At 39.8% G+C, this 72,089-nt stretch overlaps 5 protein-coding genes across 5 annotated transcripts; 2 read left to right on the forward strand and 3 right to left on the reverse strand.

Annotated features, from left to right (window-relative positions):
* The first annotated feature begins 2,404 nt into the window (after positions 1-2,404).
* Positions 2,405-3,601, forward strand: LOC120287305 (probable aquaporin NIP7-1). Its single transcript, XM_039300064.1, is given in 6 exon segments — positions 2,405-2,521; positions 2,613-2,752; positions 2,754-2,835; positions 2,915-3,109; positions 3,217-3,278; positions 3,382-3,601. Coding segments are annotated over 6 exon segments (816 nt in total).
* A 1,228-nt stretch (positions 3,602-4,829) lies between these two features.
* On the forward strand, positions 4,830-15,464 carry LOC104422917 (hypothetical protein). The gene is made up of 2 exons (XM_039300065.1): positions 4,830-5,029; positions 13,741-15,464. The coding sequence occupies exons 1-2, from the start codon at positions 4,830-4,832 to the stop codon at positions 15,035-15,037; spliced, it is 1,497 nt and encodes a 498-aa protein (XP_039155999.1). The 3' UTR covers positions 15,038-15,464.
* Positions 15,465-19,476: 4,012 nt separating this feature from the next.
* LOC104422918 (deSI-like protein At4g17486) lies at positions 19,477-23,094 on the reverse strand. Its single transcript, XM_039300755.1, has 3 exons — positions 22,419-23,094; positions 21,174-21,461; positions 19,477-20,041 (listed from the first exon to the last, which is right to left on the reverse strand). The coding sequence occupies exons 1-3, from the start codon at positions 22,555-22,557 to the stop codon at positions 19,767-19,769; spliced, it is 702 nt and encodes a 233-aa protein (XP_039156689.1). The 5' UTR covers positions 22,558-23,094; the 3' UTR covers positions 19,477-19,766.
* A 6,065-nt stretch (positions 23,095-29,159) lies between these two features.
* LOC104422919 (brassinosteroid-related acyltransferase 1) lies at positions 29,160-37,672 on the reverse strand. Its single transcript, XM_039300066.1, is given in 5 exon segments — positions 29,160-29,667; positions 29,670-29,859; positions 31,157-31,591; positions 31,904-32,464; positions 37,415-37,672. Coding segments are annotated over 5 exon segments (1,752 nt in total). The 3' UTR covers positions 29,160-29,359.
* A 6,823-nt stretch (positions 37,673-44,495) lies between these two features.
* LOC120287306 (TMV resistance protein N-like) lies at positions 44,496-49,924 on the reverse strand. The gene is made up of 7 exons (XM_039300067.1): positions 49,491-49,924; positions 49,081-49,259; positions 48,382-48,548; positions 48,109-48,300; positions 47,676-47,966; positions 46,380-46,953; positions 44,496-44,785 (listed from the first exon to the last, which is right to left on the reverse strand). The coding sequence occupies exons 1-7, from the start codon at positions 49,922-49,924 to the stop codon at positions 44,496-44,498; spliced, it is 2,127 nt and encodes a 708-aa protein (XP_039156001.1).
* Between the last annotated feature and the right edge of the window lie 22,165 nt (positions 49,925-72,089).

A 72,089-nucleotide genomic window follows, 5' to 3' on the forward strand; every position in this document is an offset into this window, starting at 1 on the left:
TGTATATTTTAATGATTTCCCCCACACGTGTGAGCTCACTGCTGGTTCTGCTCCCTATCATTCTACACCAAAAACTTTAATCTCCTTCATCGTCCACACACCAACATATCTCAACTTAAATTTTCATTGCTCCCACTTTCACGCCTAATCTCTTTCTACATACCAAACTATGAAATCTATCATTGGGATTGTTACACCACAACGCCCATTACTCGAAAATTGCGTTTGATCATAAGGTTGTTTCTTTCCTTAAGATATTCACCACACACCAAAATAGATTGGACATTAAACACCAATTAACTATCGGCTCTAATACACGTGAGATTTTGAGGAATCAATGCTAACTAGTCTAAGCAATGTGCAATATTGGATCGAGTGTCCCAATAGTCCCCATTGGTTTAAAATGGTCAATATGAGGAAAAAAAAACAAAGGTATGTTTAGTATAACCAAGAGAATAAATTGATTTTGTGTATAACAAAAACTTCGATTAAAGGGAAAATTACCAAAAAAATCATAAACTTATGACATTGGTACTAATTCAGTCATAAATCTTTCAATTAAACCAATTTAGTCCTAAACATTTTCATATTTGTACAAATTCAGGTACAAATTCAGTCTATCCAATCAATTTTGATATGCGGTGCTGATGTGGACGTTGGCCGTTAGGCAATGCTAACGTGGCAATTTTTAATAATTCTTATTTTATATTTTTCAAATTTTGTATCAATTTTTTTTTTTTTTTTACTTCTTTTCCCTTTTCTTTTCTTTTTCCTTTTCTTCCTCCTTGGATTCCTTACAAGCTTGCCAGCCACTAGACGAGGGCCACCAAGCCCTCGTCGACCACTAGTGAGGGCTACGAAGCCCTCACCCGACCTCGCCTAGGGCCACGGGCAAGATGGCTTTGCCCAAATCTAGGCTAGGCCATGATGGCCTTCGCCCAGGCCTTGGCAAATGTCAACATGGCCTTGCCAGCCGCAAGGCTGCCTTCACCAGCAACGAAGCCAAGGCAAGGTTGGCCTCACCTAGATCTGGGCAAAGTCGCCTCACCTATGGCCCTAGGCAAGGGCCATAAAGCCCTTGCCAACGTCGGGCAAGGCTATGACCCTCACAATAGCCGGTGAGGATTTGCAGCCCTCGCCCAATGGCTGGTCGACGTAAGAAGAAGAAAACCAAGAGGAAGAAAAGGAAAAAAAAAGAAATAAAAAGAAAAGGAAATAATTAATAAAAAAATTCAAAAAAATTATTTAAAAATTGTCATGTCGGCATTTATCGGCCGGCAGATGTCTACGTCAGTGTCGACTGGCCAAATTTGGCCAGATGAACTGAATTGGTATCAATATGAAAAGATTTAAACGTAAATTGATCAAATTAAAAGATTTAAGACTAAATTGATATCAATGTCATAGATTTAAGAATTTTTCTTTTTTTTGTACTTTTCCCTCAATTAAACATAGTATGGATCCACTTCACTGTCTATTTGGCGAACGTAATTAGACCATGTCAATCGATTAGCAAGTACTTTACTCAAAGCATATAAAGCAAGCCTATCGCACTCTTGAATTGCAGATCGGAAGAAGTCATATAATTGATTTTACCAAACACTATAACAGAATGAGCATTTAACACCAATCAACCTTCAACTTTGATACAATATTAGATTTAGTAGGACCCCTGCTGATTGTTCCATGTGCAATATTAGATCAAGTGTCCCAATGACCTCCATTGGTTTCTAAGGGTCAATCCGTAAAAGAAAAGAATTATCTTTAGTAAAAAATTGAGAATAAATTGACCCGTTTATGAAATAAATTCGATTAAACGTAGTCTGAACCCGCTTCACTGCCTATTTAGCGAATGCAATTGGACCATGTCAGTCGACTGGCAAGTACTTTAAGCATTCATAGCAAGCCTATCACACTCTTTAATCTCAGATTGGAAGAAGTCGATAATTGATTTTAGGAAACTTATTATATCCCCACTTTATAGTGTAAACGGGAAAAGGAGGTCCACAGAATCAAGATGTGTAGGAATCGAAATTGTTCAACTTCTCAAGAGAGACAGTTGAGCAGCGCAAGTTCATTCTTGTTCCTACTTCTGGGAGCAACATGCGAATCGCGCTGAAGGGTCTTCGTCTTTCTCTGCACTTGCCTCCGGGACTTGACCTTTGTGATTAGGTGTGAATATCATGTGAACGACACGGCTGTATAAGCATCGTCTCTCCGATCAACCTAATCTCTGCTGCTATATCTTCGACCGTGCTTCTGCCATATCTGTCCAAGACATCCTTAAAAGAGTCTTAGACCTGGTCTGTTAAAGTCTTGCAGTTTGGGGTGTGGATGACATGACGACAGGCTTGAATATGAACCAGTTCCCAAAGAAGCAGCATCGCCCGCAAGCAGTCCCTCGATGGAGGATCAAGAGAGCGGCCGCAACGTAAAACTGAGAACTAGAGATTGTTCAGTGCTTAAAGATTTCATCCTCGGTCACTTTCCACAAGGAGCGAAGCTTAATACTGCTCGTATGGTGAGCTAGATGCTCTGACCTAAATTTTCACTAGCTTCAAAATCTTCCATAAGAATAGCTCAGTGGATGTCTCTGTTCCATTCAACTGCAGGTATTAGCAGAGGCTATAGGAACTTTCATACTGATGTACTGCATATCGGCAATACTATCAATGACACAGCTGCTAAAAGGTGAAGTGGGCCTAATGGGGTACGCCGCCACGGCTGGGATGACCATAGTCATCATTATATTCTCTAGGGCCCATCTCTGATGCTCATGTTAATCCAGCCATCACAATCGCCTTCGCAATCTACGGTCACTTCCCGTGGTCTAGAGTGTGTGCCTCACTAATTATCCAATTTCCATGACCAGAAACGCCAGAGACATTTGTTGATGTTCTCTCTATTTTTGCAGGTTCCACTCTACATTATTGCTCAGTTGACAGGTTCAGTATTGGCGACCTATGTTGGAGCAATGGTCTACGGCGTTGAATCGAGTCTCATGATCACACGGCCTCTCGGAGGCCTGGCTTCTGCCTTCTGGGTGGAGTTCTTGGCAACATTCATCATGGTCTTCCTAATCGCGGGATTGACTTACAATCATCAATCAGTAAGACAGAAATTTTGCGCTTCAATACCCATTGTACAGATATGCTGGAGACAATAGCCCAAGTCAGAGAATGTGATAAATTTATCATTACGTTGAAAACTTTGCAGGTCGGCCCGCTATCTGGATTTGTCATCGGAATAGGCATAGGACTCGCCGTAGTGATCGCGGGGTGAGCGTGAACGCTTGTTCCCATCTGCAATTTCATCAGGATAAACTTTTTCTTTTGAAAGCTACTCAGTCAGACATCCTGAGCTCTGTTTGCTAATTCCCAGGCCAGTATCGGGAGCATCAATGAACCCAGCGAGATCGTTAGGACCTGCGATCCTCAGTTGGGATTTTGAGTCCATCTGGATATACATCATGGCGCCGGTTATAGGGGCCATCGTGGCTGCTTTCGTGTACCGCCTTCTTCGCCTACAAGGCCGGGAATCGAGCTCCACTGCATCTTCTCCTAACACCAGTTTGCTGATCTACTCTCAGGCGGCCCTTTGATGCAGCACGGGAGACAGGGAGGATATGATGGAGACTGTAATTGTAAATTAGTTAATAAACTAGCTTAAGGGTTGTCAGACTAAAGATATTCAGTTAATAGCAATATCTGCTGGAAAAATTTAGAGAATATGAAAACGAAAATAGTTGGAAATCTTTCGAAAAGATGAATAAAATAATATAAATTGTTTGAGGCGTGTATGCGCTATCTTTAAAATGATTTCGCCTTAGAGTAAAAAGCTCAATGCGATAAGTTCTATTAGTATCATCCAAAATACAACAGAGCAGAATAACAGAAGAAAGATGAATAATGTTATGTGTACAATCCAATAGATAAATGAAAGATATTTAAAGAGGAAAAACAATATATTTGTTTTGACTTACGTTTCTCTTTTCAATTATGTATGGAGTAACGATTTGTTGGTAAAAAAAGAGTCCATTGATTTTTGCATTTAGTGAAAATCGTTACAAAATGTTATAAAAGCATTATATATTGACCGTGGTCAAAACCTGTTACAAAACTCATTAAATTATACAACAAGAACAAAGAAAACTAAGCTTGAAAATGCAGCAACATCCATCCTCAACCTCAAGAATGGGAGCAACCGGTGTTGCGAAGTAGGAGCGAGTTGCTGAACCTGAACGCCATCACAGCCACGTCGAACTCCACCAGATTGTCCTCCATCTGGTGCGCCCCGATCACGAGGGCAGTGATCGGCGTCGACCCTCCATCCACGAACCCCGGGCGCATCACCTCCTCGCTCACCCTCACCATCGAATTCACCCTTCGATCCCCACTGCGCGTCACTCGGGAGCACCAGCGCCATGGCCGGCACGTCCGGCCCCGCCACTCCACTCCTTATGCTCCTTGCGTCGAAGCACGCCCCGAATGGCGTGATCAGGTCCACTCTCCTCATCTTCTTCTCCGCCGCCTGCTTCAAAAACTCCGCAACCAGAGCACTATAGATGGCCGAGTGGAGGACCGTGTACGGAGTCAGAGTACTGATTTTGGTCCCACCTCTTCCGTTCTTGTCGATAGCTAACGACGATGCCTTGAAATGGACCTGAGCCAGATTGACCTTGATGGCGGTCACGTCGACGAAGTACAGGTCGGACGGAGATGCGGAGCCATGAAAGGGCGGTCAGCTGACAGGATCGATGAGGAGCGACTCCAAGAGGTCCTGTTTGAGCAGAGGCCTGAAGTACGGCCGCCACTGACGTAGAAGTCGCCATGGCCGGGGAGAAAGAAGAAGAACGGGAGGCAGAGAGCGAGCTTGTGGGGAGATTGAGGTCGGCTGAGAGCTTCATGGTGATCGGGTGGGCGATGGAAAGTGCCACCACGCCATTGCCGGCTACGGGAGATGCCGCTCGTGAACTTCGGAGGCACGCAAGAGAAAGGAAGTTGCCGCAGAAAATGGGAGACGAGGATGAGTGCACCGTTAATATTTCCGATTTTCTTTTTTCTTTTCTACATTACACAAAATGGACAATATACAAAGAAAAATACAATTTACGACATACATCAGAAATTGAGCTTTACTCAATGTGATACCTCGAAAAAATACACTAGAAGTGTCAAAAGTTATGTCACTCACTTTGGTGTCAAGAAAGTTTTTTAATCACTTAAGTGCCAAATCGGATAAAAAACGATCATTTTAATGCCACCGCAAGATATTCTGTGCCAAATTAATTACTTGGCTTTTTATATTTAAAAAAAAAGTTTTACGTGGCTTTTAAACAACGTTGTTTTCCTTCATCTTTAAGAAAACAACGTCGTTTTGCTGTCATACATGGATGGCCTCACAAAAACGACACCGCACAGCTCATATAGGATTGAAATTGGGGGTTTTTTTGTCCGATCTTGCCTAACGCCAACTTAGCTTGCTCAATCACCATCGCTCGGCCTCCGTCAAAGTTGCTCGACTAAGTGAGCGCGAGAGGCTGAGGTTGTTGCTCGGGCAAGAAGCGACGGGAAGAATAGGAGGTGAGGGGCGGAGGAGGAGGACAAGAGCTTAGTTTGGTCAACAATGTCGGACCACCGGAGGTGGAGTTGTGCCGTGCTGGTGCCGGTGCCGTTGCTGGTGTCCTGCTAATGCTCGGTGTTGGTGTTGTTCTTCGAGGAAGAAGATGATAGTGGAAGCCCATGCCATCTCTCTCTCTCTCTCTCTCTCTCTCTTAATTTGGGGATTTCTCTCTCTTGGATTTAAGGTTCTGAAAGACGCTAAATGGCGTCGTTTTGTTTACTTCTTCGGCAAGCCACATTAGTTTCAAAAATTAATAAAAAAAGTGTCGTCGGATTTCCAATCAATCAAATCGGCGATGACACTTAAATGATCGTTTTCAAAAATTTTTAGCACTTAAGTGATCAAAATAAACTTTTGACACCAAATTAAAGTCGTACACAACTTTTGGTACTTCTAATGTATTTATCACGTGATACCTCCTATGCTCACCCTTAATCATTACTTACTTATCAAGTTTCATATAGAAATCTTTTATATCACCACCTAAATTTGATATTTCATTGCCCCTCCTAATATACTGTTGTTTAGCCGGTACTTGTCACCACCATAATGTATTATTGTTTGGGTAGAATTGCTTATTCTTAGCATAGTCCCCTTTGGCTTCTAGTATACCATGCATTATAAACATAAGATTCATTTATGAGTCGAAGATAAGCTATAGATCATAGCTACCTATCACCATATCTACCCTTTTGTTTTGTCAATGGGTATAGGTATAGGAAGAAGTCCTGTCAAATAGAAAAAATTTTACAATGTTTTGAGGCCAATAATGGACCTTGGCCGGCACAGTAGCATAGTAAATAGAACTCTTTATCATTCCATGAATAGTCAATAGTCAACGCACATGGTTACACCTATGACTCAAGAAGGCACTTGACTGAAACACACACATGTATATTGCATGTAAATCTCCTATTGTTTTTCTATGTTGTTTTTGCTATTAGTATTTGCTATATTTGTTATGAAAATCACAACATCAATTAGGGAAAGTTGGTAATCCTAAATTACTAAAGTCATTATTACAGAATACTATCTCGTGTTTCGTGCTCCTTTTTAATGCCATTGTGTCCCACTTAATGAACACTATGTATCTAATACTCCCAAAAATTCATTTTGCTGATTACAGAAAGACAAAGTAAAGATCTATGCAGTTCGGATCCCAAGAAAACTAACCAATTTGACACGGCTCTATTTAAATTTCTAATTGATATAGATCCTAGCTACCTAAGCTCCATGAAATTAGCAGCGATTTAAGCACTCGAATCTTCCTCGATTTGAATGAATGTACCAAACCCCTTCTTTTGGCTTAGCCCATGAGCGGTAAGGAGATAATTAAGATAATACAACAAAGTTCTAATTAGGTGCAGAAATATGTGGAACTACTTGGAACTTTTGCACATGGTGGGGTTCATTTACTTCGTCAATTGTTGCCTTTAATATCTAATTCGCTAACTTGATTACATGTTCAAACCAATCGCATCAAGCATTCAATTTTCAGCTATTATCAAATAAAATTCTTTCAATTTCTTATTCGACATATACGATCACCGACACTCAAATGGAGTGTTAAATTGTTAAAAACTATCCTGAGTTCATATTAGTCATGTGAATTATGATCAAGAGAGTCAAAAAATATATCCACGTTGCTGACACGTTTCCTAATCGAATGCTTCAAGTTTGCTACCATCGAAGAAAATCAACTCTGAAAGAAAATTCCAAGGAGTCCCAAAGAAATTCAATCGTGGTGTCCAAGGTGCGCTTTCGAGGGGTTTGAAAGGTCTCGAATAGGTACGATCGGGGGTACCTGGCCTGCGACTTCATAATAGAGAAAGGAATCGACTTGACCCGTTTTGGCTTTTGCTTTGTAGGAAGAGTTTACTTTGACTCAGGACTCGGACCAAGATCGAGACTTGGATAGTTTGGCTCGGTCAAGACGTGTAAAACATGCATTTCACACGAAATAGGACTTAATAATAATTTTATTACATTGGACAATAATTTCATTAGGGATTCAACAATCGCACCATTCGACAAAGCTAATACATAGAAAAGGTACATGTTCCAAAACCGTAACCGCCAACATACACGGCAGGAAATTTCAAGAGAATAGTAAGTTAGAAAGGACGGTTGGAATCGTTTTGCTCTTGAAAACGTACACGAACTTATGTTTGAATTTTTCCGTCCAAACTTTTGGGGGGTCAAATCAAGGAAAAGTAACTCCTCTCGAATTGTCTAATCCAGTGCACGCATTATACATCTTTTGTGAGAATAGATAGATCGACTTAGGCTCATTGGATATGACTCGAGCTATGTATGTCAATTTTGTTGGAGCAAGTGTGACGTCTCAATAGGATTGACGTCTCAGTATGCTAACTATCCATCCACTCACAGCGCCGAGGTCTTAGTCAATATTGTTGCTTACAGCCCAATGACACAATGGTTCAGTAGGCAATTTAATTCATTACCTCTTCTGTTATCATCCTATAAACTTGCCAAGAGTTATACCCTCTTAGAACCAGATCATTTAATAACATAAAAAGACGGGGTTGCTAGAGTACCTCCATCTTGCGACATAATTTCAAAACTATAGCATCTGGATGCTTGAGATATAGAAAAAATATTAAACGAAATTTCAGTATGTGTCTACTAGGGAGGTCTCTCTCCAAGAATTTAGTTTATATAATCCCACAAGGGACAATAGGACCGGTATGGAAAGGCTCGTATCACGGCACAAATTTAGCGGCCAGACTGGATAAAAGAAATAAATCGTCGTAGGTCTTAGGTTTTCTTTTATTTATCTTATTCCTTTTATTTTCTCATGAATTGAAAATTCAAGGGTTTAGGTGTAACCATAGCCAAAAGGTCTCGAGATTCTTCTCTCTTTCTTAAAGTTCAAATGCGCGTTTTTGAAGCTTCTAAGCTTACATCAAATCCCAACACAGTTTGACAATGGGTTAACGAGCACAACGCACACTCACACTAGAATGTCAATGATAAAATAGTATACTAATTAGCAGCTTGGTGATGACTAATTTGTTGTTATATAAATGCAAAATTGATGATTTCGTTTGGTGGTATTTGCTGTCAAGGGACGAGAGTCACAGGCCAAGCAAGTCTATTTCGTGCGTGAAGCTGAAGTTAGCAAGGGTATCAATGCACATGGTGGGCCTCTTTGGGGACTCTTCTGAGATAGCAAGCTTTCGGCTTTTTAAAAGAGGGTTTGGACAAGATAGAAGCTGGCAATTTCCCCCTTTTTTTTAAGTTCACATTGGTTCAGACACGCGAATCGAATTTTAAAATTACGTGCAAATCATTGGATGAGCTTATCTGCAATGGTACTTAGGTGCATGGAATGATTTAGTTGAGATAGATTGTCGTCCAATTAAGTGTAACCACAGTAGACTCAACTAATCATTATGTGATAAAGAAGGTGTTCTAGACCCATAAACTGAAACCCTAGAAAGAATGACCAGTGCCATGACAATGTCCACCCTTCATGGAGTCGAACATAAACTGATTTAACAACTGTAGACTTTGCATATGGTATAATGTGGTAAGCTGTCGAAATTCATGTGGGTATTATTAACGCATGCTTTCGGAACAATTCGTGAGTAGTCAAATACCGGAAACTCAGAAGGTTACAATGTTCAAAGAGCTGACTTTTCTTTTTCTGTTTTTTCCCCCTTTTCCGGTAGAAATTAGCATTTCTTTAGACAACAATGGAACGAGGTTTCGTAAACGAAACAGCGGGCGTACACCCTGGAGAATCATTGTCCAAAGTAGCGCCAACAGAATTACTAACGTCTAAAGGTTCATTGTCTTTAACCAAAAGGCCCTTAACACAAATAGGGGCAGAATTAAAAATAAAAATAAAAAATTAAGATTCTTCATACATCTCCTCCAATTCGTAGAGATGGAATTCATCTTGTCGTCCATCTATCTAGTTCCTTTTGTAATCGATGGTGATGGCGCACTGCCGTCCGCCGCGAGTGCAGCGTGGTGAATCGGAGAGGGGAATGGAAGGTTGCTGCTTCGGAGAGCAGAGGTGGGTTTGTGAGTTATTCTCAAACTAATTTTGACCCTTCTGTCGAGGTTATTTTTGCCATTACACTAAAAAAAATGCTGTGCTTAAGCCATTTTCGGTGGGGTTGAGAATGGGTCTAAGGTAGAATCAAGAATTCGGACTGAATTGGCCATAAGAATAGGTCCTGTTCCAAGTTTCCGTACTTAGTGGTACTGTCACTTGGTAGATTCCTGGGTAAAAATTGAACTTGGAATCAATGAACTGTAGTTACATGTTTTGAACTTTTTATTATTTATTTTATTTTATGTGTTCATCTTTTATGGGATTATCGTTATTGATAAATGAGGATTTTTGTTCTTGCATTTGTTTTTATCTTGCTTTACTAAAAATGAGAAATAAAAAGGAAGGGAAAAAAAAAAGAAATTGGACGGTTATGGGTAAACCTTAAAATCAGTTGATAAGATAGATTTCAAATTTTAAGGTACGCGAAATAATTTCAGATTCCAAAAATTAAAAAACCAATTGGACAAGCCTTTATTAAATATGCTCAACAAACATGCCTGTGTGCCCCCAATTAAACGATACGACAAGAGATGGGAGTTAGTCCATCAATTTCAGAACCATCACTGAAAATCACAGATTCTAAGGAGGACTCCGCTCGAAATTTGTACCAAATCTCTTCTGCAAATAAAAAAAGAAAAAGAAAATTGCTCTATAATTCTATCTAGTAACGTGCACAGGTCGTTCTCCATGTATTTATTTTTCGGCGAAGACATGTTCCAAGTTTTCTGCATGAAAGTTTCGGAAGTCCAAGCAAAGCACGTGGAACGTAGTTACTCCCATATCGACTCTTGTCTGTAGACACCCCTCGACAGCGGTTGTGTCATAAATTGGACTTTTTGTGCCGTTAGAAACCACTTATTACGTCATATCAAACATATGTTTATTTAAAAATTCTTATTTGCCTCTGATGCTAAAAACAAGCTCAAAAATTATTTCCCTTGTTGTCACGTTGTCTGCCCGTTTACAATCCCCTTGCATTCCCTTCCCAAAGCTTGCCGATAATTATAGAAACATCCCCAGTTCCCTAAAATGAATCCCAAAATCATGAAAAGGAATCCGATTTTATTTTCTCGAAACTTCCGCAATCCCATTATTTACGAACACGGATGTTCTTAGTTAGGGCCAGGCATTAATACGTTTAGTAAAAGTCTGTTTGATACTCATCTTATTTTTATTTTTCTATTTTTTATTCCCCAAAATAGAAAAATATAGAATTTTATTTAATAACGTCAGTTAATTTTTGTATTTCCCAAAAATAAGAAAGTGGCCAAAGAATAAAATTAGAATAAAAAGAAGAGAAAAAAGAATCTACTTCTTTGTTCTCAGGAACTAGAAAAAAAAAACTATTTCTAGATAAAAATTGTTCTTAAGAATAAAAATGTTAACAAACACAACGAAGAAACCTGCACTTATTCTTTCCATCCGTGATGATAAACTTAAACATGCGATACATGACATCACGAGTGCCTCCAAAGTACTGGATCGGTGCATTTTCTCTTACGTCAATACCGAACTTAGTTGGCATGCAAAGACAATAAGGGATCGATAAAGGAATGGCTAGGGTCTTTGCCTTTTGGGCTGTAAGGTTGTCTACTTAGCGTGTTGACGATTTAAGGAAATGGGACATGCTTGTCTGTCAGCGGATCCGAAGGGTACATAATTCTTCTCAGCATCCTAATCCAGAGGCTTCGCATTCTTCGGTGTCTGAAGATTGCTGGATGGAATTATGCCCGATTTGATGGATTCCAGTTGTTCGTCTTTGCTTTTTGTTCCGTTGTTCCCGCGAATGGCGGCCAGGTTGTGCGACGTTTTCAAAGGGATTCTCAGCATCAAGTTGCCGAGATTGCTTGATTAGGAGCCATTCTGCTGTCCAACTGGTATGTTTAAGTCCCACATTCACGAGACACATGCCATGTTTCAACTGAAATTGGACGACCGTGGACGATCGTGGTCTCCCAACCGGAAAGGGAGAGAGAGAGAGAGATCCTAAGAGAAGTCAGTTACCATGTTCGATGAGTATCCAGCAAGGCAAACGCATCCTTTTTTTTTGTTTTTTTTCTCTCACCTTTTGTATCGATGATTACATGATTATAAAGTTTATAGAATCGATGAGATTAGCTCGGAGACGACATAGGAGACGGTGGTGAGGCCAAATTGCAGTCCTTATCCAAAATGATTTTTTATTAATATTTTATTATAAATTTATTGTGGCTCTTTTCTTACACCAACAAACTTTAGGGTTTCACAATAACCAAATATTATTTGATCCGGACAATCCATCAACTTACATGATCTTGGTAAACATAATAAGATGTTACCTACCACATTACCTAAATATTATGAGCAATATGTATTTAATGAAGAGCAAACCAAGACGCAAATAATCTTAGAACTACTCACATACGTTCCGACCCTTTATGCTATTATGCTTATTATTTCACAAAATTGTGAGACAATTGAGGTAAGTCAATCGCATCTCGCTAATGAGCGACCGTGTGTCATGATAAGTTCTACAAGGCTAGTTTTTCCCTTTGAACGAATATGGTATATTCTACGCGTTTCCCGAACGTACATGATACGTAAACTTAATGAGAGATCTACCCTTGTGCATTCCACGCAGCAGCAATGTTTTCCGCGTGTAGGAGGTATAAAGTAAGTTCCCACTGCCTCGCCAAGGAAAAGATCTTTTTTCTCCCCGTCTCCACAGACTGAACATTCTTCCAAAAAGGTTGAAAGGAACGGCACGAGCACGTCAAAACGCGGTCAAAAAAGCGGGTTCATCCGGGGGGGCCGGTACGTAAAGGACCAAGAAAATCGTGCAGAGAGACTCCCAGACTTCACAGGCGACACGCTTCCCAGTTTTACAGATAGAAAGCACGAACGATACTTGCAATATGCAGTCCAGCCAGGAATCTCTTATGTATGCAACTCGCCTGGCCAGTTCCCACAAGTTGGCCGAACTTGGCCCTTCCTCTGGGGCCTTCAACCCTATGATTGGGGGTTTTTCATTATATTTTTTTTCATTTATCAAGTGTTTAATCAGAGGAAATTCGGTGGGTATTTAATTTGGGAACTCCGTATTTTTTGGATTAATATGACAGAAAATCCTAAATTAGACAAATTTACTTTAAATTATTATTTTTACATTAAAATAATCCAAAATTAATAAATTTATGACAAATTTACAACAAACTACTTTTAATCACTAAAAGCCATAAACAAGTATATTTATAATAAATTTACCATTCATTAGTTTTTATTAAATTGAATTAATATTACGAAAAGTCACAAATTAATACATCTGTAACAAACGAATGGTAAAACCTCAAACTGATATACTAGTCTACTATTACATGTCATCAAACTCAACTAATTTAATATAAATTAATTAAGGTTAAATTTATCATTAGTATATTAATTTAGGATTTTTTGTAGTAAAAAAATTAGAGTCCGACCATAACGACGAATTTATTATGTTCATGCATAAGGATACTGAATTCCCTAGTTAAAAATAAATTTGTTATAAATATACTGATTTGGAATTTTTTACGATATTAATCCTATTTTTTAATTATCTAAAGGTCTTAATAATGAAAAATCCAGTTATTTCTAGGTGGTATAACGATCCATCGGTAGGAGTCGCGCGTTAATCATGCTCGTGCTACCTACCGTTGGTTGCCGTGCCACTTTTAAGTTGTTACCGTGGATTTTTTTCGAATACATTTTCGTGGTAACCACAAAGAGTGTTGACTATTAGAGAAACTGAAGGAAAAAAATGTCACTTGCACCAAAAAAAAAAAAAAAATAATAATAACGTAGAAAAGCACGACAAAGTAGAATGAAACGAACCAACGAAAGAACAAACGAAGCACGCTCCCCATTCAAAAGTCTGCGCTGTCTCCCCTTTGTATGCGTGTCTTGGAAAAGTCTCTTCTAAATTTCTACAACAGTTTTTCTTTTTTTATTTTCTCGGAAACGTCCATTTTATATTTTTATTTCCATTATGTCCCTTTCATTCTGGAACAAAATAGAAAAACTTCTTTAATCTTTCCCTGTTTCTCTCTCTCTCTGTCATCCTTATATATATATAATCTCCACCAAAACCCTTGGAAAATAAGCTCCGTCTCCTCCATTTCGCAAGAAACCGAAACACCAAAACCCCACCAAAACAAATTGCACCATGTCCACCCACCCCTCACCCTTCCTTCTTGCTTCCGCCCTCCCTCCGCCGCCGACGATAACCTCCGCGCCGAGGCGGCCCCGCCGCTGCCCCCGCCGCCCCCGCCCCCGCCGGGGAGCGACCACGCGAACCTCACCACCTGCCTCTACCACACCCACCTCGGCCTCTTCTCCCTGACCTGGTCCAAGACCCTGTTCGGCCGCTCCCTCCACCTCAGCCTCCATTCCCACCACGGCTCCAGCTTCTTGGACTACAATTCGTCGCCCCTCTCTCCGTCTTCTTCCACATTCTCCTTCCAGCTCCACATCAAGTCCCTGGTGTTCTGGAAGAAGCAGGGGTCCAAGAAGCTCGATGCCGACAAGACCAGGACGGGCGCGAGCATCCGGATCTTCTGGGACCTCACGAGGGCCAAGTTCGGGTCCGGGCCCGAGCCCGAGTCCGGGTTCTACATCGCGGTGGTCGTCAACGGCGAAATGGCGCTCCTCGTGGGCGACGCGGTGAAGTCGGCTTACGGCAAGACCAAGGCCCGGAAGCCGGCGGAGAGAGGCCAGGCCTTGTTCTTGAGGAGGGAGCACCTGTTCGGCCACCGGGTGTACGCGACGAGCGCGAGGTTCGGCGGCAAGAACCGGGCGATCTCGATCGACTGCAACGTGCACGGCGAGGGGAAGCTGTGCATCAGCGTGGACAAGAGGAGGGTCCTGCAAGTGAAGCGGCTGAAGTGGAAGTTCAGAGGGAACGAGAGGGTCGAGGTCGATGGGGTCAATTTCCAAGTCTCCTGGGACGTCTACAACTGGCTGTTCGAGGACGCCAGCGATTCTCATGCGGTGTTCATGTTCAGGTTCGAGAAGCTAATTAACAACGATGAGCAGAGAAAAAAATGCGGCGGCGGCGATGACGGCGTTCAGGCGGTGAGCAACCTCCTGCTGTGGTCGCAGCCCTCGTGCAGCTTCGGGATGAACGAGATCGAGCTCCGGAAGATGAGGAAGAGCAAGTTGCGGAGCGCGAGGAGCTCCTCCTCCTCCTCGATATCGTCGTCGGCGTCCTCCGGCGGGAGCTCCTCGATCATGGAGTGGGCGAGCGCGGAGGAGAACGAGCTGAGCGGTCCGTTCGTCGGGTTCTCCTTGCTCGTTTATGCTTGGAAGAGATGATGCAGATCCGATCCCGTTCCATTCCACTCCATTAGCGACAGCAATTGAATCCCTCCGAAAACTTCGGAATTCCTCACGAGTGCAAGCTAACCTTGCTCTATTTCTTTGAGGAACACGAAGTCAAAAAATTTCATTACATACAGGAAGATAGGCGTGTAAATTCATAGGTAATTTCATTGAAGAATTGAGATTGATGTCATTTTTTTTCCCGGGTTCACACTTGAGAAATTCCTTCCTCCTTCTCACGGTAACCATACCACAAGAAAAGGCGGATTGCACTGCACATACATGGCTGTTATTGTTTTCGCAACATAAATTATGAGTTGCGCATTATAATTTAGGGTCGCATCGGATTGTATTATACAACTGTCCCTCTTCGTATGATGCTGGGCGGTCTAGTGAAAAGTGAGTTGTCTTCTTTGTTTGATACCGATGCACGATGAGGAAAGGGCAGGGATACTTTCCCTTCTCCGACCAGAATACAGGACACGATGCATGTGATCGTGGGTCATCCGTTTTCCTTTCCTTTTTCTTTTTTTGTAGCGTAGCTTTTGGTTCGGGTTGTGCTCGGCTGGCATTGATTGGGCGATAGGACAGACGACAGCGCCCCCTCTTTTTCCTTTCTCTCTCTCCTTCCTTCGTCGTCCCAACATCTGGCGAAACCGATCTCGACCGTCGAACCGGACGACTGCTGCCTCGGGATCCGTCTCGAGGAGCGGTTGGATTTTCTAGTTTGCGGTGCGTTGAAGAAGGCTGGGGACAGGGCAGGACCTGGTCGAAAACGGCATCCGAAGGGAATCGGAAATGAGCCGGCCAGAGAGAGAGAGAGAGAGGGATATGCGTTGGGGGTCGGGTAAAAGGGGAGGTTTGAAAAGTTGACCGTTTGACCGCGTGGTTCTGGCCCTGTCCTCTTTGGCTCCCGTAGGACCACTTGACCAGATTAGTCAGTCTCGTGAACCAAAAGCAAAACCACAATTATATAAATAATCCGATTTTTGGTTAGGTGAAATCACACGTTTTTTCTTTTCTGGGATGATGTTTAGGTGAATTATGAATGCTCCTAGAAATTAATGTTGCCTGAACTTGGTACTTCGAAGTTCGCTCTCTTTGCTTCTTCTATTCACAAAGAAGTCGCTTCCCTCTTTGTTACTGCTTTAGTCATGGTAAAAATGACTAAAATGCTTCAGCTTGGCGCGATTGGTTGAGGTGTTGGAGATCTCCGGGTTAAGAACCAGAGGTCGCTCTTATGAATTTATAAATTATATGCAAACTAAAAGTTAGGGTCGTCTTCGTTACTATAATTCCAGACTACCGATTCATAAAACTTGTACAGTATTTGAGGGATCTCAGAGGAACCAAGTTTTCATACTTGAGTCCTTAAATTATTAAAAGCAAAGTGACATCTTCCGTGTCACCATGATAATTTATAGAGTCTATATATTATGATCAACAAATGCATGTGAACAAACAAGAAACATCGCTCTCCTAAGTTATATTCGAACCTTTGACTCAATTGATTTTAAGTACGCACATAAATTGTTCAATCCACAAATTGTTCAATCCATTGTTCAATCCACAAATTGTTCAATCCACGTGCATGACCCGCTATCTCTCCTTGACTAAGTGCGATGATGCGCAGTATTTTCCTTCTTAGTTTATGTGGTGCGACACAAATTTGATACTTCATCCCTTACTTATCTTGCGAAAATGGGTTTTCACTCGAGTTCATCCGGTTCACGAACCACACACTAACTTCCAAGTATCCCGTGAACAAAGTTGGTGTTCCGAAACCCTGTCCAGGATAGCTAAATAAACAATGCAAGTGATCACCAATTAGTGCAAATCATGGCGTTTGCTTTGTCCTCTTTCTCAACATATGATTCCTGCCCAATGCGATGTCACGTCAACTCACTAAAGATATCGTAATGGTTGTTCGCTTTCCCTGGAAGAACACTTACGTTAGAAAAAAAAAGCCACTTTGGAAAATCGAGATGGGGACTTTTTCTTTTTCGTTTCATTGACTCCATGGGGTCTAGTGTTGGTTGGGATCCAACCTGTAATCTAAATCTTCTCCAGGGTTCTCCCTATTTTATTCCACTGAACAAGTATTTCTTTTATTGACCCAACAGACCTAATGTCATAAAATAGTTGATTTTGTGTTTCCGAAGTAAGGTTCGAGTATGCACGATGTACCAACTATGTACCGACGGTTGGGTTGAAACCAAATTTTGAGACATGAATAGAAGAATTCTTATGCCCGCATAGCCTTGTCCTTACTCAATTACCTCAACAAATCACTGTCCGGGAGGACCTGCATGTCCTTAATTTCTAGCTGAATTCTGGAACATTTTGGAGTTGTTGGAACTAATTTTATCATTAAAGATTGATACCCAACCGCAATTCATTGACAAAACAAAGTGAAGCCACCGGCAACATAAGTACCTCATTCTAGATCTATCGATGCACTTTTCATGTTCATGAGGAAATTGTTCAATTAATCTTATTATACCGATGTCAATTAAATCTTAATTTCTTTTATTTTGTTGATTTAGTATTAAAATTTTGTGCGAAATTCAAATGTAGTCATTTCGGTCAATTTTCGTCTGAAATAATTGACGTAACAATGTGCCAAATAAGATAGATGTCAATAACTAAACTGTTATGTCAGTAATTTTTTTAAAGAAAAATTGATTGGAAGGATTATATTAAAATTCCATGTAAATATTTAGAAAAAAATTGAGAAAACTGAAAAATTTAGATTGAATTGATTGAGTAATTTTCTCAAAAACTTTTGAGTTGTGGAAACTAATTCCCATCATTAAATATCAAGGTCCAGCTACAATCCATTGACAAAAATGAAGTAAAGCCTCCGGCAACATAAATAACTCCTCCTAGATCCTGCTGATGTGCTCCTCATTTTCCACGAAGATGAGCTGAACCGTTCACATGGTGGAAAAGTCGTGTGGTTGGAATGACAATGGACTACGTGTGCCCCGTGAAGTCTGTGTGTACAGATTGAACGAGTCAAAATGAGAAGACTTTGCCCGTACGTACGTTTCCAAGGAGTCAAAGTTCCACGCCCTTTGCAAAATCTTATTGTGACTGTGACTTGTAAGTTTCCTGTAATCTTCTGGGTACTGCGCTTTTCAGGCTTTAAAAGGATGCAATTTATGACCGGAATAAGGGTGGTGGGTTTGGATCTCGCGTCTTTTGCCACTGAAAAATCAAGTTTGACGGGCCATAGAGCCGCAACAGAGAATGAAAAATTCAGTAGTCAAAAGGTGATGTCGAGTTGGCTATGGTTCGGGAGGCAGCATTAAGCTAGTTAGGCATTTGTATTGGGGCCGTACTGAATTCATAATCAGCATTAACTTGTGCAAATGCAAAGTATTATATAAACCCAGAAATATTAAAATTCATTAGAGGTACTTGCTACAGTGCAACAAGATCGCACAAGATCTCAAGCCAACCGACCATCTTTGTACACATGAACATATGGTGTATAGATAACTCACTTGAATTTTCATCTCGCTTTGTAAACAAGTATCAAACCTTGCATATCTCGTGCTCTTGCATATCTTGTGCTTGTGATATATATTGTCTCAATTTTTTTTTTAATTTGTACTTTTCATATTGCTAGGCATCATGAAAAGGGGTGTAATTGCTAAATTTACGGGACAAAGTCAATGCACAGTACAAAAAGATGAGCCAACATAAACTTCTAATTTAAGTTTTGTGCCCGACATAACGAATAAAGTTCAGGAATATCATGAGCTTTCATTGCAAGCAGGTTCTCTCTGGTCGAGTACTTCCAAAACGGTGATATGAGCAAGACTCCAACCACCATTATTAGGGCCAATAAGCAACTCCACCAGCAGGATCACAACTTAAAGACAGAGACCCAACTGAACAATATATAAAAAAGAGTAAAAAATAAAGAAAGCTTCTATTGACAGCAAACATCACACATGCATAGTGAATATAGTGCTGAGGCTTGATATGGTAAAAAGGAGAAATAGGGACTCTGCAGATCTAGGATTGAGGTTAAATGAATTGAATTCTCAGAAGAGGCGTGCTGTGCAGGTTAAAACATGGCACATGCAAGCACAGGACAGTTCCATGATCTTGAAATCTGATGACAAGCATCCAATGCCTGATGTGAAAGCTTTCGCATTGTTAAACCAGACTTTAGGGGGGAGTGGATTCAACCGAAGATTGAGGCACAACAACTAGTGTGATGTAGTGGGCTCATGCTTTCATATTCAATTATCTCACAGGGCATCAACTTCAGCCTGGAAAATGGTAGTGCTTGGGAACACTTGGGCCCTCTAATCATCTTGTGAATGTCTCCAACGGCACACCTCGATCAGTCTGAAGGCCACATTCTGCGGATCCTAAAACCCATCATGCTTACGACAAAGCATCTGAGCTGAGATTCGTAGGAGCAAAGTTTTTTGCATAATGATTAATGTACAGGAAAAGGAAAAGGAAGAACATCATTCCTCACTATGAAACATTCGATCACTTGTCAATCAAATAAGCTGATAAAAGGAAAACATTTTACATGGGAAAATATGCCTTAGCTCATCCACAACCCTAAAGCACAAATCAGCAGGTTCACCAGGATAAAGGGAGACGGGGAAGAACTTCATCAGAAATTTTTTTGCAATCTTCCCTTTTCCCTTCTGCGGTGATGATTCTAAGGCCCTAGATTAAGAGTGCTTCTCTCTTATTGAAGCTTTACTGCTAGAGTTGCAGGTGAAGAAGTAGAATGGATCAAAGAAGAACTTGGAGGAAGACAGTGTCTCGGCCTACTGTTTTTGCTAGCAGAACGCAGATGGCGAGATGATGGCGTATCAGCTGAACGACTGGAAGAGGGGAACCTGCTCGATTGGCTTCTCAGTTTCTTCTTCTCTCCTTCAAGGATCACTTGGTCCTCTGATCTGATTTGCCGAACCTTTGTCTCGTTTAATCCAGCAGGAAGCACGCAATTGCAGAAGAAACCTAATCATCCAAATAAACCAAAGCACAGTCACTTTTTTTATTGTGTTATACAACAATAAAATCAAGCAAAAATTAAGACATCTCAACCCCTACTCAATAAGATCAGACAATTTCTCTGACCCTCTATCTCTCTCCGTCTAAACAAAACAAGGTCTCAGAACATACAGGTAGTCACCCGGCATTCATCAAGCCATGACAACATGGCATATAGGCCAGCCGCATTGGTTCTACACCGTGCAAATCAGATACTTAGACAATGCATCTGACATGACTAGAAAACAAGAAGCATCTTCTCTCTTGCAACTAGATTGGCTGGTATGTAAAAGGAGATTCAAGATGGGGATCCTCAACATATTCAGATCCTTTAGCTGGTAAAAGAAGGCAGGATCATTTCGATTGGTATTTCCCTGTCAAAGATGAAGCATTTACCAAGAGCACTTTAAGATAATCTGTTTCACCTGCAATTTTCTGTATTTTCTTCCCAATTAGCTATAAAAATACCCTATATAGCTTGATTGTGCATGGTAGATGTAGTAATTAAGATAATTCATGGTGCAAATACAGAATTCCATAGGCTAAGTAGCATCGGGTACTTCATAACAGTCACCATGCAATGGAAGCAGGTGACAAGGATGGCAAATTTACTATTATAAAGACTCAACTAAAAAAGGGTACCTAGCTTAGCGACGCAAGGCTGTACTTCTACTTCTTGACAAGAGGCTAGCAATACTCACCCTGATGCCTTAAGGCCAATGATTTGAAGGAAAAGTTGTGAAATCAGTGAACTAAAGCCTAGGCTGCTAATGGATCTGGAAATATAGTAACTGCTGTGGAGATCCTATTGTCAAATATATCAAGAAGTAAACTCGTGGCACTTCCAGAAATCAGTGGAATATGAAGTAAATGCGAGGGATTGGATGGTTGAAGGATGCTGGTCCCATATGGTAGTAAAAGGATTTCAGCAAACTGCATTGCAGTCTAAGATCTCAGTACCATATGTTTCCCAATGTGTAAATGAGTTATAAGAAAACACAAGCAAAATATTATCATTTTACAATGAATACGAAGGAACTAGAACTGTGGCAGGCAGGACAAATAATGAAATGACATTTATAATTGTATCATATCTTACCAAGTCGAGCCAGTCGATTGACCCAACGAGGGATCGGTTTCCCTGTCAATCTATTGCACACGTCGTTGCAGAAGTGATTGCAATTTTTTGTAATAAGATGGTATGTGTTTCCAGAGTACGCTTCAGCTAGTTTCTCCATAAACGAGCGGACTTCTTTGGGGCCTAAGTCTGTCTTTCCAATCAAAATTGATTTTCTGAAGGTGAAACCAGGACAGTGCTTTGGTTCAACTTCAAATATTCCCGTTGTTGCATGTTCATGTGCTCCAAAACCATATTCAACATTGTGTACTGCAAATGGAACATAACAAAGACAAATATCCTTAACTGGAAACAGCACAACTTCATAGACATTCAAGTACACGTAAACACAGAAAGTCAGAAGCAGTATACTATTCATATAATAGTATGCAATCCTCGTGAAGGAAAGAAAAATAAAATTAAGATAAGCTAATCAGAGTATCGATCGACTCTAGCTTCAAACAGTACGAATTAATTTCTCCCTCTCAACTAACCCAACCTAACGAAGCTTTACGTTGTACTAGTCATTAAAATCTCCAGTCGAGTCTCAGAAAGTCCAAGAAACCAAAGACCAAGTCTGCTAAATTAGGTTAGGGTCGATGGTAACAGCAGCAACAGCTTCAGCAAATTCAACCACTTCACACTGCGTTTCCTCCAGTTTCCAGGGTAACCAAATAGAGCAAGTGCAGATCCTCGTCTTCAACTCCTGTCATCGGCCCAATCATAATGCAACTCCAACCTACGATTCAACAGGGTATGCAAAGGCAAGTCCAGCCAACGATTCAACAGGGTATGCGAAATGTACTAAACAAAACATAATTATACATCACAACGCAACTCCAGCCTATGTTTCAACAGGGTATGCAAAAATGCACTAACAAAATATCATTCTAAGTATATCTGCCTTCAATTACACTAAGCTAGCTGCTCAAAAAAGAAGATGGACAATTTGGCCAATCACTAGCTACCGCGAGTTGCCTTCGTCTCCCCCAATACGCCTCAGATCACGAAGAGCGCCGACAAGAACCAGCTGCTGCTTAAGCTCAAGCATTTTCTTCCCGTTCAGCCGACACGAATCCGCCCAAACTCGAAAACCCACAAATTGGATCACCCACGAGAACCCAATTCCACCTTCCAGTTCACTTGCACCGTCGGTATCCCCAACGACCCACAAACCCAACACGGAACGAGAACCCAAATCCCACAACCAAAGCTCAAATCTTATACCTTGCACGCCGGAGTGATACACCCCGAGCCCGAGCCAATAGGCGTACCCGTTGATCGGGGTCAAATCGTACACGTTCAAGTAAACCAGGAAGGACCCGTTCCTCTTCTTCCGGGTCACCGTCACCATGTTACACAACATCTCCGGCAAAAAAAAAAAGGAAAAAAAGCGCAACCTCCACAAGACTCCCACAAGACGAGACGGGAGCAAAATTAGCGACGGAGGGAAGGCAGACAGGGCAAGGAGGGAGGGAGGGAGGGAAAAGCAGAGAGAAAGTGGGGATCCAAAAGAAGTGATTGCGCGTGCAGGGGCGTGGGGGCGTGGTGGTGGGGAGCCTTATTATATTGCAGACGGTAAAACACAACAACAACAACAGCAAAAGCAACAGCAACAGCAGCAACAGCAGCACCAGCTGCAGCAGCAGCAATGATGACCCGGGATTGGGAACGCCGCAGGAGGAGGAGAATTTCAGCAGGAGGGCGTCGAGATAAGGGAACGGGAAAATGTTTGAATTTTTTGGGGAAGAGAGAATCCTCGTAAGGAGGGAGGGAGGAAGGAATCGGGGTTGGTTCTGTAGTTTCCATCGGCGGCCGACAGCGTCTTGGACGGATCCGGATATCCTCGGGCCCCGTATTCTTCCCCCCCAGATCGATTTTCCTCGTTTCGGATTTTTTTACCCTTTTCGCCTCTTTGGGTTGGTCTTTGCTGGGGAGAATCCTCTTGCCATTTCTAGCTGAACTTGAAAAAAAAATTAGGAGAAATTTTAGAATACATAATTTTCCCTTTTTTTTTTTGGTTGTTGTGGGGGGACAATAAATAGATGTTTACCAAGAAAATAGCTCAGAGAGTTTTCCACTCGAGCTCGAGAAATTTTCGGACAAATAAATTCAAAAGGACTGTGTGTCGTGTCAATGAGGAGAAGGAGGGTATTGACTCTTCTTTTTCTTACCGATCCGCAATGGCATCTCTTCGTCCTTGTCGCGAGACAAGACAGCTTCTTTAAATTTCGTATTCAGTAGTCATGATTAGTAGGGAACTACGAAATCTATTACAAAGTGATATCTTTTGTGCATGAGAAGGATATCCGTCGGTTGCTGTTCACTTTGATAGGAGATACGAGCTTCTATATGATTTTTCTTTTTAATGGAAATTTGACCGTCTATAAATGAGACACCAACAATGGTCGGGCTGATTAGATTGGGTTACATGGGATAATTGACAACAGTATTCGCTGTCTAATTCCATATGCATGTAAGTTTCTTGTATATTTAAGCTAATCTCATGAGCTTTATTTGGCTACTGATTGAAAATTCTACTAACTTAGGTTATTGCAATTATTCACATTACCATCGAGAATCGACGATGACAGCGATAGTTGATTACAATATCTATATTGAGGGAGTAGTAACTTACCCAACTTCTCCACAATTAAAATATCAATGTCATTGCTTACATACAAATGACACGTTATAACTTGTTGCGACAATTAACCTTATTTTTTCACCAAGCAGCCAGTTGACTTGGGTGACTTTGGGAATGAGAAATGGAAAATAGTCAAACTAGACACGAGGGTTAGATAGCCAATCTTTTGGAGTTAGGTAATGAGAGGGAAGAATGGACACTACATTGGATGGACATATATTGGATTGGACTGTTCTTCTACTAATTAATGGTTATAATTCTTTAATTAAGCAAAGTCCCGTTGACTTATGTAGGACTTGGGGAGGGAGTAGGAGTGCATTTAGGTTTTGACGGGCTTTCTCCACCCAAGATTCTGCGCCAATGCAGCAATGCACTACAAGAGTGGGAGTCCTACTCCCACTCCCAATGAGAAACCACTTTTAGTCCCATTCAACTTCCATGATCTTTTTTAATGCACATATCACCCCTAAAAGAAAAAAAAAAAACTATTAAAGAGGTGATATGCACATGCGAGGAAAAAATTATTCTAAAAGTCTTAAATTTATTGTATAACGATTTCAATTTGATTAATTTAATTCTAAAATTTTAATAATTTTTTAATATAGTCTTTTTTTTCCGATCAATTCTACCTATAAATGTCTGACGTGGTGGTCTAGTCGATGTCAATCATCTTACTCGACATAACTAATGCTAATATGAATAATTTTTACAATTTTTTTTTAATTTTTTCTGAATATTTCCCTTTTAACTTTTCTTGTATTTCTTTTTTTTTTCTTATTTCTATTTGTAGGTCATCGGGTCCTCGCCTATGGCTGGTAATCTCTATCGGCCATCGTTGAGGGCTTGACAACTAGTGAAAATAGGAAATAAAAAGAAAAAGGAAAAAAAAAAGGAAAGGAAAGGAAACAAAAATGAAATGAAGAACTTATTTAGAAAATCTTTAAAAAAATGTTGCAAAAATCTTTCACGCTTAATACTGGTTGTGTTATGTAAGACGGTTAATGTTCATGTAAGTGATTATGGCCAAAATTGACTAGAAATGACTATATTGAAAATTTATCAAAAAATTTAGAATTAAATTAATCAATTTTGCAAAAAAAAAAAAAAGTTAGATTAGATAATTTATCACTAAATCAGCCGCTGTAGAACAAGTTCAGGACTCTTGGACAATAATCCCATGCGTTAGAAGTTATCAAATAAGTTACATTATCCGATTGTCCATCCTATACGCCATGCATGTATAGTAGCCACTACTCAATTAGTTTTTCCAAACCATCAAATAAAATGGGTTTAGAGAAAGGTCCAATATAATATATTTCAAATTGGAAGACTTGGCGTAGAAACCGGTCAAAATCTAAGAGCACCACATGCGTTCGAAGAAGAGATTGTAATAATACAACCCCCTAGACGGGGTCACGAATCCAAAAGGACAATAGTTTTTATATGTCTGATGCAGACTGGTAAGTAACGAATGTGGCTGGGGGGGAGCGACCGTGCCCATGCGCATAAAATTTCATGTTCCAATTAATATTTTAAAGCTAGCGTTCTTCTGGTCCATTCAGTGGGGGAGAGATGGGCAAAGCCCAAGAAAATTAAATAGTGAATAAATCAATAAAATTAAATTAAATAGTAGATAAATTAAATTAAAGTATAAAAAAAAATGGATGAAATTGAGCATGTGGGGAGCAGCATGATGTGGACGTGTATCGAAAGGCGACAAGGGAGGAATAAATAAAAGGTGCCGTGCGTGTCGGAGGATGGCGGGGTGGGAGGGACCGCGGTGGAGCTAACATCATTTATTCCCATGCCGGGCGGCCTGGTCCTTGGGCTGCATGGTCTGCTGAAATTCACCTACTAAAGAAAAGTGGCATTGCAAGTTGGCAAGTCCCATGGAATGTTGACCCGCTCTAGGTGTGGTTTTTGGGATCGCCAATGTGATCTAATCTTGAGATTTTTCGTGGGCTCTATAGATTTGGCTTGTCCAAGGGCATCATATAACTCCAATTAGATTGAGAGATATTTGATTAAAATTGTCTTCCTATTTAAGCATTGAAAAATGGTAACAGTCTGATTAATTTATGCTTCGATCTCGTATCTAATGTATCATTTTGTGGAAATATTTCAAATATAACTCTAAAGTTGGATTGTTTTCTTAGAAATTTTTTAGAGTGAATCTTATCTCAAATAAGATTCTAAAATAGGTGGTTTAATTTCCAAAATACACTAATGTGCATCTCATGTGTTTCTTTTCAAGTTATGGTTGGTGCCAATGTTTATCCAAAGCATTTTTTTCCCTTTTTGCCCTTCCTTATGTGCATCTACTCCTTTGTTATGTCTATGAAAGTCGTGGCCGCGGTCAAAGATCACAAGCCTTGCACGGGCATAAATTTGTGATTACGTGAGGTCGGCCACCTCCATGGCCCCGAGATTGGGGCTTAGCTTAGTCAATTCGCTCAATATTTGGCTGTGAGATGTCGAAGCTCTCGAGTGGCCATGGCCATGACCGAGGGCTTGGAGATTGAGTGACCATGGACACGAGTGAAAAGAGCTGGAGAGGGCAGTGCGTGAGGAGAGAGGGAGCAACCATAGCTGTGAGCTCGAAGTTTGAGCTGCCATAATTTGAAGATCAAAGATCTGGTAGCCATGATTGCAAGCTAAAAAGAGAAAATGGCAATGGCTGCGAGTTTGAAGCTAGAGCGACCATGGTTGAAAGCTCAGAGATATGGCGGCCACGACCGCGAGTGAGAAGAGAGAGAACAGCCATTAGCATCGTCGAGCTAGCGTAGGATAGGGAGTAGTTGTAGGTGATGCTGGTACATAAGATTTATTGCGCGACTTCCTCACGTCGAGCGAAATCAAGTACTGGAAATGGGCTGGCAAAGTGCGGAATGAGGAAGAAAATGAGAGAAAATAAGAAAGAAAAAGAAAAGAAAGAAAACAGATAAATGCTCCTAGACGAAAATGCCCCTACCATGGCTTAGAAAGTGGCATGTGAGATGCCTATTGGTGAAGATTGGCAGGGTTGATGGGTCGGGGGGGGGTGTGTTTTGAGACAAAATTGCCAGCTTCAGTGCTTAATTTGAGACACAATCCACTTTGAAGACATTTCTAAGGTCCCATTTGAGGGCCCTATTTGAAATTTCCCTTCTTCTGTTTTGAGTGATAACATTAATTTTGCTCAATTATGTGGATTTTCAGCAAAAATGCATAGATGAGCCACCGCATGCTAACTTGTGAAGAAACATGAAAGGATTGTTTTCGGATAGAGTGTTGATTGAATTGAAGCCCTTCATATAGTGATTGATTAAATATATATATAATTCAATGTTATAGGATATTATATACATTTGATACAAATTACATGCACATAATATCGAGTGGCCAAGGAGGGCGATTGCATTGCCAGTTGCTAGGCCCTTCCTTTGATCTGTCACCACTGTCAGATGAACTTTTTCCACTACTTAAGTAAATCCATTTCATGTCTCCATGGTGCATATCAGGCTTATCAGCTACCTTTTTTCAGCAAGATCTCTATCATGTACAATTAGTGTAGTAAAATTTGCTTGAAGAAAAAATAATGTACATCATATGAGATAAAATAGATAAAAAGAGAAATTCCACTTTCAACGACAAAAGGCAGATTCTATTTCTGTCTATGGTAAAGCCTTTTATAAATTAGTAACCTTATTCCAAAGTGAACAGCAAAGCCACTTGCTTCTGATTTCTTCTTGACGAAGTTAAATGTATTTGCATATGCTTTTCTTAGCTTGGTTAGTGATGAATTGGAAGCAAAAGCAAAAGTAGATGGCAGCCTCTGATGGGAGCAATTTGGCTTTAAAGATTTCCTTAAATCAGAGAGCACATTGTAAATGCTAATAAAGTTGAGACATCTACTGCTTCGAATTTCCAATTATTACTTTTTCTCTTATCATTGATAAAGCTTGCTCACGGATGGTAAATGAGGACTATTGATTTTAACCATAATTGATTATCGTGCCACAAGTAAAACAAGTTTTCTTGTGATTTATAGACAAAGCGAAAATTTGAAAATGTGTCTATTGGTTGTTGTGAAATATTTTGAGAACCACCTTTTCTATGATTAATGAAGATTGTTTAAGGTATACAAGCATTGTTTTAAATGATAATTTTCTCTCTTCAAAGAGTTCAAAGGGTAGGTGCGTGGTTATCCTATAAGACTCAATAGACCTTTCAATTAGTGTATATTTCAATATTTAGTCAAAACAAGAACATCGAGAATTGTAGTATCAATAGAAAATGTAAAAGAAGAGCATGTTTCATTTGTTAAATTGAACAATGAAGAACAGGTTGATATTTATAAGGAGAAATAGGTTGACGAGAAGCTGGAAAGCAATGACTATTGATGTGAAAATGACTCCAATGATGAAAAATTAAAGGTTCAGATGTAAGGATATTTCGTTTGCTCATACATCTTTTCGGATAAGGCCTCTAGACAACAACATAAGTCTAGTAAAAATGAACTGTGGATTGGGTCACGTGTATACTTTGTGCACGGGATAAGCGACATCCAGCTTAGCACATGATTCGATCTAAGTTTATATACGTAAGTTCAATGCATTTTTCTTGTTGTTACCAAGCTGGTAAAGTGAACTCAATGATAAAGTGAATAAAAGAGAGCTTTCTAAGCAAGGTGAGACAAGGAAAAGAAATAGAAGCAAGCTTTTTGAAGGACTTTTTCCAACATTATTTGCAGGATTTGGACAGTGACCGGGATTTTGGATATTTTTCGTAGTTTTGGGAATGCTTTGATCAGTTTTGTTTTCTTAAAACTTGCAATGCAAAATGATAATATGGCCTGTGTTTTTACCCAAAAAAAAAAAAAAATTGATAATATGGCCTGTGCGAGGTCCGTCCATGTCAGAGAATGGCCCATGACACGATGTTAACCCTGTTTCATTTTGGGCCTTCAGCCTCGTATGTTCACTTTAGGCAAAGTGGTATTCATTTTGCTGGGAAATTATATATTTTTTTAACTCCTGAACTTCAGACCAATAAAAAGAAAAAAAAAAAAAAAACTGTTTTTATTTTTATTTTTATAATAGGTATATAGTCACCAAAGCCAAGCATTTCTTTTGAACTAATCGATCATCTTTTTGCTGATCTGATCGCATCTCTATTTTAGGTGTATAATCATTATAATTGCTAGATTTCTAGGGATGACGTTTGATAATAAGGGTGATTTAAATTGAATCACATGCTAGGTTTATTTCTTAGGGATCTAATTACAGAGTGGGAAGTTCGAACTCACAATCCAATAGTACGATTAAAACATTGAGCCCTCCTTTCTTGTCACATTGAATCAAGTACTTGATAGGATCTCAATGTTTTGTAGATCCATTTCATTAGATATAAGAAACATAATTAACTTTTAAGAGTACTCAATCTATTGAGAATCCAACTCCTCTTCCACTTGACTACATGATGCATGACAACTTAATCACGAAACTCAATTGATTCCTTGATTTGCCGGTGCCAACCTGTTTTATAGGTTTACCGAGAGGAAGTATCCGGGGAAAGCACTTAAGATTCCCGGGGGCAAACCTAGCCTCACATGAATCCCTAGGTGATCATCACTAGGGTTTTGCATCAAGTAAGCAACTTGTGGGATTGGAGGGACCAAAGGGGAAACATAGGCTGCTTCTTCACTGAGGAAACCAACCTTGTGGAATGGCATTCTGGTCCAGTCAGACACAAGGGTCAGCTCCTTCAATGGAGGCAAGGAAGCTGGTGGCCCTTCGAGTGCTTTCATGTACGCCGTCACGTATTCATCATTCACAGATCTTTTGGCCTCTTTATCTTCTTGATTATGTCTGCATGGCTCGATTCCATCAGTTCTCCGGCCGTTAACGCCACCGAGGCGAGCACGTATGCATTGCCGCTGAAACCCTTCGGGAGCGGAGGCGACAGCCTATTCCTTGTGTCCACTGCAAATTGGAGGCACACCAGTGTTCCTTTGTGTAGTCCAAAAGCCTTGGTCCTTGCCTGAAGTGCGACAATCCATATAAACTTAGAGATGGATGTTGGAACACGAAAATAGGACAATTCTACTTTTTTATTTTTTTTTTTATATAAAGAAACAATGGATTCTTTTTTCGTATCAGTACTTTTAAGAAAGAATTGATAAATGTCAAAAAACTGTTGTTAAAAAAAGTTACCAGTTACTTAATTTCTGGTAATTTCTTCGTTACTTATTGGGACTTTTATTAAATTACTTACCCTTTATGACAGATTACAAATTGTTAACTTTTCTTATATTTTACTAGTTTTTTTATCTGTCTTTCCTATTAACGCCTTAATTTACCAACTACATATATTTACCAATTTTTTATCAGACCGATTTGCCAATTTTTTCAATTAAATTCTCAACTATTTTTGGATTACCAATCCTCATTTGAATTACTTATTTCACAACTACTTATTTTCTACAATTTGGTAAATAAAAGAAAAATAAAATTGTTAAGCAATTCAATTGAGGGTTGGTACCCCAAAATTAGTTAGTGACTAAAGGTTGATTACTTTTGAAAGAGTTGGTTTAACTTAAGGAGTTGCTAAGAAATGGAAATAAAAATTTGAAAGCAATTGAAAAAGTTTGCAAAATAAACAATACCAAATAAATATCGGTAAGTAACTCAAATGAGAGTTAATAGCCCAATACTAGGTGTTTATTTAATGGGAGAAGTGGGTGAATCATGCTAATTTAGGTTGGTAGTCTCTAAACAGTTCATAAATTTAAGGGGTTGCTTACCAAGGTAAATAAAATTGGTAAATGAATATGAAAGTTGGTAACTAAGAAAAATAGTTAATGTTGGTAACTCAAATGAAAATTGATAGTCTAATTTGTAGAATAACAAGATGTAACAGTTAGCTATTGGTAACTAACATAGATATTATATGTTTTATTTGTTTCGTGAAAAATTAAAGATTTGTAAAGCACTTTCCTAAAAATGATAAATTGTATAGCTTAAAGTAAGTAGTTAATAGAAAATATTTTTATTATCAATAACAATTTATATTTAAACTTTTTTGTGGTTATTATTGTAAACCATACAAGTAATTATTATAAGTAAAGTGTTTTGCATATCATTTATTTTTCTTGAAAAAAAATGGAGCCTAAAGGATCCATTTATTGTAGGATGAACAAACGCTATTTCTATTTGTTCTCTGTAGCCCTAACTCCATGATAAGTTGTGCTGAGAACTCACATATAAGAACAACAACAAAATGATCAGCAGCAAAAATGTACATAAGGTCTAAAAATCAGGAATTAAGGAAAATCGACCTTCCACAGGTGAGCTGAAACCGCCTCAAAGGTTGAACATGAGAAGCTGCCATTCATCCCCTTGCACAACTCCCCTTTTATGCTTTCTATGAACTCCCCGCTCAAATCAAAAGTCTTGGGAACCAAACTCGAACTCTTCACATCAGACAAGATGTTCTGATTCACGGCTGATTGCATTATCAATTGATATAAATGATCTATAGCAGCAGCACTTTTCACTGGGTTAGCGATTGCCACTTGTTTCTGAGGATTCAGAAGCAATAGCCTACCTCGGTCATGCACCGGCATATTAATCTCAAGACGATATCCCTTTTCTTTGGTAACTGCAGAATTTGAAGACCAGGCATGAAGAAAGTCGTATGCGGCAGGTCCGTCAAATAATGAGTGGCTTGTACCCATTCCTATGGAATAGCCTCCGCATTCAAATAGAGTTACCTGCATAAACCATGGTTCATTTCTCAGTCTGCTCCTACACTTACTCTAAACAGCACACTAAATCAAACTGTTGGACCGTTTATACATTTGATCTAATCAAACCTCATCTATATACACTTCAAAGCCCTTACATGTCTGTATTTGTTGTGATTAAATACAACAGTAATTACATTGATACCCTAATGAATGTGACATTATTAATCGACATCTAAATCTTTTGTATGGTGACCTGACCTTGCTAAGGAAGATATCAACGTTGAGAGAGAATTCTAATACATTGGTCTGCTGAAGCTCAAAAGATTTAATACTCACCTGAGCAACAACTAGAGGCATCTTGGACAAGTCCCCATCAAAGTCAGGCTTGTAGACCAACTTCTCAAAGAACTCATTGTATTGTGATAGATCTCCAAGATCTGAAACCTTCACTTGAGCGACAGCTTCAGCTAAAACCACACCTTCATTGTTGCACCAAAGATTGAGCTTCCCATCTTCTGGGTTCAAGCTGAGCCTACCAGCAGCTGGATACCACACTGATAATGTCTCTTCTAGGTCAAATCTTAAGCTATCAAACACAAGACCAAGTGAAATTTCATTCTTGGAAAAGTTACTATTGAGATGTGGTTTATAAAAGAAGACCAAGTACATGAGAGCTGGACACTGTCTGTCCAGGTTAGAGAGATTGAGGAGCTTTGGAGGTTGCAATGTTTTCGGTCGTACAATGATTGTCCTTCTAATTGAGACACCCAAATGATGGCTCTCATGGGGGTGGCCATGGAAATTGTAGCTTTGAGAATGGCTGATCTGCAATGTTTTCAAGGTCTTATTGTGAATGAAAGAAAAGAGGGGTTTGCGAATATAAAGAGAAGAGAGAGGCTAGAGATTCCATGAGGGTCATGAACCCCACTTGTATCTGTCTTCTGCACTTTTTTAAATTGTTAACCATTGAAATGGGATTGAGTTGGGGATTGTGAGCTAGGCTAATTTTATAAACTCAAATAAACGCTTTGCATTAAGCTGTTCAGGAAGAGGGCAATTCCATATATTTAATTGCTTGACTATGTTATCTGGATCACACTGGAGGGTAGATCAATGAAAAGTGACCTACTAACCTTGGTCTAACTATGTCAAGAAATCAATAGATAAAACAATGATCAGTTTGGCCCATACATCAAAATTTTATGAATCATTAATTTCTGGCTATACATGATGCGTGATTCCGGAAATCCAGTCAGCCTCTCCGATTTCATGAAGAAAACATATTGCATAAATTCATCGATTTGATCACTGAAAAATGATAAATAAAATCAATTTTTGTACATGATACGTACTTAATTTGTCCTTGGGAGTGAGATCCAATGTATAATCTCACTTGATTTATAGATTGAGTTTATGTTGTATGTACTCATTTTTCATGAACTAATTATAATGTGCCGTATCAATTCAAGTAAATTTAATGCATTTAATTATATTTTATTTTTGCATTTCTAGGAAATTTAACAGTGGTTTAAGAATCCGGTGAAGTTAGAATAAGTAGCAGGTAAGCTCTTAACAAATGGGAGACAAAACACATTACCGCATCGGCTTAATTACTAATAAACGTAATGACTAATCGCAACTTAAGAAATATAAAGGGTAATCATCTGAGTTCATTATAGAATTCATTTCTCTTTGATCCATAAATGCAAATTCGAATGTCTCCTTTTGCTCCATGAAACCTGCTTTTGTGCCTAGCCACATTGCGACAAAACTACAAAAATTGCCAGTTGCAACTCACCTTCAAACACCAAATTCTCTCTGACAAAGATAATGCTTTTTCTAGAATAAAAAAGTGGGTTTTCTCTTTTTCACAATTCAAAAAGGAGAGACATTACAAAAACTTCTGTATTTATGTCTTTTGGGAAAATGACAGAGCAAATGGGAGTATAACGCATATATTATGAGTAATCATCTGATGGCAGAATTCCATGTCTTAGGTTTAACAATGAACACCACATGCATAATTAATACAACTTTCTGCAATAATGATAATTTGATGGAGCTTTAGTATTCCTGCCATTCTTGTGCACTTGGAGCTTAGTCACTTCAACTTTAGTTCTCAAGCTTTGCCTATAACAACTCGACGATCTCAAATTGGAGGTCAACTTTATCTTTTGAATTTTTGTTAAGTCACAAAGCACAACGAAAATGAAGAACTTGGCAGCTTTTGGACGAAAAAAAAAAAAATGACCCGGTTCAGTGTAAAAGGCAAAACAGTTCATTATCTCATAACCCTAAGATGTTGCAGGTGGATGATGGCTTTTGCTTCTACAAAAGAAGAAAGAAAGAGAAAGAATGTCTGAAAAACCCCACCTGGGCACTGAAGGAGACATCTTAGGGTTTTGGACAAATTTCGAAGTCTTTTCAAATGGGACAACTATATGTATATTTATATATGCACAAGATGAATCTAATAATGCAAGCTTCTTTATCACATCTTGTGAAGAGAGGACAAGCGTGGAACAGGTCCACATTTCAGCAGGAATTGAACTCATGACTAAAACACTAGTCTAAAATTTTGAAAGTATGAACTAACTCTAGCGTAAATCTAATTCAGTGTGAAAAAACCTTATCGTTATCAAAGAAGACAACTCAGGTCTATGGTCTAAATTTTCCTTTTCCTTGTATATTAGTTAAATTTTAATACACCATACTGGTGAAAGGATGAAAAAGTGAAGCCGTTGCTGGGTGTCCATGATCCTATCAATCCTTTCATATGGCAGAGTAATGAGATGTGAAACATGATAAACATAGTATACTAAGCGTTTGGTTGGAACAATAAATTGATAACGATCCTAAGAACCATCTATATAAATTGAGATAGAGGAACAAAGCTTGCATGATGTGGGAAGGTTGAAAATTCGAGACAGATCAGAAGAAACAAAAGAGAGAAAATGAACTTTGTTCTGAGACAACAAAAGAAAAACAGAAAAGTTCCATCAGGAACAGAAGATAAGTGGGCTGAAATTGCTGGAACCACAGGTTGGCATGTCTCTTGGAGGAAATTGGGGTGTAAGATTGAAGGAGAAGCATGCGAGAAGGTTGAAGCCCTCGACAGTTTGTCTCTCGTTGTCTCCACTTTCCCAGCATTTTGCCTCATTTCCTGGTTTTACCTTTGCCTTTGCTTCACTCCTTTTTCTCTCCCCTACACTTTTCTTTTCCACTCTCTCCATTATTTAACCAACAAAAGATGATCCACCACTATGTAACCAGCATATTATATTACTTATCATAGGTTCCATGTCTTCTAGAGTGTACAAGTGAGCATAAGTACTCGGCGCAGCTTTAGCAATCTCTTACATATTTTATCTTACTAGGCCTTGGAATCTTCCTTGACGATCACTTGTCTTTCGGTGCAAAAATCAAGATTTTATTAGAAGCAGTGCATGGTATAATAAATATATTGAAGATGCCTACCATGTTGAGAGCTGATAGAGTTGTACACCACGAAATGTGAAGTCTTTTGGTTCCTTTTCGTTTGTGACCTTTTTGACTTTTGTTCAGGGAGAGTAGCATGCAACAAAAGTCAAAATTCTCTGTCAATTATTAGTCACCTTTAGATATTAGAAGGGAATGAATCCAAGTAGGAAGAAAATGTTGTTACATGGAGAGGCTACGTCGCTCCAAAGCGTAGAGAGAGAGAGAGAGAGAGAGAGAGAGAGAGAGAGAGAGAGAGAGAGAGAGAGAGAGAGAGAGAGAGCATATTCTCAATGTTATATTTGAAGTAGTTTTATTCATTAGTGATTACTTACTTTACGTACATCAAAATCTTTCTCAATGTTATATATGAAGTAGTTTTATTCATTAGTGATTACTTTACATACATCAAAATCACCTTATATCTGTATGTTGGTGACCTTTTATAACAAGGAAAATTTATCCAAGAAGTCATAAATTATTGTAGGGTTATCGATTTAGTCTTACCTTTTCCAAATCTTTTGATTGTTTTCATATAGTTCATCAGGTCAATCTATGCCGGAAATCATTGATGGTGGTGTTCTAATTAGAGTCATGATTAATGGCTGACGTTGATGATCTCAAATAAAACAATGTCATTTTGGAATTTTTTTAATTTTCTGAATTTTCCTTTTTTCCCCTCTTTTCTTTTTTCTATTCGATTTTTTCATCTTCTTCTCCACTAGTTGCTAGTTGCCACGGCCTCGTTGATGGCCGGTGAAGTTTGTTGGCCATTGGTGAGGGCAGCCCTCACCTATGGCCGGTGAAGTTTTTTGGCCATTGGTGGGGGCTGTATTGCCCTCACCTATGGCCAGTGAGGGGCACTCACCATTGCTAACGCCTGCTTGACTTCACTAGCCGACAATCTAGACAGATGAAGGAAAATAAATAGATAAAAAAAAAATTAAAAGTTTCTCAAAATGACGTCTTGAGCCTTGTTGGATATGTCAGATTGCGATCGTCCCACGCGGCGAGAATCTAGATCTAATCCCAGCCAACATTACTCCTTAAGCGAACGATAAAAGACTCATTTTTGTTTGTCTAATACAAAACTTGATCAGGGATAGTGTAACGAGATGTCATGTTGCCTAAATCAGTCGCGGTCGTGCCCTATCAATGCAAAAGAGTAAAAACAAGACTCTAGAATTTGAGGCCGTAACAAATCCAATGCAAGTGGATTTATCAAATCTATATAGGATTTGTAGTTTGACACCTGAACAAGTAAGAAATTATTGAAATACGTTCCACCTTGCAATTGTGCTTTTCCCCATTAGTGAGCGTAGGAGCTTTTGGTCATAAGAGTCAGAGCACAAGGGTTTTTGCCCATTATTGTGGGATTGTTTTGATAGTTCTTGTGAGAGTATACTGCGTGAGTTATTAGATGTGATTGGATTTGAAAAATGTTGAGAATGTTTGAGCTACTCAAGTGTGGTTGATAAATAGGTCATATAAACCAAATCTTGTCAAGCTGATGTCTATTTTATTTGGTTATTCTATTTAATTTATTTGTTCAATTACTTGTTTTTTTGTAATAGACATCTAGTCAGTTTTGTATTTGAGATATGGCCACAACGCTAGCCATAGGCAAGGCCGCCTTTGCCTATGGCCTCCAAGGCCATGGCGATGTTCATCGACCTTTGCGGGGAAGAAAACCAAAGGAGGAAAGGAACAAGAAAAGGAAAAACAATGATAAAAAATTCGAAAAAAACAAAATAATATCAAAAGTAATTCACGTTAACATCAGCCAGTACTGATGTGGACAAGTATGTGCCAGTTGGCCAAATTTGGCTGGATAAATTGAATTAGCATAGGTTTAGAAATTGAATTGACAAAATTGTAATGGACTTATGACTTTCCTAATAATTTTCTTAACAAGTGAGACAGCTGATTAGGGGTGAGCAAGATGGATCAATTGAACCGCAAATTGCCTAAATTGGACCAAACTGGCTAGTTGGATCAGATTCTTAGGAGTGTCAGCTTGGTTTTTGATTTCTAAAAGTGGAATTGGTGTTTAGTGGTTTGGTTGTTTTTCTTATATATTTATTTTCATCTTTTTTAATGTCTCACACACACATTCTCTCCTCTTTCGATCTTTCCTTTTCACCTCGCGGCGCTCATACCTAAGCTCCTTTTTTGGTCTTTCCCTTTCTCTAGATTTCTTCTCTTCTTATTGAGTTCGAGACATTCTCTCCTTTGACCTCGACTAGTTCCATTGGACCGCTGGGGAATCCACATATACGTGTGTATGACAAGTGCAAGATCCTCGAACGGGAGAGACTTCTATCTTCATCAGGGATCTGACCCCTCAGGAACAGACAACCCTCCGCATACAATTCTTCGAGCATCTTGACCAATCCGATGGTGTCTGGAAATATTCTTATCTTTGTATAGTCGATCCCAATCGCCCTCAGTTTCTTCAGGCAGGTTGACTATACTTGATGATGACAAATGCAACTCCACCAATGCTCCTAATTCCCCGAGTAAGCATGGAAGTTCCTTTATCAGAGAGCATCTGCTTAGAGACAAATGCGTCAGCTTCGTTAGTCCGTCAACTGAGCACGGAAGCTCTTCGATTCTTGCATTTTCCATCTTTGGAATTAACAAATGTAGTATTTTATTAATACGTCAATGATGGAGTGTGATTAGAACGCACAATTTCGTCTTGATAAGTTATAATGGAAAGACACCCTTTGAAAGGGTATGAGGGAGTTGTATAAAAATCTTCAAAAGATAACCATCGGGATGGTTGGCAGAACGTATGCTCACAAAGAAATTGTTTCCTTTTCTCTCCCCTTTCCATAAAAAAGAAGAAGAAGAAGGCGTTCCATTTCTCAGTTACAAAAACAATTGGCATTTACGCTGTGGAAATTGAATGTTTTCCTCGTGACTATATTCAGACCAACATGAAGTAATATTGTTCGTCATTCATCCGTAATTCAACGATCATTCTGAGGTAAATTGTTCATTGCGCAACGTAAAGAGGTAAGTCATCTTCCACCGACTTTCTTCCTACAACAAAGAATTTAGACTGCCAACTGTCTTGGGAACCTTGGACAGATCCGAATCTAGAGGCAAGGTAAGCTCCAACAAAGGTTCTAGAGAACCAATTTTCTCAGGCAACTCTTGAAGCGCAGGACATCCCTTTAGATTCAAAGTTCCAAGATGTTTTAGCGCACCTATAGAGCAGTCGATTGTAGTTAAATTGCGACAACTATCAAGAATTAATATCTCCAAGGACACAAACTTTGAGAGGTCAGGTGTCTTTGTTAAGCATCTGCACCATGACAAATCCAGAACTCTCAATGTATTTGCCATCTGCAGAAGAATTGAAAGTCGAAAAAGGATGAGAGACGTTTTAGCACAACGACAAGGCAGTGAATAGGAAGAGACATAAACAGCGAGGGTGGACCATACCTCGATGTCTTGCCATCCTCCCTAGTCTTATAATCTGTCGCTCCGCGACAGGTTGAGCATGAACAAATTATTAAGGTAATGTTTGTGGCTGAGAATTCGGGAGGATAGTAAAGCCATCTTAGCTTAGAAAGAAGATTTTTGCGGGTGGCCTTCTGAGAAATAAAGGGGTGCACCACATTAGGTTACAGAGTTTGGACTTCAGACTCACCAAAATCAGCTCTGGAAGTGAAATGAATATTCCATTAAACCCTTCACTAAAGTGTTGGGAAATAAAAATGTATTGAAAGAGGGGGTGAACAAATATGAGTTCCCATTGTCCACTCACGTAAAGAAGGTTTATGCTGGTTATGGATTTGGTCATTTACACTTTCATTTGATCGTAAAGTGATCAACGCAAAGAACTCAAATCCCATTCTTGGTGCAGAATATTAGTGCTTCAGACCACTCTAGGATCAATGTGGTGTGAACATCATGAGATGTCTTCAACCATCATTCACTAAGTTCTCGAACGGCTTGCACCATTGGCAGTTTCAGTCATACGGCATATTTATCATGTCTTTGCTAAGAAATGAATTTCATTCATTAAAAGAAAGTTATGGCCTGATTGGTGAAAATAGAATTGCAATTTAGCATTCATGATAGTGATAGTGGCAAATTCATAGTGATAAAACTAGATTGAGGAAGTCCGGTAATTCTTTGAGTGACTTGCAATTTAGCATGATGTAAGCATAGGCCAAATAGAATTTGCTTACTCCAATGTGGATCACTAGCCATCTTTTTCATCATTAGGGTGGAATTCCCCTAAATTTGGTGCACTGACGATGGTTGAATTCTCCGTTCTCCAGCTTTGCTAAAAACTAAGGTCTTCTGTCAATTCAAACTGAACCTTGAGTAATCTCCATAAGCAAATACAAACCTACCCAGAACTACAGCTGCAAATAGTCCCTTATATTGTAGCTTTATCAGCTTAGCAAATCATGCATAACATTGTAGCTTTTTTCTTGGGTATAGAAGAGGAAAAGTCACAAGGAAAGTAAACTTGCAGATTACCAGGAGTGATGTCAAGCCCCGATCCTTGGGCACGCACTCATCCCTCAATAGGTCGATTAATAGCGATGTTCTAGGATACATTGCCGACCCATTCATTTTAATATATGCATGCGGAAGCAAATAAAATAATCCCCAGACAATAAAATAATGTGATAGAAAAGTAGGGCTATATTTTTCACAATTGAAAAATCACAACCACATTTTTATACAAGGCAAATCTCATAGTATGTGTTACAATACTATTAACAAGTCAGATCTACCACACACATCAGATCACAACTTAGAGTTTGCAAAACAGGGTGGGGGTTTCAATCCTCATCAAGGTCATACTCTGGATCATCCTCGGGATCTTCCTTCGGTTCCTCATCAGGGTCCTCCTCTTCGGGTTCTTCCTTGTCAGGTTCCTCCTCCAGGTTCTCTTCTGAGTATACCTCTTCTTGTTCGACCTCTCATTCTTCCATGCTCCAGCTAGAGTCTATTGCTGATTGCTTGGGAGAATCGGGGTCACTCTTGAGCTTAAGGTCTTTAGCATTGGTCACCGCTTCGTCCTTGAGATCTGCGGTCCTTTCTCCGAATGCTGGCTCTAAAATGAACAGAGGCACATCACCCTCTGGCACGGGACCCTTTCTTCGCCCATCATGGTAATGACGATACCATGACCTATACTCGTGGGGCACCAATGCATCTTTGCCCATGTCAACCCAGACACTAGATTTTACTAAAACATACTCTAGTTCTTCCGGGTGAGGGTGTATCGGGAAGTGATACCCTATCTCGGTGATCTCCTTAGGTATACCAAAATACATGGGAGGATGAGGAAGTGGAGGTGCTACCATTTAGGGACTTGAAATGTTGTCCCACAACCGGGATGAGACTACGTCTTAGCAAGTTCTACCCCCTAAGACTCAATTAGGAAGCCAATATGCCTAAGGGCTGCCTAAGCACAACATGAGTCAAATGACTTACCTTGGCCTCAATCCTTTCTTGCAAGTCAGTTCAATTCATAATTACTGACATACATAACACCCAATCAAATCAGATCGAATCATCGATCAATCAACCTAATCGATTACATGTCAATCAAACAATTTCCCGGTTATTCTAATCCGTACTATGCAATTTCCAAGATGATAAATATTTAGTCATTGAGCCACATGCATTCTCAAAAGCGACGTACTTAGTTATCGAGCCACGTGCATTTCCGAAGATGACATACTTAATCACCGAGTCCCGTGCATTCTCTAAGGCGACGTACTTAATCACCGAGCCACATGCATTCTCTAAGATGATATACCAAATTACCGAGCCACTTGCATTATTTGTGGTGATGTACTAATCACCGAGTCACGTGCCCTTTTTAAAGGTGATGTATCTAATCAACGAGTCACGTGCATTCTCCAAGATGACACCTTTGATCTCCGAGCCATGTAATACAACTTTCTTTTTCACCACTTTATATTGCCCACTAAAACATTGATGGCGCTATAGACTGAAACTCAGTTATTTCTCAATCAATTGCTGAAATTAAATAATTTAGGAATAAAATCCTAAAATCATATTTAAATCAATTCAGCATGATTTAGCGCTCAAATAAATAAATGGACCGCACCACAATAATCAGCATAAATTTTCGGTCGTCGGTTATCCCAAGCTAATTTTCGAAAAATAAATAATTAAATAAATAATTACGAAAATTATTAAATAAATGCAATAAATCCAATTTAGGCCCGTAATGCCTAATTGGACGCCAAACGGACTCAAAAAATTCCCGAGATTTGTTCAATAAATACTAGGAACTATTTCCTTGCTAACTATACCAACCATTTGCCTAACATGCATTGATAAATCTCTAATTTAATTACTCTAATCTAATCTATCCACCTAATTGCACTTAATTAAATCTAATCACCCTTAAGCATCATTAGCCTACTAAGTGAGGATTAGTGAGCAAAACTCATAGGATTAATGAACAGGTTGGATCAAATTGACGGAATGTTGTGAGGATTGATTATTTTCAAAGTGGGCCTATGTTTCGAGGCCTGGAACACCTCCAAAACGGGCCTAGATGGTGGCTGGAAACCCACTAATATTCTGTTCTGTTCTTGCTGAAACATAAGAAAACAAAGTCGGTTTAGAGTGGAAATTGATCGGGAAAGGGGAAAAAGGGCAAACCAGGCCTTGGCGGAGCTTACCGACGGTGGAATGGCGAAGCACAGGCTCTAGCTGAGCTCCACAAGCTGTTGCACAGTGGCTGGGATGGCGTGAGGTGCGGATGAGGGGTCGGGGTCAAGTGGTGAGGCGGTGAGCATGTGCGCCGATCGCGCCGATCGCGCCGGTCACGACGGCATGTGGCGTGGAGGGGCGGTTGTCCAGCACGGCTGCTGGCTTCTTGCTGGCTGTTAGGAGCGAAAATGGTGAGGGGAATGGAGAAGAGGTTGGCCGATTGAGGACTAGAGGAGAGAGGAAAGATTTAGGGGACCAAGGGCTCCACCACTTGCTTATTTTCCATTCAATTGTCCCCCTTTGACCATCCAACACCACACACACCTCCTTGGCTGCATATCAGCCAACCACGCACCCCTCACAACCTTTGAAGTGGTCCAAAAGGCTAGGTAATGGGGGCATACAAATTTGCAAGCAATTGGCTTCAATTGAACTTAGTTTCTTGTTCAATTCAATTCAATTTGACTTCAATAAATTCTGTTATCAAGTCCTTGATCCAATCGATATTTTTCTCGCCAATAGATCCATCTTGCATCCCAATTTCGCGATAAAAAACGGTTCTTAGCTTTTTATGAACAAAAAAGGTCATATGCCGACTTTTTCCCAAAAAATCTCAGGTTTCAAAATTTTTTTCTAAAATTGAGTCGACTTTCCTAGAATTTATTGTGACATGAAAAAATCTTTAATTTTTGTAGTCGAACCTGAATTCGCGGTTAATTTCACTCGGGTGTGTTTTTAGTGTGACCTAAGCTATCGGATAGTTTTCGGATATTTTTAGTGCAAATGACCCGTTGTCACTTTTCTTCGAGCCACAATAAACCCACTCGACACATTGACGACTCTCGTTGTAAAAATATCGAGAATTCAAATACGGACACATGGTACCAAAACGACAGAAGAATCAGTCTAGGGCCGATCAATGAGAATTTTCCAATTTAGTGGTGTCACCCACGATTAGCCATACATCTCGGTCGAATAGACCTATCTCGATCTCAAATCGATTTTTAACTGTACCGTAATGGCTTCTAAAGATGAGCAAGATCGAGAAGTCGATTTTTGGTCGAATTCCCAAGTCTATTGCATTAAAATTCTTTAATAACTTTCCTGAATAGTCTAGTTATCTTGAGAGTAATCAGCTCTGAGAACAGCCCTATAGGCGCGTCGATGAAATGCCTGATTTATTCAATAGAAAACATAAGTAAAAATATGGGATGTCACGAGTGACTTCCTCTTACTCCCGACCACATAAGTAGTTCAAAAAGAGGGAGCAAACTTAGCACATTAACCAAAAATATGAGCACAAGTCACACAACCATTTTTCCATATAAAATTGTTTCAGAGAAATTGTAGAGTGCATAAAAAGACAGGACATTCAGCCATCTATGATTGTATACAAATAAATGTAAAGTCTAATTTTGAGACAAGAAAATTAGTGCCAAATTTATCTATTAATATTAAAGATATGAATCCAATCTCTAATTTTACAACTTGATTTCTAGTATATCTCCGACTCTCTCCTTAATGTAGATGTTAATTTGAGTGCCTAAGCAGTTAATCTCGAATCAAATGATGCAAAACTTGATTTCTTGAAATCTTCGAGGCTTTGAATCTTGATACAAAAGAATTCAGATGACACGACAGGGCTTGGAAGCTGGATCCAATGAGACTTTGTTGTTCTTCGCTTTCTTTAAATTTTCTTCGAGTTTTTTGAAGTCTTCGCCTTCTTGAAACTTGAAGACGTTGATTCTTCTCTTTGAGAGTCAAGAGTCTTCAAACACTTTAAGGCTTGTTTTTAATCTCGCACTGCTTATGCTTTAGGACCATGAACTGTTCAGTAGGATTGTCCTTCCTAAAAGAAATGCCTATGAGAGTTACCATCCTGGCTTAGGAGAATGCCGACCAATGATCTCTTAGCAAGAGCTGTGTCGGGTAATCCTCAGACTACTTGTCCTGATCTCTCATTTGAGTGAGTCACAAGACACTAATTGGCGTAGCAGCTGGTATAAACACAGGGGTCCGAAGTTTCTGCTGAATCCCAATCCGTTTTAGCTTTGTTCATCTCGGCAGATCTGGCAAACTTTGCAGGGACCCTCAATTTTTAACAGTCATATGCGTCAAACGTTGTAAGCCACTGAGGCCGTCAACAGCTCTTAACCCTGGACAAAATTCCAAATCAAAATGCTGTAGCTTTTACGGCTTCGATAGGTTGGGTAATATTTCAATTGACCCACAACATGTAATTTTAAGGACTCCAGAGATTCCAGTTTCCCCAGACCATGTACTTCTACAAGTCCTTGTAAGTTGGTTTGGCACAAGGTTTCTAGATTCTTCAAGTGTGATAGATCAGGTGTTGTCACGAGGAATGAGCATTTTTCTACAGACAATTCCCTCAAATTCTATAGTTGTTCAGGAGCAGGAAAATGCACAGTGGAGCAGCTTGAAACGGAGAGTTTTAATTGGTTCCTGAAGCTGGAAAACTGTGGCAGTAGTGTGGTATTGGTAAGTTTCAATGTTGGCAAACTAGATGGAAGCCTGCGGATGGATTTTATGTTTTTCCAAGGTGAGAGAAGTTCCTTCCACTTGCTAGTTCACCCAAAATTATAATCCCGTGGAACGATAAGTTTGAGTATTTTAAAGTAACTAGGTTCATGAGGTTGGGAGCAATTTGACAGTGATATGCATCAAGGGCAAGGCTTGTCAAGCTCGAGTGAATCTCTGGCAATTGTCAAAGCTCATGGCAATCCTTTAACTCAAGTTCTTCGAGCTGAAGGAGACTACTAATTGTGGGAGGAAATTTAGAGATGCCAATGCCCAAGTCCAAGATCCTTAAATGGGACAATTCCCCAATATCACGCTGGATCTCACTGGATATGCCCTGACAGTCTGGGCAATGTAACTCTTCAAGCATCTCCAAATGCTTGATCGAGTCAGGTAACTTTCCTATCTTCATGTTTCCCATCCTGGTGACTATGAATTTCTTCAGATTTCTGATTGAATCGAGTACACTGACTACTCCTGGGAACAACAGACCAAACTCAATCAGAAATGCTAATTTCTCAGGTGAGTGCGGAAGCTCCTCAAGTCCTTTGCAACATTCTATACACAAAAAAGAGTGTTTTTTGCTAAGGCTCCGATAGAGTGTGGGAGTCTGCTTATTCTCCCATTCCGTTGAATATTCAAACTCGACCGAGATGTCAAATTGCCAATTGCCTTGAGGAAACTTGCAGGTCAAGGGTTTATGCTGGTTATGAAATACATCTTTCACACTTTCATTTGTTTGCAAAGTTCTTTTGTTCATAAGAGGAATTCAGACCCTGTTCCTGATGCATAATTTTAGTGATTTAAGCCCCATTTACCACTTTAGGATTGATGCAGCGTGAATGACACAAGATGTCTTCAAGCATCTTTCACCAAGTTCTCTAACAGCTTGCACCATCAGCAGCTTTGGTTGGGTGGCATTCAGGATTGATGACAGACAGAATTAGCATTCATGGTAGTGATAGTGGCAAATTCACAGTGACAAAACCAGATTGGAGAAGTTTGGTAATTGTTTTAGAGTATAGGCCAAATAGAATTTGTTGGCACAACTGTGAAATTTGTTTACTCCAATCTGGATCACAAATCTTCTCTTTCATAATTGGCATGGAATTCCATGAATATTGGTACACCGATGGTGGTCAAATTTTGTAGCTTTACGCTTCTGATTTCCAGCTTTGCTAAAAGCTTATGCCTTCTGTCAATTAAAATTGAAAGATAAAATAATCTACATAAGTTCAAATACAGACTTGGCCAGAATTATGACTGCAAATAGATCATAAGATTGTAGCTTTTCCTTAGGGTATAGAAGAAGAATAGTTACTGGGAAATTATAACTTGCGGATTACTAAGAGTGACTTTCTATTGCTCCCGACTCTAGGAGAAGTTGTAAATGAAAAAAAGGGAGAAAACTTAGCACATTAATATAAAAAATGAACACAAGTTACACAACCATTCTGTCATATGATATCACATTTCAGAGAAACTGCAGTGCAGAAAAACAGGACATTAGCCATTTATGATCGTAGACAAACAAATATCAAGAAAATTAGTGCCAAATTTATATTTATTAAACGATGTGGATACAATCTCCAATTTGACACCTTATGCTATAGGACTATCCACTGTTCTGTAGACTTCTTGTCCTTACCTAAAAGAAATGCTGAATATGACGGTTACCATCCTGGCTCGGGAGATTGCCATCCAAAGATTTCTTAGCAAGAGCTGCGTTGTGTAATCTTCAGACTTTGTGTCCCGATCTCCTGTATGAGTGGATCCAAGGCTCCGATTGGTCTAGCCACTGATATAAACACAAGGGTCTAAAGTTTCTGGTGATTCCCAATCTGTGTCTAGCTTGGTTCCTCTCAGTAAATCTGGCAAACTTTGCAGGGACTCACAATCTTTAACAGTCACATGCGTCAAAAGTTGTAAGCCACTTAGGCCTTCAATGCATCTTAGCCCCGGACAACATTCCAGATCGTCAGCTTTTCCAGCTTCTTTAGGTTGGGCAATATTTCTATTGACCCACAACATGTAATCTTTAGGGACTGCAGAGATTCCAATTCCCCCATACCTTGTAATTCTACCAGTTCTTGTAAGTCGGATAGATACAAGGTTTCCAGATTCTTCAAGCTTGATAGATTAGGCATTCCCACTATGGATGCACATTTTTCTACGGACAATTCCCTCAAATTCTCCAGGTGTTCAAGAACTGGAAAATGCATCATCAAGCAGCTAGAAATGGAGAGTTTTGACAGGTTCCTAAAGTTGGAAAACTGTAGCAGCGGTGTGATATCGGTAAGTTTCAAGGTTGACAAGCTAGATGGAAGTCTGTGGATGGATTTTATGTTTTTCCGAAGTGAGAGAAGTTCCTTCCACTTGCCAGTGCCCCCAAGATAATCCCTGTAGAACGATAAGTCCAAGTGATCTAAATTAACTAGGTTTGTAAGGTCTGGAGTGATTTGACAGTGATAAACATCAAGGGTAAGGCTTGTCAAGCTCGAGGGAAGCTCCGGCAATTGTCGAAGCTCATGGAACTCCTTCGACTCAAGTTGTTTGAGACAAGGAGATGACTCATCATGGCTGGCAATCCAGAGACGCGAGTGCCCGATACGTCCAAGATCCTTAAATGGGACAATTCCCCAATGCTACAGGGGATTTCACCAGATAGGTGCTGACACTCTGGGCAATGTAACTCTTCAAGCATCTCCAATTGCCCAATGGGGTCAGACAACTTTCCTATCTTGGTGTTTCCCATCCTGATGAATTTGAGCTTCCTCAGATTTGCGATTGAATCGGGTACATTGACTACTCCTGAGAATGACAGATCTAACTCAGTCAGCGATTCTAATTTCCCGAGTGAGTGTGGAAGCTCCTTGATCCATTTGCAACCTTCTATAGACAAATGCTTGATTTTCGCTAATAGAGTGTGGGAGTCTGCTTATTCTCTCATTCCATTTTATACTCAAACTTGACAAAGATTGCAAATTGCTAATTGTCTCCGAAGCTTGCACGGCAGATAATCTTTGGGCATGATTAACTTCGTCAAAGATTTTAGAGAACCAACTTCTTCTGGCAATTCCTGAAGAGAATTGCATCCTTCCATATTCAGAGTGCTCGAGTTTTGTAGGTTAATAATGGAGCGATCTATGGTGACTAACTTGGAACACCAAGCAAGAATCAATATCTCCAGATACGCGAAGTTAGACAAGTCAGATGTGCTTCTCAAGCAATTGCAGCTTCTCAAATCTAAAACTTTTAACTTTTTCGCCCTCTGCACAAAAAAATAAACATTATATAAAGAAGGACAAAAAACATTGTGTTCCAAGAATTAGAAGCATCAAAAGACAATATGGGGAGACATTAATACCTTGATTTGACTCCACTTGGTCCAGTCTTCAGTAATTTTACTCCTGGAAAGGTCGAGCACCACCACATTAACTAGACAAAAATTCATCGCTGTGAAATTTGGAGGACACTCATGCCAAGAAAGCCATCTTAGTTCACAGTGATCTTTGAAGTTGCCGACGAAATTCAACCCTTTCCCTCGGAGGAACCTTAGACTCCGTAGTCTCTGTAATTCTTCATCAGTGAAGGTATAGCCACCACCATCACTATGACCATTATGGCTTAGACTCGGTGCTTCTATTTCTTCACTTGCCTGCCATTAGAGATCAAGCATGAATGAAAAAAAAATAATACAAAAAAGGAAAAAGTTAACTCTGTGAGCCACTTGTGAAGTTTGTCTACTTCCTGGAAATAACTAGCAGAATGGGTCTAAATTACATTATGTTAAGTTATACCTGTTTAGTCCTCAATAAGTTCAATGCCTCCTCAGGATTCCATACCCTGCTACGCTTGCCAGGAAATCTGCAATTCTCTTCGTAGACAATGTGCCTTCCAAGATCCCTAACTTGGTCATGCATTGAAAACTTATTATCATCTCCAATCTTTATCAAGGACCTAAGAAGGAGGACTCTGATTGCGTCATGAGGCTAGAATTCACAATCACTCCACATGGAAATCGGATATTTATTATTTTATTTGATGAAAAAGCACGTGATGTCCAGAAAAACTTTCCGCTGTGTTGGTTCTAATCCCTCGTAACTTATCATCAACGTCTCTTGGACTTCCTTCGGAGGAACTTTCTGTAACTTCTTCAGCGTCTCTTCCCATAAGGCCTTGTCAGTGGAAACGCCAGAAAGCGATGACCCTATCACCTCGATAGCCAAAGGCAGCTTCCCTAAAATCAAGATGATCTGTCTTGATAGGATATTGTAATCTTCTGTAGGAAAGTCTCTTCTAAAGGAATGTCGCGGCAGAATAGCTGAAGCGCTTGACTGAATCCCATTTCCTTGACTTCATATGTCAAGATTCCTTCATGTCGATTTGGAACAGCGTTGACCTCTAATCTTTCCATCCGGTCAGTCAGGATGCTCATGTTCCTAGTTGTTATAATGACCCTGCTTCCGTTTTCAAACCAATCGCTCTTCCCAACTAGCTTTTCGAGCTGCTCCTTTTTTTCCACATCATCGAGCACAATGAGGATTTTCTTGTCACAAAGTGCCTTCTTTATCATGCAATCCCTTGGTCATTGTCACGAACAAAAATACTGGTGCTGCACGTCGAATGGAGGATGCTTGACAGCAGTTGCTTATGCAAGTAGATGATACCGTCCGATCTTCTGGAGATCTCTCGGACATTTTCGAGGAAACTGTAGCGGTCAAAGCGAGAATATAATTTGTTGTAAATGACTTTTGCAAGTGTTGTCTTACCAATACCACCTATTCCATGGACTCCCACAAAACGCACGCCACTGTAGTCAACGTCCAACAGCTTCATTATCGCATCAATCTGAACATGATCTTCGACTAAATGTTCGGTCACATTCTTATATCCGGCGTTCGGCTTAATCAGGACCTCCTGGACGATCTCTTTAATGAGTTTGCCATAGCTGCACCGATGTGTGAGACAATTCATTTCACTCTAGACATGAAATTGAAGAGCGTATGACGAAAAAAATTCAGAAACAGGAGACTCATCAGTCTCCTATTTTCTGAACATTCTCCTATTTTCTCAAATATAATGGATCTGAAGAAAATAAGGTTACTCTACGAAATTCCTTACCCTGTATAAGTTTTCAAGCTCCATCGCTTTATTTCCTCAACCTCCATGAGGGTGTCACCGCCACACCTTCACTTGGTCTGCTCCAAAGTTCCTCTCGTGCTGTACGAACGAGTCGTGATACAGCGGAGTCTTAAGCTTGACGTCATCCAAATTCACGTGAAGATAAATGGGGAGAATCTCTTTCGTGCTGTCCGACTTTGATGCCATCGTAACCATCTTAGTGAGCTCGATGAGGCACCATTTGCTGGACGCATAGTTCCTTGACAAGATGGGCATGTAGATCCTAGAGCTCTCGATGGCCCGAGGGAGCTCTTCATTGATCCTTTGGCTGACTTGGAGCTCGTCATCATCCCTGAAGACGCGGATCCCAGCACCTTTCATGCCTTCATAGAGGCAATCGGTGAATGTTTCGCGACTGTCAGCCCCTCTGAAGCTTAAGAACACCTCGTACTCAATTCTCGAGCCTCCGTCTCTCTCCATTGCAGGAACCATCCTCTGGGAAGTCAGAACCTGAGGGTCTGTGAAGGCTTTATTTGATTTGGGCTTAAGGCCCATCCGCCAAAGTTGGGCCCAGAAAGCCCGGCCCACGGGAATAAGGCCCGTGGAAAGAGGGAGGTATAAAAGGGAAGAAGAGAGAGAAAGTAATGTACGTTGAATCAGAATTACGTTTTCTCTCCCGCGCGTTTTCTCTCCCAAAAGGACGAGTAGGCATACGGCTTCTAATTTCTTCCTTCAAGGCTTCATCGGATCGATTCGACCGGATTCTCTTCCTCCATTGGCGTTTGGTGTTTAATCTGTGGCTAACAAGGTACGCTCGAATCCGTGGTGTGCTTTACGATCGGTGATGCGTGGTTTTTCCAGGCTTCGTCTTCCGCATTGATTTAGGGGTTCGATTTAGTGTCGAATCCGATTTTCGGGATCAGTCATTCCCTACATTGGTATCGAGCCCTAGTTCACGTTTTCCGATCAATTTGATGTGTTTTTGATTGATTTTTCGCAAAAGGAACTTCAGCCGTACGGATCGGGGCGAGCAATCCCGACACCCGAGACTTCTTAGGCCATTTTCATGAGTTTTCGAATATCAAAAAAAAAATTATTAAAGCACCGAGAGAAAGGCGACGTCGAGACGAGTTTGGAGATGTCTCGGCGCGGCCGGGCGGCGCCGCACGCGCCCACGCGCGGCCGGAAGGCGTGCGCGTGGCGCGACGCGCCGGAAGCGCTCGTCGCCGGCGCGTGCGGCACACGCGCCCGGTCGGGCGAATCGGCGCGTGCGCGCCGCCGGCCGGGGCCGGCACACGCCGGTCCACGGACCGACGCGTGCGACGCGCATGACGTCCCAACGGTCGATAACCGCTGGGCTGGCGTCATCGATGGCGTCAGCGATGACGTCGGTTGGCGGGCGGCGACCCGACCCGCGAACCGCCCGACCGTTGCGATGGCACGCGCACGGCACGTGCGCGCGTCTGCGTGGCGTCGGCCAGCGCGCGTGCGCGGCGTCGTGCGGCTGTCCGCCCGAGCAGTCCCGGCCGGTCCGTTCGGTCCGGCGTCCGCGACGACCGACGAGCGTTGACCGGCGGCGACCGTTGACCGTTGACTTTGACCGTTGACCAAAAAAAAAAAAAAAAAAAAAAAAGGAAAAGAATGTGTTTCTTTTTCAATTAAGTCTATGTGGATTATATGTAATCCCTTATTTGTTCTGCATTTGTTGCAGGAACAATGCCTCCCCTGAGGTTGCGCACACCTATTCGCGCGTTGACCGATGAACAAAAGGAAAGGCCTGTCTAAGTTGATAGCGGGCGGCGATCATCGATGGGAGAGTGGTGACTTAATTGATCATGTCCTTGAAGTCAATGGGAAAATTCAACAGGTCGTATGGAATGGTCGTCCTATGTCACGTCGAGAGATGGTGCGATTTTTCATAAACACGCTTCCACGAATGGCAAGATGTGTTGAATCGCATATGGGATGTCAACGGAGCTGCTTCCTATAAGAAAATTGTGATGGATTTTGTAAATGAATATTATTGTATTGTTTCAAGGGAAAAGATCAAGAAATTGAACAAAAGAGGATCTTTCCCGGTTCGTGTCTTGACTTGGTGTTAGTTGTATTGGCGAGATATATGTTAAGTGTGATTTGTGGACATATTATGTAATGATTACTACCTAATTGTGTTAATTGAAAGCATTATTGTTTTTATTGGATGTCTATTATATCTTGCTTTCTATTACTGCTGATTGCTGTGGGTAATTAGCTATGGGTAGTTTTTTTAGAAGTTTTTGTAGCTTCATAGAATTGATTTTGCATAAGATAATTATATTAATGATAGTTTTAAGTTAGGATTTTTGGAGGATGATTGGAAATATAGTGACCTTTTGATTCTAAAACCTTACTTAAAATTATTCATTAATATGATGGGTCTATGTAAATAGGGATGCATAAATGATAGGCATTAATAATTCGTGCATATTTGTGCGATTTGTTCGGATTAATGGCTTGACCACAAAGAGCATAGTTGCCGAGCTGAACAAAGGTGAAAAGCTCAATGGAGACAACTATGAAATTTGGCAAATGAAAATCCAGTATGTCTTTGGAAGAGCAAGAAGCACTTGAGGCTCTTGTCATGACCATGGTAGAACACGAAGAGGGAACCACTTTGCACAAAGCACAAAAGAGACAAAGAAGCTTTTTCTGCGTGGAAAAGAATGAACTCTCTAGCTCGCATCACGTTGCTGAGCAGCATGGAAAATGACGTCATGCGAGAGTTTCGGCGTTTTGACAATGCTAAGGAAATGTGGGAGGCATTGGCAGCTAGATTTGGTCATACTTCGGTGACTAGACTGAGGCAGCTCACTATCGGGTTTGACTCTTATAAGAAGCCTCATGGTCGAGACCATGAAGCAACATCTTAGAAAGATGTCAAACATGATAGCGAGCCGAGAGATGCTGGCCATGTCCTCACGAGATGAGCAGCGAGTGCAAGCGGTGATTCGTTCCTTGCCTCGAGTTGGGAGCACATGAAGGTGCACGACTCACAATGAAAATATCAAAACCTTTGAGGATGCAATGCGTCATCTTGAGCTGGAAGAGGACCGCTTGTTGGCGGCTAAGCCGGATGCTGAACTTTATCATGCTAGTTCTAGCTCAAATGGAGCTTCGAGCTCCAAGCGCAAGCGCCCTAAGCTGGTTTGATAAGGGAAAAGGCAAGGAAGAAGCAGGTCCTTCGGGGAAGAAACCCAAGTTTAACCAACATGAAAGAGGGAAGCGTCCCCGCATGAAAAAGCTTGCAAGGGTGAAATGCTACAATTGTGACAAGAAGGGTCACTATGCTTGCGGACTGTCGTGAGCCAAAGAAGGTATGCACCCCTTGTACTTTTCAGAACTTTATTTGTGTCGAGTTCTGTTTTCTTAAGCGAGTCTAATCCTTTGTGGGTGTGGATTCGGGAGCGACGGACCATGTAGCGAAGGATAGAGGATCCTTCGTGGAATTCCGATGAGTACCAAGCTGGAACTAAGTGGATCTATGTGGGAAACAACTCCGAGCTGAAGTGAAAGGAATTGGCACATGCCAACCGAATATGCGTGGTGGACGCACTTTGTTCCTTCATGATGTGCTGTATGCTCCGGAGATTCGTCGGAATTTAGTGTCCGTATTAGTGTTGGTTAAATTAGGTTTTAATATGAACTTACGTAATAGAGGTGTGAATTTGTTTTTGGATACAAATTACTATGGTTGTGGTTATTTTCTGAATGGTTTTATTGTATTAGATATTGATTATGTTAATACTAATGTTTGTTATTCCCTTCTCACGTCTCTAATAAATATGATAATGATGTGAATGTGTGGCATGCTAGACTTGGTCACATTGGCCAACAGCGTATGAACAGACTAGCCAAAGAGGGCTTGTTGGGCAATATTGAAAAAGTCGATTTGCCCATATGTAAGCATTGCCTAGAAGGAAAAACGACAAGGAAACCATTTGGAAAAGGAAAAAGAGCTGAATTTCCTCTGCATTTAATCCATACTGATATATGTGGTCCAATGAATGTGAAAGGAAGGCATGGGGCTGTTTATTTCATCACTTTTATAGATGATTACACTCGATTTGGATATGTCTATTTGATTTCTCATAAATCTGAAGCAATAAGTTGTTTCAAAAAGTTTATGAACCTGGTAGAGAATCAATTAGACAAGAAAATAAAAACATTGAGATCCGATCGAGGTCAAGAATATTTATCTGATGAGTTCAGAAAATTGTGTGATGAAAAAGGAATAGAAAGACAGTTGTCTATTCCATATACTCATCAACAAAATGGTGTTGCGAGAGAGAAGAAACAGAACCCTACCTGGAGATGGTTAGGTCCATGATGGCGCATGCTAACTTACCCATTACCTTTTGGAGTGATGCTTTGTTAATCGCTGCTTATATACTTAACCGTGTGCCTTCCAAATCAGTTACTTCCACTCCATATGAGTTATGGACAGGTAGAAAACCGGACTTAAGTTTTCTTAAGCCATGGGGTTGTGCTGCCTACACACATGAGTCCTCTCACAAGTTTGGGAAATTGGGTCCCAGAGGAAAGAAGAGTATTTTCATAAGATACTCAGAACACTCAAAAGGGTATGTGTTCATAGGTGAGCAGGAAAGTTGGAGTATAAGCGAGTTTGAATCACGAGATGTCACATTCCTAGAGGATGAATTTCCTAAGAAGGGCGAAATAGGGAAGATTGTTCCCTATTTGAGACCTTGGATCGAGGATAATGATATTAGTGGAGTTCATCCAAGTGGGAGTAATATGAGAAGTGATGAATTGAATTCAACTCATTCTCAATTGGAACCACTTGATGAGGCGACATCATTACCTAATCCAAGTGGGAGCATAATGGGAAATGATGTGCAAAGTGTACAATCTCCCATTAGGCGAACAAGTCGCCAAAGTATTCCCCGTCGACGTTTTGGCATTGAAGGGGAAACTTTTATGGTTGCTCCACAAGATGAGGATGAGCCAAGAAATATTAATGAGGCTCGAATTGCCCTAGTAAGGAAAAATAGATCAATGCAATGGAAGAGGAAATGGAGTCAATGAAATCAAACCAAGTCGGGAAGCGGTTGATCGCAAAAGGGACGCTTGAGCTATTGGGAACAAATGGGTTCTCAAAATAAAGCGAAAGGCTGATGGCTCGATTGAAAGGCATAAGGCTCGCCTTGTGGCGAAGGGGTATAATCAACAGGAAGGAATTGATTATGAAGATACGTTTTCTCTGTAGTGAGATTTACCTCAATTCGCATTATTCGGCAATAGTGGCTAGTCTGGATCTTGAATTACATCAAATGGATGTAAAGACTGCTTTCCTCAATGGAGAATTAGAGGAAGAGATATATATGGAACAACTGTTGGTTTCATAGTGAAAGGCCAAGAAGAAAAAGTATGTCAACTTTTGAGGTCGATATATGGTCTTAAGCAGTCATCAAGACAATGGTATATACGTTTTCATAATGCCATAATGGCATATGATTTTACGATGATTGATGAGGATCATTGTGTATATATCAAAAGATCCAAGGATCAATTTGTGATCATATCATTATATGTTGATGATATACTAATAGCTGGAAGCAATATGGAGTTTGTTAAGACTGTCAAGAGTTGGTTGTCTTCCAACTTTGAGATGAAGGATATGGGTGAGGCTGCATACATTCTTGGAGTTAAGATTTCAAGAGATCGTTCGAAGAGATCGTTGTCTCTTTCGCAAGAAACCTATATAAATAAGGTTCTTGAACGATTTCGTATGCAAGATTGTAAACCCATAGACACTCCTATTGCAAAAGGTGAAGGATTGAGCCATAGACTGTGTCCAAGGACTCCACAAGAGAAGGAACAAATGAAACATGTTCCTTATGCAAGTGCTGTTGGGAGCTTGATGTACGCTATGATGTGTACAAGACCCGACATATGTTTTGCAGTTGGAATGGTGAGTAGATACCAATCCAATCCAGGTCCAGCACATTGGAAAGCCGTTAAGAGAATACTGAGGTATTTGAAGGGAACTGCTGATTACAAGTTGAATTACCAAGGAAAGGATCTGCGACTTGAAGGCTATTCGAGATGCTGATTGGGGAGGAGATTTAGATGAAAGAAAATCTACCTCAGGATTTGCTTTCTTACTGAGCAATGGCGCCATATCATGGAGTAGTAAGAAGCAAACATGCATAGCCTTATCCACGATGGAAGCTGAGTTCGTGGCATTATCAGCAGCAGTACAAGAAGCAGTTTGGCTTAAGAGATTCTTGGATCATTTAGGTGTTATTGAGAAAGCTGCAAATCAATTATTGGTTAATTGTGATAGCCAAGCAGCTATAGCGTACACCAAAGATCCAAAGTATCATGGCAAGACCAAACATATAGATACCAAGTATAACTTTGTAAAAGATATGGTTGCACGAAAGGATGTGAACTTGCAGTACATATCTATGCATAGAATGGTAGCAGATCATATGACAAAGCCAATACCTAGAGATGTGTTTTGTGGTCATGTAAAATCTCTAGGATTGCGTAGAGTTTGATGTACTGAATTGTAATTTCCCTGAGTTGTTCACATTTATGAAATTTTGTTTTTCATTGATTAATGCCTATGAATCTTTGTATGATCTTTATGCATCTTAATACTTAGTGTATTATTTTAAGTTGAGAAGTATGTCGGACAGATAAAAGATTAGCCTACTCACACGGGTAATCGCCTCTATTTACTGTGTGATAAATAGAGATGAGACAGTATTTAAAGCTTATTATCTAGGTGATAATCGAGAGCTCAAGCTTAAAATACGCATGTCGCCTTAACTAAGTGTTAAGATGAGAACATAATACTTGTGATGTCCGAAAGTAAAATACCCCACATATTTTACTTTATCGTCTAAGATGCCGGATGTGAGTTCGATGAATTTTGTGAATGAGTAGATACGTGAACTCGAGTTAGACATTGGGTATGTCGAACTATCATCTGTACGGTATTGAAAAAGTGTAGACATACGCTCCATGGGAAAGGAGTTAATACCGTAATACGTATTTCATACTACGTATGCATAAGACGACCAATAAGAGTGGCAAAAAGTTAGATCTCAACTTTTATGACGTGTGAGACTCTTGAGGAAAAGAGTTCCTCAATTTTTGTCCCCTCATGACTCTTACTTATTCTCAAGATTTCTATTTAGTGTTTGCTATCTTAGGATGTTGCCAATGGTCATGTGTTTGATTCGATCTAATGGGACATTTCTAGAAAAGCAAGCTGGACTGAAATTGAGAGTTTGAAGGAAAGAGGAAGATCGATTTCGGAGAATCACATTGTGGTTTTGTATTCACTGGTTGACCAATTATGAGTGTCTTTATGATAATTATAATTGTGAATACAATATATATATATATATATATATATATATATATATCATGTTTAAAAGAGATCAAGGGAGATATAAATGTGATCAATCGATCTAGGGTACTGCATACTAAATCTACTCAAAGTGTGACGCCCAATTATGAGCTGCTACATATTCCTAACAGATGTATGGCAACGAGCTCTCAAAGTATGCTGGTCGCACGGATTATTCACCAGTATGAATGTTGAAGTGAGGTAAAGAGAATCCTGTTCGGCCCACCATGTTAAGAGAGAGTCTATGATGGATTATTCTCTGATGGGCCTGAGTAGGGCCTGTCCGCCCATGTTGGTTTTGGACCACCATGTGCGAGTGGGAGATGAAGGCTTTATTTGATTTGGGCTTAAGGCCCATCCGCCAAAGTTGGGCCCGAAAGCCCGGCCCACGGGAATAAGGCCCGTGGAAAGAGGGAGGTATAAAAGGAAGAGAGAGAGAGAAAGTAATGTACGTTGAATCAGAATTACGTTTTTCTCCCGCGTTTCTCTCCCAAAAGGACAGTAGGCATACGGCTTCCAATTTCTTCCCTTCAAGGCTTCATCGGATTGATTCGACCGGATTCTCTTCCTCCATTGGCGTTTGGTGTTTAATCTGTGGCTAACAAGGTACGCTCGAATCCGTGGTGTGCTTTACGATCGGTGATGCGTGGTTTTTCCCGGGCTTCGTCTTCCGCATTGATTTAGGGGTTCGATTTAGTGTCGAATCCGGTTTTCGGGGATCAGTCATTCCCTACAGTCTGAAATTTATACACCAAACTCTCTCTGAAGTAGCACTATCGATTTTGTTGGTAATTTCATGATGATTAATGGTGGTGTAGCGTCCCTTCAAGAAACAAGCGACCCCGTTGACCAACATACCACGCCCGTTGACACTTGCATGTGAGGGGGGCAAGTTCCGGAGATGCTGAGACTACACCCTGGATTTGATTTAAGAAATCCAGCCTTCGCGTTCGTCAATGTCGTTATTCGTGGGAAACGGCGAATGTCTGTATAATTATATCATATCAAAATAGAGATTACCAACTTAATCAAAATTGCAGTTGCATCTTTGACTAACATGTTCAATCAAATGATTCTTATCCGTAGCTAAAAAGCACTAGCTGACCCAATTGAAGTATTACCCCACTACTTCATAATAAAACAATATGATAAATGTTGTTGAGATTGCTCAGCTCGAGAGAAAAAAGATCAGCATTAAGATGACCCTTAAATGTGCGGTGAATGGACACATTTGCATTTAATGCAACTAGTTTGAGCAGTGTAGCATCAACTAGGTGGTGCAAGATCAGGTTGGTTTTGCTGGGGAATTTCCTAGCTCATGGATCATCATAGCACTTCCTATTTTAGATTACAGAATCAAGGAAAATGAGATTTTATGTAGGTAATTCCATGTCATATTAACTTCATAATTCTACAGGTGAGTATAAGAAAGGATACATCTGCAGAATCTAGAAAATACTCAGCAACCTACAATAATGGCGTCGACGAGATAAGACAATTCATATCTCGTTTACACATCTACCAACAAACACATGGCAATTATTTTACCTAAAAAAAAAAAAATTTCTTAAATGAATTTTCTTAAGGAGTATCTAATTGGCATTTGTCAAGCAATTGATTGTGAAAATTCTTTAATATTTTTATGCACCGAAATTTCTTGTATTATGAACGTCTTAAAAATTGAACTGCTGCATGTCAAATATGACAAGTATCTGCAAAACCACCTGTTTATAATCAATTTTCCAAAATTAGAATTGATTTTTTGTTTCATTTTGTGATGATAAATGACCAACTTTGACTCAGTGGCTGGAGTATTGCTTTCGCATGGCAAGACTCGTCATTTCAAATCCAGCAGTAGGTAGATCTTTTATTATAAAGTTGGAAGAGAGAGAGAAAGAGAGATTTTGGGCTCATTTTTTTTTTTTTTTTTGGGTCAGAAATATAGGTATTGCATTACTAATTGACAGCTTTACAAAAGAACTGGGTATTACAACCGGAAGCTATTGCTTCGGCAGCTACCAAGCTTTGTAAGATAAAAGGAGGAAAAATATTCCAGTTATGGGCCATATCAGATCTACCGTGAGCCTTGGCAGCCTAATCGGCAACACCATTAGCTTCCCTCTTGCAATGCTGAAGTCTGAAATTAGGGCACAGGGAAAGCAAATGACCAATCTCTGCGAACAGCGCTCGTTCTTCCCATGGGGGATTCCGTTTCTCATGAAGAATCTCGAGTAGGACCAAACAGTTAGATTCGATGATAATATTGGCCATATTGAGTCCCTGATGCAGCAGATGATGAAGAGCGAAAGCGAGCGCCTGTACTTTGGCTTGAAAGGGAGAAGCGGCGGGACATCATCGAGTATAGACATCGGTAAGTACCCCTTGATGATTTCTGCTGATACATGCTACGTTTCCTTCTTGACTTCCCGGTTGATGAGATGCGTCTATATTGCATTTGAGGTATCCCCAATCTGGAGGTTTCCAAAGTAAAACTGATCCACGATCAGTGGGATGCCCTGTTTGCGATTCCTCCGATCATTGATGATTTGTAGAAGAAAGGCCGTGAATCCGTGTCAGGGCAAAAGCGTCGATCGCAGCTCGGGTTGGATCAGGACGGATTCGACGGACGATCCGATTGTTGCGTTGGCACCAAATCTGCCAGAATAGATGGGCGATAGTCTCCAATCCAGGTACTAGTTTAGTGTTTGTTGCTCTGTTTGAAAACCACTCGTCGAGACGATGAATGTTGAGAGGAGAGACTGGAATGTTGATCTGCTGATGATTCCATATCCCGTGTGTCCATGAGCAAAAGAAGAATAAGTGTTCAATTGTTTCTGGAGAGTGTTGATTGCATATTTCACAAATAGGATTAGAGATGATATGCCTAGCAAACAGATTAGCCTTGGTAGGAAGGGCATTGTGGCATGCTGACCATAAAAATAGACGGATTTTCTGATTTGTGTTGATTTTCTATAATTTGCGCCAAAGAATGCTGGGTTGTTGGTATGATGATGATGCGTGGTGACCCCATGGCGTTACTGGCTTGCTGATAATAGTCCTGTAATTGCTTTTTACTGTATGATTGCCATCCTATGTGGCTGTCCACACTAACTGATCAGCAGCATGTAGCGGTCTGATAGGGAGATTAAGTATTTCTGATGTGATGTTGGCATCAAATAAATCTGTTATAAGATGAACATTCCAGGTATGGTGGACAGGGTCAATAAGATTTGCCACCAGCCCTGGTTCGTCTCTTGTAGCTGGTCCTCCAATTGGGCTAGAGGGTAACCGGCTATGATCACGAATTTTGATGTTCTTTCCATCCCCAACAGACCATCGTACATTAGGTAGGATGGCGTCCCTTCCAAAAAGGACACTCCGCCAACCCCAGGATGGGCGCGTGCCGAGTTCAGCTGAGTGAACATCTTTAGTTTGGAAATATAATCCTTTGAAGAGTTGACACCATAACAAGTTTGGCTGTTGAAGTAGACGCCACGCACCTTGCCAAGTAGCGCTTTGTTAAAGGCTAACAAATCTCGGAAGCCTAACCCACCATTCACCTTGGCTGTTTTTAACAAATCCCAACTTTGCCAATGCACTCCACCCCTCGTTTATCGTTTCTCCACCAGAAATTGGAGATTTTATGTTCAATCTTATGACACAATGATATAGGAAGTTTGAAAATGGACATAGCATCTTTACGGAATAGCTTGCAACGACAGATTTCAGTAGGATTTCCTTGCCCCCTTTTGATAATAAAAGTTCTTTCCAGCCCTCAAGTTTTGCATTTACCTTGCCTAATATCCAGCTAAACATGTATGTTTTGGATCGTCCCCAATCAGATGGAATTCCTAAGTATTTCCCATACTTCTGTAATATCGGTACCCTAAATTCTGCTGCTAAATTGAGCTGAAGACTCCAAGGACAGGTTTTAGTAAAAAACATGCCAGACTTATTCCTATTAATGACTTGGCCAGTAGCTAGACAATATTGATTCAAGATATTGGCTAGATTCTGACATTCCATGAGGGTTCCTTTAAGGAAGAAGACCGAATCATCAGCGAAAAATAGATGGGAAAGAGTAGGACAAAACCTGTTAAGCTGGATCCCTTTTAGATGGTCCATATTTACAGCTTGATGAATAAGGGAGGAAAGAACATTCGCCACTAAAATGAAGATATAAGGGGAAAGTGGGTCCCCTTGACGTAAGCCTCTTGATGGTTGGAAATATTGGAGTTGTTCTCCATTGAAACGTACACTTAAAGATGAAGTTATGATACATTGCATCACCATTCTAACCTAGGAGTGATGAAAACCCAATTTAAGTAGATAATCCTGCAGGAAATCCCATTCAACCTTGTCGTAGGCTTTTTGCATGTCCATCTTGAGTAGTGCATTAAAATGACGCTTCTTGATCCTTGTTTTGAAGTGATGAATAACCTCCTGAACAATTAACACATTATCTTGAATTTGACGCCCGCTCACGAAGGCAACCTGTTTCATTGAGATGAGTTCACCAAGCCACGGTTTGAGATCATTCGCCAACACCTTAGAGATAATCTTATAAGCATAATTACACAGGCTAATCGGTCGAAATTGATCGAGGCTCTCAGGGTGGTTGATCTTAGGGATCAACACTAGTACCTTCTTATTAAGATCTCTAGGCAGGACCCCCAAAGAAAAAAACTCATGAACTAAACGGAATATATCATGCTGAATGATATCCCAATGGGTCTGATAAAAAAGTCCATTCAGACCATCGGGCCCTGGAGCTTTCAACGCACCCAACTGAAAAGTTGCCAGTCTAACCTCCTCTCTTGTAAGCTCAGCAATTAAATGCTCATTCATCTCAGCAGATACTAACGGTTGACATTGATCTAGGATTGGTCTATAGTCCCGGTAACCAATAGAGGTGTATAAGGTAGAGAAATAGTCATAAGTCATCTCCTTTAAGGTCGGAATATCTCTCACCCAGTTAAGGCTCTCATCCCTTAACATTCCAATCCTATTGTGCTGGCTCTGCTGCACTATAGTGGCATGAAAGAATTTGCTGTTTTTGTCTCCCCATTTTAACCAGTTAACACGAGACCGCATTGCCCAAAATTGTTCTTCCTGCTGCCATAGTGTTCGGATTTCCCCACGCAGCTGTTCTGCTTCTTCGGTATCAGTGTTAGAAAGATATGGCTTGTTAATAAGAGATTGGAGCTGCTGTTGTAAGGCTGGCACTCTCAAGTGACCATTCTCAAATTTTGCCCGGCTCCATTTTTGTAGATTAGAAGAAACAATTCTGAGTTTGCGCAAAAGATGGGAATTGCGTACCTGGATGGAGTTCCATGTGTCAGAAATAACCTCTCTACACTCCGGATCTTGGTTCCAATACGCTTCAAAGACAAAAGGGCGTTGACATCTGGGATAAGATATCGATGTGGACAAGAGGAGTGGGCTGTGATCAGACCCCATAGTCGGCAAGGTAAAGACCTGAGCTTCAGGGTAAAGAAGTCTCCACTCTGTCGTGCACAGAACACGGTCCAACCGTTCTTTGATTTGTTCCAGACCATCTCTATTATTCGACCATGTAAAAGTGCAGCCCTTGCTCTCAACCTCCATAAATGCACAGTCATTGATAACATCTCGAAAAGATTGCATTCTATACCGTTCCAGAGCCTGCCTACCCACCTTTTCCCAAGAGTACAGGACTTCATTAAAATCTCCAGCACATATCCAAGGGAGATTATTGGAGGAATTGATTAGACGAAGATTATCCCAAAGTAACTGTCTATTATGGTAGGAGTATGGTGCGTGAAGACAGGTAATGCGCATAAGCTTGTTTTCCACTAAATCCCGACAGATGAGATCAAAATATTCCGCCGAATAAGAGACCATGTCTACCGATAAGGTATCATTCCAAAAAAGCGACAAGCCTCCGGCAAGACCTACAGGATTCTGTAAAAAAGAGTGACTGTACTTTAATCGTCGTTGCAAACGATTAAGAACATTATCAGTATTCTTAGTCTCCATTAAAAACAAAAAGTCAGGCTTTTCTTTGGCCGTCAAGGCCTTTAAGGCTTGAACTGTCAGGGGATTGCTCAAACCCTAACAGTTCCAGCAGATAAGCTTCATTTGTAAGTCGGTGGCTGTTTAGGGCCAGCCCCCAAAGCCCACGTATTCCCTTCTGCTGCGTCCAAAACAGGTGTGTCCAGCAATTGAGCATCATCAAAGTTCTCTATCATGATATGTTTCGATTCATAGGGAGAATATCTTTTCTGTTTCTTTGCAGGGCCCAACTTATGAGTAACTCGGGGAGCATTCAGTTTTTGTTGTGGTGGCTTATCCATAATAGAACTTATTGGGCCCTTCTGTTTGGCTTGTGCAGGGATTAAAGCCGTTGTAATTATATGACCTGGTTGTGGAGAAGTCTGCCGGGGGTGCTGGAGTGGCTCACTTAGGGCAGAATGATGTTGTACTACTGGTGGAGCAGTTGGAACTTCAGTGCTACGATCCGTAGCAGACAGTAGAGGGACAGTCGGCAATAAATTTGGAGGTGTCTCAAGTACGGTCTCTTCATTCTGAATCAGATGTTCCGGGGGGTTGTAGAATGCTTGCCAATAAGGACTAAATTGTTTAACCTCCGCTCTTAACAAAGGACCAAAAGCCATCTTTTCCTTACCATCTGTTTTAGCTTCATCATAAGGATAGTCTGCACAGTATGAAGCATAATGGCCAAGTTTCCCACACGAATAACAGAAATGAGACAACCGTTCATAACGGAAATCCAACCACAGCATTCTCCCATCAATCCTAACCAGTTTGCCAGTCTTTAAAGGTTCATTCAGTGGAAGTTCAACTCTTACCTGTCCAGCCCTTAAAGCCGAATGCTCTTTAAAATCAACGCGAACGTCTAAAACTTCTCCAATCTGGTTAACCGCCTTTCGTATCATCTGTTCGTAGTCCACTCCAAGGGCAAACCAACAACTTGCACCCAAAATGGACATCGTGTAAAGTCATAATAGTGTAGCGGCGTGTTAGGAATCCAAGGCCTGAAGAAGACTAAATGACTAGAAAAGAGCTATGGACCACCTTCCAACACTCTTTTTCTCAGCTTCTGTCCGAAATTTCGCCAGATATAAACCATTTTCTGTTTGAGCAAAGTCGACATGATCATTCCTCCATACCCTCGTTAATGTACTCTGTAATGCTGGGAAGTTAATAGGGGATTGAGTGAAAACTTTACCCACAAGGGTTAAACGACATTCTGCTAATATGGCTGGTGTTGGCTCTTCCTCCCATATTTCTATTTCCTGTGCAGAGCAAAGGCGACCCAGTCGTTGACACAAAGCAGCCAGACGCACAGATTCTTCCTCAGGATCCATAACCAGAATCCGTAGATGTGAAAGGCAGAAATAAATCGAAGTAAACAGGGCAAATAACTTGAATGAAACAGAAGACCATACCGTCGGACAATTTAAAGGCGACGATGGATGAAACGGCCAGACACCAGGACAACAATGATAGTAAATCACCTGGGTATGCAAGCGCGCAGCAGACCAAGACATGCAACCAAGGAGATGAAACAGGTAGGGCTCATTCAAATTGATAGCTAGAAGGTGGACAAAATACAGATAGATGGAACATTAGAAACATGTATGCGCAAGTTGGGAACGAATAACAAATGATGACACTTAAAAAAAATCCCGTGGTCATTTGTCAGAGGAATGATTGTTTATTATGGCCCCCACCCACATTATTCTTAGGACTAATAACATTGTGAGATTAGAGAACAGTTCTGCAAAAGCATTGTCGTAATGCCTTGGGACTAGCAATATTTGAGAGGAAACACACATGGATATATCATATATCAGGATACTGAGTATTGCCCAGTTCAAACCTTCACCAGTTGTAGTCACCGACAAGCTCTGTTCGAGGTCACTTATATTTTTTAATAGATTTCTTTATCCAATTCGTTTCATGTGGATCAAACCGTGCAACGAAGATGACAGACGCTTGACGCGTTGCTCTTGGATCGCTATGCATCAAAGGAGGCTTTTGTTCTGATACCATTTAGTAACGATCCATTCTGATCTAAATGAGTTAAACTTCTATAACGAGTAATCAGCAAGTGACCATTAAAAATAGGTCTCGTATAGTGTCGTAGGATATGTGACTTTTTAAAGTAGATGACTAATCGCATTAGCAAAGCCTCCGCTAACTCTAGAAAATCATATCATTCATAAATTTAGTATTTTAGACAAGACTACTTTGTATATGTAGATATAATTTCTCCATTCTTCGGCACTCAATGAAACTGAATTATATCTATCAGTCTCCAAGCTTGCAGGGTCCCTTTTTTGAAAAAAAAATAGCATCTATCACCTATTTGTTTCCCTATAATAATTTAACTTTTTCGTTAGGATGACAAATATATCATTTTAAAATTTGAAACAAAAGCATGCAAGATTAATGTCGGAAACAGATTCCTAAAAGTTGAACCGATACTCGAACGATCGAATACTGAAAACAAACCTAGAAACGTGCTTGGAAAACATGTAACATCGATCAAAAGCATATCATAGAGATGTACATATATTGTTTGTCACAGATTAAGTACCGTTGCAGTCTTAAAGAAATCGTTTGAAGTCTTGGAGTTCCATTCTTTAAGAGGGAGTAAACTGTTTTCCAATGGGTGGAAAAAGAACAGACTTTTTCTCTAAAACGCTACTCTTAACATTCTCCATTTATTTATTTATTTATATATTGTAGTTATCTTTACTTAGAAAATAATTTTCCCTTTCCTCTCATGAGGCCTTCTCTTATGGGCTAGATTTGGCCTAACATAGGCAAACGGGCTTGACTTGGTCCATCAAATAAAAAGCCCATTATCTCCCACTCACATATGATGAGCTGAACATAACTCTTTCTTCACATCTTTGCAACATCCATTATCATACATTTGTTAGGAATATACAGTAGCTCATAATAGGTATCTCATTTTTGAGTAGATATAATATGCAATATCATAGATTGATCGATCATATTTATATCTCTCTTGATATCTTTTTAATAATGATATATTATATTCACAAGTATGATTATCTCAAAACAATTATAACTGGTCGACTAGTGAATATAAAACTAGAATGTAATTTTGCAAACTCGATCTTTCTCTTTCCTTGAAACGCTCAATTTCAATTCAACTTACTTTTTTTTTTTTTTTATAAATATCACATTAGATAGAATTAGTTTATGATCATTAGCAACATTTTAAGATAGCAAATGTTGAATATAAATCTTGACGAATAGAAATTACTCCTAATGTACTCTTTTGCATATGATTGCTTGGTCAATTGTACAATGTACCGTTGCCATCAATATTGAAAATTCATTTGTAGACCTCATCATCTTTCTATCTCAGTAGATCATGAAGCTGTCAAGAACTTCTAACAAGTATTTTCTTGGGGAAAGAACTCCAATAAATAGTTTCACAGCTTGAAATGAAGCTTGCTATCCTCTTTCTTTTAAAATTTGCTTGGAATGAAGACATAGTAATATCATGTTTGAATAGCTAGGAATAAGATATCATGATAACTCTATCATAGTTACTGTGATTGACTTTTTTAAGTCCATTAAAAGTGATATTAGATTCAGATTATTAAATGTAGATATTACAAAAAAAAAAAAAATTGGTTTTTGAACTTTTGAGAATGTTATACATTAGATTGACGGTTGAGGCATGAAATGTTTCGTGATGCTTAATAACTGGGTCCACCTAGAATTTCTTTGGTATAGAAATTCTTTACTTATAATCAATCACAAAAACTTCACAGTTCATTATTTTTCTTTCCAGTACTAAATTTAGTTTATGCCCAGAAGGAAGACGACTTTTTAACAAAAAAGATATCTAAATCGTAGGAAAATAAGTTGAATTTAATTGCTCGTTAGTGATAATTTTTGACACAACATGTGAACACGGCTCTTTGAACACAAAAACAAGAATTAAGAAATGATTGAGAAAAAACATTTCATTAACAAATGGTGCATAGTAATTTAATTATGAATTAAGTTGATTGGTAACTTTTGACTTCATAAAACATTAGTCAAACGCAGCAGAAATGAAGAATTTAAATGGGAACTCAACCAAAAAGAAGAATAGAATTACATGACATTAATTAGTGGCTTCATTCGTGATTCGAAAAATTTTGCATAATCTTAGTTGTCTTCCACAAGAGAAAATATCCATCTTTTTCCAGTCAATAACTTTTCTCCTAATATAGGATGAAAAAGCAACTATTCAGTAATTACTAATTTCTTTGGATAGAAAGTAAGTAGTAACATATATTTGATAGGTAAATTATCCACATTATTGTCTCACAATTAAGTTTTTATATGGAAAAATAACTTGTGATATATAAATATATATATTTATTTATAGATGGTTGATAACTTTTCCAAATATCAATTGTAAGTTTTCGCAGGAAAACAAAGAGTAATATATCCAAACAAAGAGGCCGTTGTTGCCAAATGCGCAATCGATGCCGACTCGCACACTCGACTTTTGGGTGTCGTGTAGATTGATTATTTATTTCAAGTATTTTGAGTGTGCTGATAGGCATTTATGGATAACATATAGGTAGTAGTTTTTTTATTTTATTTTTAATTTCGGGCTGATCATAGAATTAGCCATATCTTGTTTTTTTTTTTGGTGTCCGAATTAGCCATATCTTTTCTCTTTCTGTGATCTTAAAAATTGACTGAATTATATATATGTTATGCATGGATGGAAATCTTTCAATAATTAATACGATTCATGTATTATATGTGATGAGTTCGCAATCTTTTCGACAAAATTGCAATCACCATCCAAGCAAGAACTAAAGCAGGAGCATAGAAGATCACCAACTTTTCCTAATTATATAAAAAGAAAAATTAGCAACTATGATTTCCAGGAGTGTATGGAATATTCGAACTGAGCAAATTTTTTTATTTTTAGTAATCCGCCGGGGCTCGCTAGTGAACAAGAAACTCCGTCGTTTTCTCATGGCTCCCTTCTCGGGGGCCGGGCTTGCTGTGTTTTTCTACATGCTCGCTCCTTCACACTGCGTTACGGTGGGCTTGTCTTGATTTATGTTTTTCGTTCCTATGCAGTTAATATATTTCTCATGTCTATGACAAAGCGTTTGTATGTTGGAAAACTATTGAACCTATACATGCGAACTTTTCAACGATTACTTCGTGGTTCATGTGTGCATATATATATGATTGTTGGCTTTGTTTTTTCGTTAGGTGCATTAAGGATGCTTGAAAATGCCACAGAAGAACCAAACTCAGAGCTTAATAAGCTGCAACTTCTTAAAGTACAATAAAGTGTGTGATAAACCACAGTCCTTGTTGTTACTTACGGTAGCATGATATGGTTTGCCTGGATACTTTGGTTTTGTACTTGCTCAGAGATTCGGTAATTGATGGACAAAAATGGAATATAATTGCAAAAGTTCTAGACCTCCAAAAACACTAGATAGCTGGCAATGATTCACGATCTTGTACATATGATAAATTCATGCTAAACTTTCAAAAACCAAAAAAATAAAATAAAAAATAGTAGTACAAATATAAAGAACGCAGTCCTACTAAAATTTTATTACTTGGAGTGGGAGCTCCTTTCTTTTGTTGCAGAGCACCTGCATAAACACTGACATTTCAAAGCTCCTCTATGTGCTAACCTGGCCTTCCAATAAAGCATGGGAATTTTTATTTTTTTTCGAAACTACCCATATATTAGATCAACAGGAGATACAACTTGATGCTAAAGCATCCCTAAATACAATATCCTGGAAGATAAAAGGAGGGAAAATAAGCTAGTTACGGACCGGGCCTTGATCCCGGTGGGCTTTGGCAGCCCAATCAGCTGCTAGGTTTGCTTCTCTGCGAACATGCTGGAGTGAGAGATTAGGGCATCGAGAGATCACATCGTGAAGAACAGCGAAGAGGTGGCGCTCCGTCCATGGCGGCGGCTGCTTCTCCAGAACGATCTCCACCAACAACAGGCAGTCCGACTCCACCACAACGCGTTCGAGATGAAGCCGTTTATGCATATGTCCTAGCCTTGTAAAAAATCAAGTAATATACTACTCTAACAAACGACTTGATTAGATCACTCTTAATTGTCGATAAGATAAAGTACTAACGAAGAAACTCATTTATAACGAATGTCTGTCTACGGGAAATTTCAGAAATTTGTGCCGATCAAATTGTACTTCAAATCGATTTTTGTCAAACCTTACAGTTTTTACAATGCCCTAAACTACCACTCCCATAAAAATCCATTGCTTGACAACTTCTCAATCAAATCTCATAGTTCAAAATTGATATAAATTCGGATTTTTGACCAAATTTCGAAAATTATTCCGATTAGGCAAACAGCGAGCTCGATTATATAGAGGGTGCTAAGAAATGAAGCAAATTCGTGGCTTGACGAGGTCCTCGTGATGTGTTTGCGCAAGATCAACACCCCCCCCACGCGCGGTGACGTGAATTTCTTGGCACTCCTGTGAAATTTGTTTCCTCCGACCTGGACTGGAACCCAAGCCTTCTCGTTCTTATTAGCGTGTACACTGATGGCGGTCAAATTCCATAGCTTCACGTTTTACGACTCCGTTTTCTAGCTTTGCTGAAAACTTATGTTTTCTAGCATGTGATGGAGGCAAGTTCCGGAGGTGCCGAGACCAAACCCTGGATTTGAATTAAGAAATCCAGTCTTCGTGTTCGTCAATGTCGCTCTATGTGGGATACAGCGAATGTCTGTATAATTATATTCGTATCACGGTAGATGATACCGATTTAAGTCAAGGAAAATGAGATTTAATGAAATTCCACGTCATATTAACTTAATGCGACTCCATGTGAGTAGAAGAATGGATACATCTACATTAATGGCGTCAACAACCTAAGACAATACATCTCTTATTTACACATCTACCAACAAACACACGTGGCTATCATTCCAACTACCCAAAAGAAAAAACCTATTCTCAAATAAACTTTCTTAACGAGTGTCTAAATAGCATTTGTCAAGCAATTAATTAAGAAAATTCTTTAATTTTTTAATACCCCAAAGTTTCTCGCAGTATGGAAAATAAAAGTCTAAAAAATTGAATTGCCGTGTACCAAATATATTTGACAAGTATCTAGCAAAACCACCCGCTTAGCATCAATTTTCTAAAATCATAATCGGTTTTTCGTTTTCCTATGTGATGATAAATGACCTTCTTTAACTCAGTGGTTCGACTATCGCTTTCATGCGGCAGGAGTCATCAAGTCAAATTCATCAGTAGGTACATCTTTTATTATTAAGTGGGACGGAAGGACGGTAAAACACAGATGGGAACATTAGAAACATTTACGTGCACGTTGCGAACAGGTAACAAATGATGGCACTGTCTAAATCAGGTGGTCATTTGTCAAAGGACTGATTGTTTATTGAGGTCCCCACCCACATTAATCTTAGGACCACTCATATTTTCTGAGCAAGCATAGTCGTGATGCCTTGGGACTAATAATATTCGAGAGGAAACACACAGATATATCAGGACACTGAGCTATTGCCCTGTCGAAAACCTCATCAGTAGTAGTCACCTAACAAGCTCCGTTTGTGGTTGCTTGTATCTTTTAGTAGATTTCTTTACTCGGCTCACTTCATGTGGATCAAACTGTGCAACGAAAGTGGTGGACACCCGACGCGTTGTTCTCGAATCACAATGCATTGAAGGGGGCTTTTGTTCCTTCTAAGGAGAAACCTTGACCTTGAATCACGAGTTTTCTATCGAATTCACCCGTTTATCAAACTAACGAGAAACTTTCACCCGTTCAACATTTGGTTTGGCAAACCATCTTTGACGGGATGAGATCATCTAGCCCTGTCTGCGTTTCCATTCGGCGCCTCATCCGCCGAAGCTGTTACTGGATGCAAATAGAAGCAGTCGCGAAATTTATGATGATTTTATTAACGGTGAGATTTGAATGAGGCATCAACGGAGACCCCAAGCAGGGTTGAGAATTCCTGTTAATCTTTAGTGGCGTGGAAGACTTGAGGTTGGCGCGTTGAATAGCCATAAAGTTTTCTAGGATATTTGTAGTTTCCTCAGTCACCTTTTTTTTTTTGTCCAAATAAAATTTCTTTCATTTAACTTAATTAAACATGAGAAGAAGATAGAAAGCCTCCAAGCAAAGCAAATCCTAGAAGAGCTACAAAACAAAACATAACCCAGAAAACAAAAGATTACAGCTCGCAGCTGTAAGCGTGCCCTCCTAGACCAAATATTTGCTATATTAACGGACATGATGAAGTTACAGGCTGTTTTCTAGTTATAGAAATTCTTGCACATGTGAGGAAAATAATTATTATTTTCCAAATAAAACACGCATAGTGCATATGGGGAAAAAGAAGGCAAGTTAAAGCTACTGAAATCAGTATATACATACATACATACATATGTATGTATGTATATATGCTTTAGTTTGTAACTTGTAAGGCAAGCTACACACCCTAGGAAACTAATCGAGAAAATAAACAGGAAAGTGAGTTTGAGAAATAAAGCTATGAGGTGTTCTTATTGGAACCAGTTAGTACAATATAATAACAATTCATCGATGCAAACATTTTGGACAACAGAAGATCAACTCTAGTGTCAACATGTGTGCGCATCAATGCATGCATTGACATATTTATTTGTCTATGCTTCTTGGATAATTCTTTGTTATATCTGTTCCCCATAACTTGAAATGAAAGTTGCAATCCTGTTTGTTTTGAAACTTGCTTGAATTAAGACATAGAAATATCATGTTTGATAGCTAGGAATAAGAAATCATGATAACTCTATCATAATTACTATGAATGACAATTTTTAGTCCATTATAAGTGATGTCAGATTCAGATTTTTAAATGTAGATATTGCAAAAGAAATAGCTTCTTGAACTTTTGATAATATCATACATTAGATTGATGGTTGAGGCGTGAAAGGTTTCATTGTGCTTAATGACTTGGTCCACCTAGAATTTCTTTGGTATTGAAATTCTTTACCTATAATCAAATACAAAGACTTCGCAATTTATTATATTTCTTTTCCAGCACTAAATATAATTTATGCCTAGAAAGAAGTTAACTTTTAAAAAAAAATATTTAAATCTTAAGAAAATAATTTGAATTTAATCACTAGTGAGTGATAATTTTCAACTCAACATGAG

This window comes from Eucalyptus grandis, chromosome 8 (genome assembly GCF_016545825.1).
Source record: "Eucalyptus grandis isolate ANBG69807.140 chromosome 8, ASM1654582v1, whole genome shotgun sequence".
In the NCBI taxonomy this organism is placed as follows: Eukaryota; Viridiplantae; Streptophyta; class Magnoliopsida; order Myrtales; family Myrtaceae; genus Eucalyptus; species Eucalyptus grandis.

Bases quoted from the DNA above. Each gene is read 5' to 3' on its own strand.
- LOC104422917 (XM_039300065.1), top strand. From the start codon at position 4,830: ATGGCCGGGGAGAAAGAAGAAGAACGGGAGGCAGAGAGCGAGCTTGTG. The intron at 5,030-13,740 runs GTGCACCGTTAA...GGAACAAAATAG, and splicing joins AAAATGGGAGACGAGGATGA to AAAAACTTCTTTAATCTTTC.
- LOC104422918 (XM_039300755.1), bottom strand. From the start codon at position 22,557: ATGTTGTGTAACATGGTGACGGTGACCCGGAAGAAGAGGAACGGGTCC. The intron at 21,462-22,418 runs GTATAAGATTTG...TTCCATTTGCAG, and splicing joins GTATCACTCCGGCGTGCAAG to TACACAATGTTGAATATGGT. The intron at 20,042-21,173 runs GTAAGATATGAT...TTGGATGATTAG, and splicing joins CAATCGACTGGCTCGACTTG to GTTTCTTCTGCAATTGCGTG.
- LOC120287306 (XM_039300067.1), bottom strand. From the start codon at position 49,924: ATGGTTCCTGCAATGGAGAGAGACGGAGGCTCGAGAATTGAGTACGAG. The intron at 49,260-49,490 runs GTGACACCCTCA...ACATCGGTGCAG, and splicing joins GACCAAGTGAAGGTGTGGCG to CTATGGCAAACTCATTAAAG. The intron at 47,967-48,108 runs GTATAACTTAAC...CTCTAATGGCAG, and splicing joins ACTTATTGAGGACTAAACAG to GCAAGTGAAGAAATAGAAGC.